At 42.8% G+C, this 64,339-nt stretch overlaps 1 protein-coding gene across 1 annotated transcript; it reads right to left on the reverse strand.

Moving 5' to 3' along the window:
• Positions 1–3,948: 3,948 nt before the first annotated feature.
• arih2 (ariadne homolog 2 (Drosophila)) lies at positions 3,949–54,578 on the reverse strand. Its single transcript, XM_078414223.1, has 15 exons — positions 54,424–54,578; positions 47,114–47,452; positions 33,968–34,035; positions 30,042–30,105; positions 29,775–29,922; positions 25,985–26,106; positions 22,971–23,080; positions 17,401–17,518; positions 14,656–14,706; positions 14,537–14,558; positions 12,655–12,806; positions 11,379–11,522; positions 9,730–9,798; positions 7,900–7,983; positions 3,949–6,775 (listed from the first exon to the last, which is right to left on the reverse strand). The coding sequence occupies exons 2-15, from the start codon at positions 47,342–47,344 to the stop codon at positions 6,698–6,700; spliced, it is 1,461 nt and encodes a 486-aa protein (XP_078270349.1). The 5' UTR covers positions 47,345–47,452; positions 54,424–54,578; the 3' UTR covers positions 3,949–6,697.
• Positions 54,579–64,339: the final 9,761 nt, after the last annotated feature.

The raw sequence follows: 64,339 nt of genomic DNA on the forward strand, positions 1-64,339 counted from the left end.
CTCATCTGTCCATTTCCCTCCACAGATGCCGCCTGGCCTGCTGAGTTCTTCTCATAGTTGTTTTGTTTTTGCTCATGATTCCTGAGCCTGATAATATTGAAACATCATTGTGCTCTTCTAATTCAGGCTTGCTACGTATCCCAAAGTTTTTCATCACGTATCTTCAGGCTTGAGCCCCAGAGTCCACTGTGCAAGCATTTTAGCCCTCTCTTCAAAAGATTGATTACAGCATGGAAACATTCGGAGATGAATCAGCAAACCCTCCATCACCCGTTCACACTAGCTCCATATTATCCAACTTTCTCATCCACTCCCTGCGGCAATTTAGAGACCAATTAATTCTACAAACCCACGTCTTTGGGATGTGGAAAGAAAACCGGAGGAGCCCCACACGGTCACTCCACAAACTCCACATCGACAGCACCTGAGATCAGGATTAAACCCGGGTCCCTGGTGCTGTGAGGCAATTGCTCTACCAGCAGCGCCAATGAGCTCTTCCTTTAAGATACTTGCTAAAATTACTTCTTGACCTACTGCCCTAATGTTCCAAGTTTTTATATATAATGGTTCTGTGATGCAAATGAGAATAGTTTACAATGTTATATAAATGCAAGTGTTGAAACTCCGATCTGGAGTGGTTAGTGTTTAGTACATCGGAACTTTGAAAGGAAAATGGGCAAATCAAACTGCTTCAAATCTTTTCGGTAATAAATAGGAACTGCAGATGCCGTTTTATACCAAAGATATGCACAAAGTGCTGGAGTAACTCAACGGGTCAGATAGGTGACGTTGGGTAACTAAACAAACAGCCAACATCATTACAGGATGACAGAGGACACAGCTGCTACCTCCCAGAGACCTGGGTTCAATCCCCACCTCAAGTGCTGACTGCGTAGTCTGCATGTTCTCCTTGCAATGCTCTGGTTTATTCCCACACTCCGTAGATGGACTGGTTGACAGGCCACCATAAATTTACTTCTAGCGTGTAACTGATTGGGAGGGGGGGAGGGGGGGTAGTTGTTGATAAAAATGCAGGGAAAATGGGGCCACTGTTGTCAACATCCTGCATTTCACAAAGCACAAAACACAATTTACTGCCTTGGATAAGTGCCTGACAGAAACTTCAACACCAATCCACAGTACATCCCTTCTAGAAACTAATCTTCATTTTAGCTGATACCTCACCGAAGGACATATGAGCCTACACAAAGTATTGGTAAAACCCAATGGTACGGACATTGAATTTTAGGTAACCAACCCACCTCCTTTCTTCCCTGTGCCCCATCTTGGATTGCATCCTTTTCTTCCCCCCCATCCACCTACATCCTTCCCTCTGGCTTCATATTTCACCCTTCTCATCTCCAAATCAGTCGAGATGTCTTCCATCTATATTAGATAACATACAGTGCCCTCCATGTTTTGGACAAACGCCCTTTATTTAATTATTTACCTTTGTGCTCCACAATTTGAGATTTGTAATAGAAAAAAAATCACATGTGGTTAAAATGCACATTGGCAGATTTTAATAAAGGCCATTTTATACATTCTGGTTTCACCATGTAGAAATTACAGCAGTGTTCATACATAGTCCCCCATTTCAGGGCACCATAATTTTTGGGACACAGCAACGTCATGTAAATGAAAGTAGTCATGTTTAGTATTTTATTGCATATCCTTTGCATGCAATGACTTCTTGAAGTCTGAGATTCATGGACATCACCAGTTGCTGGGTGTCTTCTCTGGTGATGCTCTGCCAAGCATGCATTGCAGCCATCTTTAGCTTATGCTTATTTTGGGTGCTAGGCCCCTTCAGTTTTCTCTTCAGCATATATAAGGCATGCTCAATTAGGTTCAGATCATGTGATTGACTTGGCCACTCAAGAATTGACCATTTTTTAGCTTTGAAAAACTCCTTTGTTGCTTTAGCAATATGTTTGGGATCATTGTCTTTCTGTAAAATGAACCGCCAGGCCAATGAGTTTTGAGGCATTTGTTTGAACTTGAGCAGATAGGATGTGTCTCTACACTTCAGAATTCATTGTACTACTACCATCAGCAGTTGTATCATCAGTGAAGATAAGTGAGCCAGTACCTTCAGCAGCCATACATGCCCAGGCCATAACACCCCCACCACCGTGTTTCACAGATGAGGTGGTATGTTTTGGATCTTGGGCAGTTCCTTCTCTCCTCCATACTTTGTCTTGCTATCATTCTGATAAAAGTTAATCTTCGTCTCATCTGTCCACAAGACCTTTTTCCAGAACTGTGGTTGCTTCTTGGCAAACTGTAACCTGGCCATCCTATTTTTGCGGCTAACCAGTGGTTTGCATCTTGCAGTGTAGCCTCTGTATTTTTATTCATGAAGTCTTCTACGGACAGTGGTCATTGACAAATCCACACCTGACTCCTGAATAGTGTTTCTGATCCGTCGGACAGGTGTTTGGGGATTTTTCTTTATTATAGAGAGAAGTCTTGTCATTAGCCGTGGAGGTCTTCCTTGGCCTGCCAGTCCCTTTGCAATTAATAAGCTCACCAGTGCTCTTTCATCTTAATGATGTTCCAAACAGTTGATTTTGGTAAGCCTAAGGTTTGGCTGATGTCTCTTAACAGTTTTATTCTTGTTTCTCATTCACATAATGGCTTCTTTGTCTTTCATTGGCACAAATTTGGTCCTCATGTTGATAAACAGCAATAAAGGTTTCCAAAGGTGATGGTGATGAAAGACTGGGTGCTGAGAGTTCTCTTATACCTGCATTAAGGAGGCAATTATTACGCACCTGAGCAATTACAGACACCTGTGAAGCCATGTGTCCCAAACATTATGGTGCCCTGAAACGGGGGGACTATGTATGAAGACTTGTAATTTCTACATGGTGAAACCAAAATGTATAAAAATGGCCTTTATTAAAATCTGACAATATGCATTTTAACTACATGTGATTATTTTCTATTACAAATCTCAAATTGTGGAGTAGAGGCAAATAAATAAATGATGGGTCTTTGTCCCAAACATTATGGAGGGCCGTGTATCTGCGCAGTGGCACAGTTGGTAGAGCTGCTGCATCACACCACCGGGGTCCTGGGTTCGATCACGAGTCGTGCCTGTGGAGTTTGCACAATCTCTCTGTGACGGTGTGTGTTTCCTCCGGGTGCTCTGGTTTCCTCCCTCACCCCAAGGTATGCGGGTTTGTTGGTCAATTAGTTACTGTAAATTGCCTCTAGTGTGTAGGAGTGATAGTGTGTACGGGTGATCACTGGTCAGCGTGTACTCTGTGGGCCGAAGGGTCTGTTTCCAAGCTGTATCTCTAAACAAAAAAACAGTGTATTCAGAAGTGCATACATCTTCTGTTGAAATAGTATCTCTCAATTTCCCTGAAGTATCAGCATACTAGAGTATTAGAGATAAGGCACAGTAACAGGCCCTTTAGTTCACGATTCCACGCAGACCATCGATCACCCCTTCATATTAATTCTATCTTATCCCACTCGGCCCACAGGGTCCGCATCGTTCACGCGAGTTCTGTGTTATACCTCTTTCTCATCTCACCTGACATACCAGGAGCAATTTACAGAGGCTAATTAACCTAAACCCCCAAAAGATGTGGGAGGAAACTGGAGAACCAAAAGGAAGCAAATATGGCAAATATGATCCATAGGGAGAATGTGCAAGCTCCACATAGACACCACCAAAGATAATAGAGCAGAGTAAGATAGACCACTCGCCCCTAAAAACCGTAGTATGTCATGACGCCATTTTAGTAGGCAGAAACATTTTAAAAGAAAAATAACAAAAATCTGTGAATTGATAGATGAGATATATTCTGCATTTTAATGGTATCATCACACATACTGTTCCCCCAAAACACTGATTACACTGCGAGAGGCATAACGAACGGCGGGTTTTGTTTACTAAAATGGTGGACATTACGCTCCTTTGCGTACTACACTTAATTATAGGCGATTTCGACGGAGTGGTTCATCTTGCTCCTCTAGTATCTTTGGACACCACCCAAAGTCAAGGTGGAACCCAGGACTTTGGTGCTGTGAGGCAGCAACTCTAGCAGCTACACCACTGAGCTGCCTTAACCTTTCACCTTCAATACACTGCTGTAATTCTAAGAGAAAAGTGGTGGAGAAAATAAAGTTGGAAGAGGTACAGGTGATAAGTGTTTTGAACATTCCACGTTGGATTTACAGGATTTGGACAGCTGAAGACAACAGACTGTGACCTTCGGGAATACACATAATTTTCCGCGCTGTATATATATGATATGATAAGGTTGGACAAACCTGGATTGTTTTTTCTGAACGTTGAGGCGAGACCTGATAAATGTATATAAAATGATGCGAGGCATGGATTGGGAGACAGTCAGAACTACTTTCCCCAAGGATGAAAAATCAAAAACTACAGGCCATTGCTTAAAGGTGAGAGGGGCAAACTTTAAAGGTAGTGTGTAGGGCAAGGTTTGTTTTTACACAGAGGGTAGTGAATGCCTGGAATGTGCTGCCAGGAGTGGTGGTGGAGGCAGATACAGTAGAGGTTTTCAGATAGATATATCAATGTGCAGGGAATGGAAAGATACGGATCTTGTGCAGGCAGAGATTAGTTTCACTTGGCATCATGTTCAGCATGGACATTGTGGGCTGAAGGGCCTGTTCCTGTGTTTTAAATGGCAACCTCCAGTCCCTCGTGCAAAACAGGTCTATTGAAACATTTCCCCCCACTCCAGAGAACATCCCAAAATCAACATGGAAACAGGAAGCAAAAGGGTTATGGTTTAATCTACATAGCTATGAGATTTATTCAATGTAATCCATGTGATTCAGATCACATTTCAGATAAGAGGGCAGCAGCTACAAGGTAATAATTCAAGTGGATTCAGTAACACTGCAAACCTTGAGCATGCATCGTAACAAGCTCAAAATTTAATTACTTGTTGAAATCTTCCAACTAGTTATGCTGCAGAATAGAAAAACAAACATTTTTTATTGCTTGCAAAGAGATCCTTGGCATCAAGGGGGGGGGGGGGGGGCGGGAATAAACAAATTGGTTCTCAAGGAGATGAATTTCCAAACTCTTGGCTTCAAAGGAAGAAAAATAAAATCAGATGGAATGGTGAATATTTTTGCCAGGCTCTGCATCAGTTTAGCTGCAGTCACGGTGATCGATGTCAGTGAAGCAGGTTGTTTGGATTTTCACCGGTAGCAGATGCCATTTAACTTCACAGAGCTTCATCACAGGTCGGCAGGAGGGGGAAGGGGCAATATGGAAACAAGTGGCATGAAAAATTCACCCAGAGCATAGCCTAGACGCCTGGCACGGCGTCATACTCTGCAAGGTGCCACTCCAGCGGAGAGAAGTTGGCAAGGTTTCACACAATGGTAAGCCAGTGGAATTAAATAGTTTTTATACCAGTAATGAATATACAGTGGTTCTATTGCTGCACAAAGCACAATTAGTTGAAAACATTACAGCAGTTACACAACCTCTCAGCTGCAACGTCAGGGAGGGCGTGGAGAAAAAGATTCACGTCATAAATAGCTCCTACTCACCAACCCCAAGCAAAAAAACAAAACAAAATATGAATTTTTCACTCTTCTTACTATTGTGGATCAGAATGCTGAGCGCACTCGAGGTAGTGTGACAAATATGAAATGTATAAAAACATACTTATTATATATCCTGGCAACCCACATACACAACCAGGACCCCAATTTACCAATCGTAAGTACATCACTAAACCGTTACACAAAGTGGGTCTGGGAAAAAAGCTCAAAACACTTTTCTTTTTATTTTTAAAAAAAGGTATAAACTACTTTAAAAATTGTTGATGCTGATCAGATAAGGTTGTAACAAATTGCTGTGCATGGTAGGGTACGGAGGAAGTGGCAACGAGACAGGTATTTTATGAAGCTCATGAACATTCATGAACTTCACTGCCTGTTTAAGTCATCAGCTGATCTGCTCATAGTAACAGCATACCCATTGTCACTCCCTTTCCACCTGGGTGGGGGGGAGAGATAGGGGCAGATATTTTGTGTGCTCTGCAGAAGGTATTAGGAAGTTCACCACACGTCACTAAGATTGTTCACCTCCTCCATCCACGTAAATTAATATTGACGTCACACCACCCCCTCCCCCTCAAATCAAACCTCAATTAAATTGTTCCCAGCCAAAGCAGGCAACTAACGATAAAGCAAGATACCAGGAAACCAAATAATTCCCAAACAACTCTAAGCAGTTTCCAATTCCCAGCTGTTGCTAATGCAGCATGCCGTGGTGCCAGTGTGCACAATATAATTAGTTTGTGCCATAAACCTCCCAAATATTCTTGTTCTGGTGCAAACCTACATTAAAAGTCTGCGGGACATTGAGGCTTCGGCAATCCTTCCCATCTCTGTGAATGTGTTTGTAAAAGGCAAGACTTCTTAAAAGGTTCAACAATTTCCTTTTTCAATGTTAACACATTCTCCCTTAAAAAAAAAAAGAAACACATCTTTTTTTTCCACTAAAAAAGTCTAACACTATCATAGCTCATGAATGGAACGATCCATGAGTGTTGCTGACTACTCCAACAAACATAAGAAAAACCAAAAGATGACAGATGATAAAAGAAACAAGGAACCAAAGCCAATATTTCTTCATCTTTCCCAGCCAAGGCCTTATTCAATGTGACACCATGTCCACAGTACTCCTTTAGTCTGATGTGTCATGAAAATCTTTAAGCAGTGTCCTACGTCTCTGCTCTGCTATGTGCATTTGATTCTCTAGATCCTGAAATGCAAATGAAAGAAAGGTTAATATATGCTCCAACTCCTCCAGTAAATAAATAACATCAGAATAAAGTTTACACTAAATTTCTTTTACTGGAAGGATGTTGCTAAGACTTGAAGACCTGAGCTATGATGAGACAAGATGACATCCAAGCGAAGCGACTCTCTGCATGCTGGTCCCAGAAGTGGATCTGCAATTACACATTGTAATTGCTCCATCCTTTTAAACCTCTACTGCAACAGCAGCTTTACTGGACTTTACCTTGCACTAAACATTATTCCTTTAGTCTGTATCTGTACACTGTGGGTGGCAGGATTGTAAACATGTGTAGTCTTCCCGCTGATTGATTAGCACACAACAAAAGCTTTTCACTGTACCTTGGTACGCGTGAGAATAAACTATAACTTAACTAAACTAAACTATAAGGAGATGTTGGGCATGCGAGGGCTTTATTCCTTGGAGAGCAGGAGGCTGAGGAGTGATCTTACAAAGGCATATAAAATCATCAGGGGGTGAATAGGGTGAATGCACAGTCTTTTATCCCAGGGAAGCGGAATCTAGAACCAGAGGCCATATGTTTAGGGTGAGAAGGGAAAGATTTAATAGAAACCTGAGAGGCAACTTTTTCCACACAGAGGGTGGTGGGTTTATGAAATGAGCTGCCAGAGGAGGGAGTTGAGGCAGGTGCTATAACAATAATGAAAAAAAAGACACTTGGACAAGTACATGGATAGGAAATGTTTAGAGCGAAATGAGCCAAAAGTAGGCAGGTGGAACAAATGCAGATGGGGTATCTGGCAAAGAATGGGCAAGTTGGACCAAATTCTTGCATTTCTGTGCGTTCCTTTTCTCCAGAGATGTTGTCAGACCTGCTAAGTTGCTCCAGTATTTTGTGTCGATCTTCGGTATAAACCAGTATCGGCAGTTCTTTCCCACACAAAACCTGTTGATTTGGGATTATAAGACTGTTCCTTCCTCCGTGACAAAAACAACCCTTCCCATTGCCACTGGTTCTCCACCACTTCCACAGCATTTTGGGATGTGTAAGACCCCATAGCCTTGCCAGTGACATTTGGGAATGCAGTGGCCATTATTAGCTGCACTACGATCAATCCACTACTTACCCCTCGGTCATAACTGTCTGCTCGCTCCACCTTCCACGACAAATTCTCAATCTCCGCTTCCAGCTGCGCTTGCTGGTACTCAAACTGGAAAGATAAGTTTATCATGTCAGTAAAAATTGTGCAGCTAGTGTTATTCTGACCTGCGTAGAATCACTAATTTACTACATAGGTTACCTGGGCCTTAAAAGCAAGTCATGTTTAGTCTCAAAGTCCTGTCTAATGCTCCATTATCATTAGGTTTAAGGTGACGTGGGAAATATTTAATAGGAACCCGAGTGGTAACATTTTCAGAGAGTGGTGGGTATATGGACCGAGCTGCCAGAAGAGGTAGTTGAGGCAGGCAGTCTCTTGCCCAGTGTAGTGGAATCGAGAACCTGAGAACATAGATTTAAGGTGAAAACAGACCTTTTAGCCCAACTTATCCACACTGACCAACCGTGAACCATCTACACTAGTCCCCACTTTAATAAGATTAATAGATTTTTTAGGAACCTGAGGGATAACCTTTTTTTTACACAAAGGCTGGTGGGTGTATGAAACGAACTGCCGGAGGAGGTAGTTGAGGCTGGTGCAATCGCAAAGTTTAAGAGACATTTAAATAGGTACATGAATAGGGCAGGTTTAGAGGGCCATATGCAAACAGACAGCTGGGATTAGTGCAGATGGGACATGTTGGTTGGTGTGGGCAAGTTAGGCCGAAGGCCTGTTTCCACGCTGTATGACTGTGACCGAATCAGCATGTTGTACCTGTAGACTCCAGGGGCAATAGGGGAGAGGGAAAGTGGGGGGGAAATAAAACCTTACATCTGCCTCAGCATCTTTTGCCAGTGACTTTGGATTCCTAGCTTCTCGACTTCGGCACACCCACCAAAAGGAATATTTCATATGTTCATAAATCATTGGAGTTGGCCATTCAGCCCATCGTGTCTATCATTCCATCTCAACCCTATTCTCCTGCCTTCTCCCCATATCCCTTGACACCCTTACCAATCAAGCATCTGTCAATCTCTGCCTTAAAAACACCCAATGACGTGGCTTCCACAGCCACCTGTGCAGGCTATTTCTCTTTCTAGTATGCATAAACCTTCCCCCTTGAAAACCTTGATTTTGTCACTTCTTGATCTTTCCTATTCCAAGAAGAACAAACTGAACTTTTCCCATCTCTCTCATCAGCCGAGTCCCTCATTCTTAGCCAAGTAAACCTTTTCTGTATCTTTATTAATGCCTTTTAAACCTTGAGATACCCATAAGTCCTCTCCATTAACACCAAGGTCACTGAGGATTAAGTGAGGAATAGTGCAAGAAAGTCTGCTGACTGCAAGACACGAATGACAGGCACTGGGGCCTACAAGAGAGGAGGGAAAAATCAAGAGCAAGTATTTCAATCTTCTGTATCTTACCTACTGGTCAATGTAAAGGTTTTTTAATGTTGCAACAACAAAGATGGAATCTGCATGCATTAGAATAATCCCTCACTTCATAAAGAATATACCAGGAATCACATCAAAAACTGAAACAACTTGTATTCCCCATTAAATTACTACATTCCATTTTGGCAGTTGGATAGAAAATTGCACCTATCATAATGTAGATAGATACGAACCTTTGTTTTGGAGTAACTTAACAGGTCAGGCATTATCTCTGGTGAAAAGGAATAGGTGATGTTTAGGGTCTGAAGAAGGGTCTCGACCCAAAACGTCACCTATTCCTTTTGTCCAGAGATGTTGCCTGACCTGCTGAGTTACTCCAGCATTTGTGTCTATCTTCAGTGTAAACCAGCATCTGCAGTTCCTTTGTACCCATTATAATGTATCTGAGCACAGTTCTTACCAGTTTCTTCCTGGGCCCAGACTCCATATAGTAGGCATATGGGTACGTATACTGCAAGGTGTACCGACACTTTAGAAAGAAAGACAAAATGATGATTAGAAGCTTTTTGCCATTATGCCAAAAACAAGTCATTGAGCTAGAACCTCCAATAATGGTACAGCTGCTGCCTCACAGCGCCACAGTCCCCGGTTAAATCTGACCTCGGGTGCTGTCAGTGTGGAGTTTGCATAATCTCTCTGTTACCGTCTGGGCTTCCTCCAGGTACTCTGGTTTCCTCCCACATCCCTAAAAAAGTGCGGGTTTATAGGTTAATTAGCCTCGGTAAAATTGCTCCTAATGTGCAGGGCGTGGATAAGTAGAAAGTGGGATAACAGAACTAGTGTGAACGAGTGGGCAGTGTACTTTCCCATCAGTCTGGCCAGTGTACTTTCCTGTCATTTAACTCAATTAATTCAATCTGGATTACAAAAGGTAACATCTGTAATGTTAACAACCAATTTGCTGCTTCCAATTTCAATTCATTAATATCCCTATCATCTGATGGGGAAAGAAAACCCCTCCTCACCACTCCAGTATACAATCTGGTCAGCAAGTACTATCGCAACATTTAAGAAACATTAGACAGGTACATGGATAGGATATGTTTAGAGGGATAAGGGCCAAACACAGGCAGGTGGGACTAGTGTAAATGGGTCAGTGGGCAAGATGGGGCAAAAGGCCTGTTTCCATGCTGTGTGACTCTAACGTGGGAGGCTCTTAACTGACCACAGAGTGGCATCAAACTGCTCTCATCATGTATATGAAAAAAGACAACCCCCAAGCAAATTCTAATTTGTTAGTGAGGAAAATTTGGTGTGCCCATGTCATCTTAAGACATGCCAAAATTGGTCATCCTACAGTCTTATCAAGAAATAATCGAACAAGTTAAAACTCTTGCAAAGTGCTTGTCCATCGCAGGCCAACAGGCTCAGTGGTAGCACACGTGTGTGAATGCAGTCAGGAGGAAGCAGCCCAGGGAAGTAACACTAACTGGAGACCACGTGAAGCCTGACTGTAATAGGTGAAGTATGGGAGAGCCAACCTCCCACTGGAAATCACCTCATCATGAATCCGTATTTCTCCATACTAACCAGCACTCAGAAGAGGCATTAAGGGGTAGTGGGACCACAGATCACTCCGCATGGGAAGAGTCAATGTTGATTACAGTGATTTGGCAACACTGTGATATCACCCATACTCAGTCATTGGCACTCCACTTATCACTTGATAACCACAGTAACCAGACCATCTACTAAATGTATTGCAGCAATTAGATAAGGTTTACTTGACAGCACCTCGGGTTTCAAAGGACAAGGACAGCAGAACAGTCATACCACATAGCCCTCCAGATTGAAAATAAGACACCTTTCATTCACTGATGCAGAGTCAAAGCCTGGAACTCACTAACAGCATCATGTGAATACGTTCATCAGAGATAGCTGAAGATTACCAGCACGTTCCCACACATAATTAAGCATGGGCAACAAATGCTGCTTCACCAGTAATGCCCAACATCCTATGAATAAAAAAGGCATCCGGTATTTTTATGTGCTTTATACCCATAATTAGCCATGTGCTCAATTCTGCCAGTGCTTGGACAAGCAGCCTACCTTGGCAAGCAACTTGGCAGCATTCTGTAAATATTGCCAATCAATCCACGTTCCCAAATTATTCATAACTCGCTCCTGAATTTTTTCTTGAATCCGCTGGTATGTCTGTGCTTCCAGCTGCAGGCTTTTGTTGTGGTTTTCCCACTGCAGAAATAAGAAAAAGCCATTTAACAAGGACTTTGAGTAAAACTAAGGGCGACATAGTGACACAGCGGCAGAGTTGTTGCCTCACAGCGCTGGAGGCCCAGATTCTATCCTAACTATGGGTGCCGTTTCTCCAAGTATTCTGGCTTCCTTCCACATTCCAAAGACGTGCAGGGTTGTAGGTTAATTTGCTTCTGTAAGTTGCCCCTAGTGTGTAGGATGTGAAACTGGTTCTTAACATAGAACTCGCGTATGGGTGATTGTTGGGTCACCGTGGATTCAAAGGGCCTGTTTCCACATTATATCTCTAAAACTAAACCAAACTAAACCTGGTGCAGGATGTATTTTGGGGCAGGTCAGGCAGCGTCTGTGGTAACAAACTTAAACCCTTTCCTTCACCATCCAAAATCCCATTTGATAGGTCAGTGCTTTTTGGAGAGAATTCCACTGCAATAGTCAAGACGATGATAGAATGTCCTTAATTATCAAAGATAGACACAAATGCTGGAGTAATTCAAGGGGTCAGGCAGCATCTCTCTGGAGAAAATGGATGAGTGACGTTTCGGGTCGGGACCCTTCTTCAGACATTCACGACCCGAAACTTCACCCATCCTTTTTCTCCAGAGATGCTGCCTGACCTGCTGAGTTACTCCAGCACTCAGCACTTTGTGTCTATCTTTGGTTTAAACCAGCATCTGCAGTTCCTTGCTTCTATCCTTAATTACCAGATTGCAAGAATTTTTACCCAGAAGGAATTTAGAGCACAAAAATATTCCACATTAACTGCAGGTTTGGGATTCAAAGCCATGCCTATTAAAATCAGAATTTCAATGCCTTCCAATATCAAAGAATGAGAATGTGCCTGATGGTTAAAGGTTTCCAGGCAAAATACACTACACTAATTAGAAAAACAATATGTTGAATCACTGCACCCAGGGGCTCATCCAGCAACAGTAGAATTGTCCCTAAAGAACAGAACTAGTACAAGGGTGATCACTGGTCGGCATGGACTCGGGGCGAAGGGCCTCGAGTTTCCTCACTGTATCTCTAAACTAATCTAAACGTTCAGCAGCCTTGGAAAGTTGGTGGAAGGAATAGGCAATTTCTGACATCCATTCAACACAGCTCTTACCCTTTCAAAATAGAACAAGTATTTCTTCAAGGCTTCCCTGGCCTGTGCCTGCTGACTCTGGTTCACAATGTCAGGATTCTCTTTGTACCGACTGCATTCATAATACTCGCTGCCATGGGTCTTCCAGTCTCCCAGGCACATCCAACAGAAATCTAAAACATAAAACACAGTGGTGATGCTCGAGAGAGGAAAAAGCAGCAGGATTCAGAGGGAAAAACTAGGGAATGAGACTGGTAGGATTTTTCTTGTCGAGATTTCATGATGCTATGATATAAAAAGCCAGGCCTTGTCAAATTACAATAGTACGTTACCACAGTGTTGCTGGTCAGCGTGGACTCGGTGGGCCTAAGGGCCTGTTTCTGTGTTGTCTCTCTAAATTGAACCTTTCTCCTCTCACCTTAAATCTTACTAGTGCATGGAACAGGTCTCTTGAGCTGCACGGCCTTTTCCTGCCTCCATTTCTTATGTACCATTGGTGGCAACAGGATGTCTTACAACACACAACAAATTGGCGGATTTCATGAACAGTTTACTTTAAGGGGAGAATTAAGCAAGCAAGCCTTGGATATTTATGTAAAGCATAACCCCCATCATTTGAAGAGTGTAACCAGGTCTCAACTTCCAGACGACAGAAATCAAGATACATGAGCTGTACATTAAATGTTACATAAGCAATCAATACATTCATTTGAAATGTTTATATCTGTTTTGGATGCAAATTATGTATGTATGCTTTAGAATTTCTTACATGGCAAGTTCTGCAATGCAAGCATGTGGATGGTTAATAATAACAGCTTTCCATCCATGCCATCATTGACACTTTTGTTTGAGACCTTTCAAATACTATGGTTCCAAAGTAAAACTTCCCAAATTACGCATCTTTCAAACCATGTCCAGAAGTTATGGAATGGAAGAATACTAAAATACAAAATTAAGGGAAGCAATTGGTGCAATCCTGAGTAGTCTGAACCGAGTTCAAACATTCTCCTCGTGGGTTTTTTCCGGGATCCCCAGTTTTCTCCCACATTCCAAAGACGTACACATTTGTAGGTTAAATAGCTTGGTATAATTGTAAATTGTCCCTAATGTGTAGGATAGTACACCAGTGTACCGGGGTGATCGCAGGTCAGCGCGAACTCAGTGGGCCAAATGGTCTGAAGGGCCCGTTTCCATGCTGTATCTCTAAACTAAAGGAACTTGGATTGCATCAACAATAAATACAATAAAATATTATACAGCACCAATACGATTTAGTACTTGGTCAGGTGCAAAGAAGTCAAGTTATTGCACTAACATGAAGATGTCAGGACATTAGCTCATAACACGTGACAGATAGGGAATATAAACTTTTTAATTGGAATTTGAAAGCTTGCTTTAGTTTCATAGTTGTCATTCCCAATGAATGGTCATAAAATACCAACAGGTTTACCTATTGCCTTCAGGGAAGGAATCTGATCATCTGACTGACTGACATGGAAATCTAAACTCAAAACCATCAAGATGGTTGTCTCAGCTTAAAGGCCATTAAGGGTTTCCAAAGAGAATCAGTTGTGGCAGTTGCACGCACATTCCTGAATGAGTAAATAATGAACAAATACTCGACACAATGCCAAAATATGTCATTCTTCAAATGTAACCACAAGCTATTTTTCATCAACCAAATTAAGGATTTATTCCAAAATCAGTATCTCTAATACTTTGCTGAAGTATTGGTCCACAGAATTCACAATTTGGAAGTCACAAATACAGATATCTCATGGTTCTGTTTCTCTGAGGTACACAGTAATTGTATTCACAGGACCCATGCTTCTTATCCTTGCAAAATTTCCCATATATATACAAAACATACAATTTTATATTATTTGCCCTTATTGTGACTCACCGTGCTTGCATTTTGAACATTGCTGAAACAAAAAGAAAGAGATGAAAAGTAATAAAACAGAACATTTAGCGCATTGGAATACACATAAAGCAGACTGAAATGATGCACCGTTCTCTTACCATATGATTGCATCCTCCATTTTTCTCAATGCAAATATTGCACTTAGGACACTGTAAAAAGTTAAAACAAAAGCATTAAGAACCATGTCTGAAAAAATAGATCAATGTACTAAACAACTTTACCAAAGCAGGATTCAGTTTAGTTTATTATTATTGTCCCGAGATACAGTGAAAATCTTTTGTCTGAGTGCTATCCATTCAAAGACTGTACCTGAATACAATCAAGCCATCCACAGCGCACAGATAAAGGATACAGCATTTAGTGCAAAATACAACACTGAGGTCTGATAAAGTCTGATTAAAGACAGTTGAAAGGTCTCCAATGACATAGGTGGGAAGTCAGGACCGTCCACCATCTGACGTGAGAACCATTCAGTTGCCACATAACAGCTGGGAAGCAATGCAAAATTGGAATACTTAATAGATCATTATTCCATCTTTTAATAATGATGCTTGAAACCTGACTTCAGAATGCCAATATTACAGAAGGGGTTACATATCTCAACAATATGACTGATCTAATTAACAAGGGGTATTATACAATAAAACTAATAATTCAGCTCACTCAGGATTTTGGATTTTCGGGACTACTGGATGTTATTTCTGTTAATATCCCAAGTTTTTTAAAAAGAGGTTACACAATACTCCACTATACACAATACTATACACAATCCACAATACTGTTGTGGCGGTGCCTAGTGGTGAGCCACGCATGGTGCGAACCCTCGGCTCGGGGTGGGGGGGGGGGGGGTCACGTACCTTGGAATGGGGAGGAGTGGCAGATGGTGGTGGAGTTCCAGGAGTTGAACTGGTTGGGGGTTTGGGGAGGTGTACGGTGCTTGAGTAATAAAGAAAGCTTTGCTTGACACGTGTCCCGCTTCATTGGCTTTGATTGACACTCATGTCTCACTTCACTGTAATATTTTTTCCAGTAAACCCAATAAGTTTCAGGGAAGCTTGGAAATCATGGCCAGTGAATATTTCAGGGAAATGCGGGAGACATCATCTGGGACTCCGGTTTCTAATTATTGGACATAAATTAAAAACAGCTATTTCAGCTTACTTCAGCTTACTGGTTATAAGAAATATTTGGTTTTAAAAAGTACCTTTTTCTAGAGTTCCAAAGCATTTCAGAGGCAATGAACCATTTCTGAATTAAAGTCACTGCAAAGACAGCAGCCTATTGAGACTCCTGTGGCTGTTCCCCTCTTAAAACAAGTGTGCAATCTTGGTTACTGTTGGAGGCAAGGCCTCTCAGCAGAAAATGCCAGCAACACCAGATGGATGGCATCCCTAATGGCTGTTGTAGAGTAAGGTATGTCACAGCCAGAAGGGGCCGAAAGGAACATCCCATCCTAAAACGTCACCCATCCTTTTTCCTCCAGAGGTGCTGCCTGATCCGCAGAGTTACTCCAGCACTATGTCCCTCAAAGGTATATCAAAGGTTAGGCGAGCAAATGTGATAGCACTCTTTAGTTAGCAGTACAGATAGGTATTTCTGTGCCCACAAGCGAGACTTCTGGATGGTATGTTGCCTGCTTAACACGAGGCTCAGAGCAGGTACAGGACATTCTGAAAGAAGAGGGTGAGCAGCCAGAGATTATGGCCCATATTAGTACCAATGGCACAGGCAGGAAGAGATGACGTCTTGCTTGTTTAGAGAGTTAAGTGAGTTAGGTAGGAAGTTAAAGAACAGGACCTCTTGTGTTGTAGTCTCAGATTTACTCTCTGCACCATGAATCTAGCAAAAAAAAACGGAAAATAGTATAGTTGAATGTGTGGCTTAGGAGTTGGTGCAGGGAGGGCAGGTTTCAGATACATGGATCATTGGGCTCTCTTCCAGAGCAAGTGGGAACTGCACAAGGAAGAGAGTTGCACCTAAATTGGAGGGGCAGCAATATCCTCAGGAGTAGAAAGAAGGAACTGCAGTTACTGGTTTACCAAGGAAAGACACGAAGTGCTGGAGTAACTCAGCGGGTCACGCAGCATCTCTGGAGAATGTGACGAGCCCCGAGCCCCGAACCAAAATTCGAGCCCCGAACCAAAATTTAATCTATCCATGTTCTCCAGGGATGTTGCCTGATCCGATGAGTTACTCCCGCATTACTCCTGTTACTCCTGTGTCTACCTTCACAGGGAGCTTTGCTAACATTATTTGGGTGTGTTTAAATATGGGGCGGTAGGTCAGCAAGTGGAGGGATTGAGAAAGCAGGGGCGAAGGCAATTGTATGAAAGGACAAACATGGTGGGAGTGATGGGCTCAAATGCAAGGTGTAACACGGGTCAGGCAGATGATCGTAGAGCCTGGATTAATACATGGAACTACAAAGCAGTAGTTACCGATTAGGGAAAATTCTATTGGATTCATGAGATACGATTCCATGCACAAAGACACGTTGACTATCCAGAATGCAGGTAGATCCCATCTCTCAGAAACCCTTCCAGTAACTTTCTCATCAGTGAAGCTTGGTTCACCAGCCTGTTGCTCTCTGTGTCCTTGCAGCCATTCTTGATTAAGTCACAACATTAGCCACCCTCCAGTGTTCCAGTACCTCATCAGTACTTAACAATGATACAAATATCTCTGCCAAGAGCCCAGTTATATAGGTGCTGCTCAAGCCACAGATCCTCCAGCAGTTTCTTTTTTGGTTAAGGGAACAGCTTTGCCAGCTGCACCCAAAATTCAGTGAATAAAAACATTAGACCATTACATAGTCACTCTGCACAGAGTTGCTATCTCCTTACATCTTTAGTATGCGCACTGATGTAATTTGCAGTTTCTGAATCATCAGCACATTTGGTGAGCCACTTTTTAATCGTGGTACAGTCAGTGGGAGCATGGTACATCTGGCGACACTTGAAGCTGCATGAAAACAAAATCTGGTTAGAACTCAAATAATGTCGCCGCTTCTAGATTTAATCAGGCAACAACATATTAAAGTGAAGCATTTCTAATATATCCTTGAAAGAACCATAGGACAGTACAACACAAGACAGGCCTTTCGGCCCACAATGTCAATGTTGAACATGATGCCAAGACCAATCCTCATCTGCCTGAACATAATCCATACCCCTCCATATCCATATGCCTCTTAAAAGTCTCTGAAATGCCAATATCGTATCTGCCTCCACCACCACTCCCAGCAGGGCATTCCAGGCACTCCCCACCCATTGTATAAAAAAAATTGCCTCGCACATCTCCTTTAAACTTAGTCTCTCTCACCTTAAATCTATACCCTCTACCAATTAATTTTTCCATTCTGCGAAAAAAGGTTCTGACTGTCTACCCTATCTGTGTCACCCAATTTTACATACTTCTATTGGTCTCCCCGCAACCTCCAGCATTCTAGGGGAAGCAATCCAAGTCTGTCCAATCTCTCCCTGTAGCTGATACCCTGACCATCATTCAAGTAAACCACTTCTGCACACTTTCTAAAGCCTCCAAATTTTTCCTGTAATGGTGCGACCAGAACTGCAAGCAATACTCCAAGTGCCGCCTAACCAAAGTCCTTTACAGCTGCATCATGACTTCCTCTTATATTCAATGTCCCGACTTATGAAAGCAAGCGTACCATTTGCTCTCTTTCCCACTCTATCTACTTACGTTGCCACTTGCACAGCGTTATGGACTTGGATCCCACAATCCCTCTGTACATCAATGCTGATATGGTCATGTCATTAATTGTACATTTTCCCCTTGCATTTGATTCCCAAAGTACACCTCACGCTTGGATTAAACTCCATCTGCCATTTCATAACATAACATAACATAACAACACTTTATTGTCACTCGGCACAACACCGAGCGAAATTTCAGCAGTCACACAAAACACAGCAAAAAAGAAAAGAACACAGGACACCCGACCCCAACACAAACATCCATCACAGTGACTCCAAACACCCCCTCACTGTGATGGAGGCAACAAAACTTCCCCTCTCCTCCCCCCGCACCCACGGACAGGCAGCTCGACCCCTACCGAGGCAAACGACACGCACAGCCCCCGCAAGGGGATGGAAGGCCCCCCGGCCGAGCCGCCCCGGGCACCGAAACGTCCCACAGCCACACCGGGCGATGTTAAGTCCAGCGGCCAAGCCGCACCGGGCACTGAAACGTCCCGCGGCCGAGCCGCACCGGGCACTGAAACGTCCCGCGGCCGCACCGGGCACAGAAACGTCCCGCGGCCAAGCCGCACCGGGCACTGAAACGTCCCGCGGCCACACCGGGCACTGAAACGTCCCGCGGCCACACCGGGCGATGTTAAGTCCAGCGGCCAAGCCGCACCGGGCACTGAAACGTCCCGCGGCCAAACCGGGCGATGTTAAGTCCAGTGGCCAAGCCGCACCGGGCACTGAAACGTCCCGCGGCCGAGCCGCACCGGGCACTGAAACGTCCCGCGGCCACACCGGGCGATGTTAAATCCAGCGGCCAAGCCGCACCGGGCACTGAAACGTCCCGCGGCCGAGCCGCACCGGGCACTGAACGTCCCGCATCCGAGCCGCACCGGGCACTGAAACGTCCCGCGGCCGAGCCGCGCCGGCGATGTTAAGGCCCACAGCCGAGCCGCGCCGGCGATGTTAAGGCCCGCAGCCGAGCCGCGCCGGGCGATGTTAAGGCCCGCAGCCGAGCCGCGCCCCGGGGAAGAGACCCAACAAAAGAAAGGTTTCCCCCCACCCCACATACACAGCCAAAAACAGAAACAAAAACCATCCCAACACCGACACAAACAAAAAAAAGAAAAAAGAAGAAAAAAAAAACAACAGACTGCCAGAGAGCCGCAGCCGTTAGGCGCAGCCAACAACTCACATTTCTGCAGCTGATCTATATCCTACTGTATAGTTTGGCAGCCTTCCTCACAGTCTGCCAGCAATCTTGGTGTCATCTCCAAACTTACTAGAGAACCTGTCTTTGTGTCCAACTCATTTATATATATTACAAACAGCAGAGATCCCAGCACAGAAGCCTGTGGAACTCCACTGGTCACAGATCTCCAGCCTGAATATCGTCCTTCCACCACAATCCCATCTTCTAACCATAAGCCACTTCTGAATCCACACAACTAAGTCACTGTTAACCACGTGCATCTTAATTGTCCGGATCAGCCTACCATGGGGGAATTTTATCAAATGCTTTCGTAAATTCCATGTAGACACCATTCACTGCCCTACCTCATCAATCACCTTTGTCACCACCTCAAAAAACTCGATCAAGTTAGTAAGACATGACCTGCCGTCTGCAAAGTGACGCTGACTGTCCCTAATTAACCCATTCTTCCAAATGGGAGTAAATCCTGTCCTGAAGATTCGTCTCCAATAGCTTCCCTACCGTTGATGCAAGGCTCACAGGCTTATAATTCCCTGGATTCTGCCTACTTCCCTTCTTAAATAAAGGAACAACATTAGCTATTCTCCAGCCCTCAGAACCCCGTTTGTGGCTTGAACAAAAGACAAAGATCTTTGTTGAGGCTCCTGCAAACTCCTCTCTTGCCTCTCTCAATAACCTGGGAAAGATCCCATGAGGTCCTGGGAGTTTATCGACCTTAATGCTCTTCCAGGGCCCAAAACACCACCTGCTTCTCAAATTGCCCATGCATATTAACATATTTTTTTTCAAAGAATCCATTTCACATCCTACTTAAGTCCAAAAAGCCAAACTGAATAGAGATGGAGTGAGTTACTATGGAGGTGATATTCTACAGATGCAACATTACAAAGCTAAACAATGATTCCACTTGCGTACCCTAATGATTCAGATGAAAATTAAAGAGCACAATGCACTATTCAAACGGCAGAGATCAGTGGTGCCATCTGTACAATTTCCTTTTTGGTTAATTCGTAACACTGATATACGTCATGTTTTTCTTATTCTTGTACGTGAGAAATTGCGCTGTCCAATATAGCTGCCAAGTACACCCACGGTAACTATATTTAAAAACCAAATTAATGTACATAGAGATTGGATAGATATGATGCAATGTGATAAACCAGTGTCAAAGCAAATACTTTATACAGAATGCAGGACAATACAGCACAGGAACAGGCTCCGTGGCCCACAATGTCTGTGCTGAACACGATGCTAAACCACACCAATCCCTTCTGCCTGAATGATTCATTCTCTTCCGTTCCCTGCATATTTACGTACCTATCCAACAGCCTCTTTAACCACTGTATCTGCTTCCACCACAACCCCTGGCAACGCATTCCAAGCACCTAACACTCTCTGGGTAAAAGAACTTGCCAACTACATCCCCTTTAAACTACCTCTCTCACAATAAAGTCATGTCCTTTAATATTTGAAATTTCCACCTTGGGAAAAATATTATCTGAAAAATATAACCTATCTATGCCTCTTATAATTTAATAAATGTCTATCAGGTCTCCCCTTAGCCTCTCGCACTCCAGAGAAAAGAATATAAATGTGTCCACCCTACTTATATAGCTAATCCAAGCAACATCCTGGTAAACCTCTTCTGCACCCTCTCCAAAGCCTCCACACCCCTCCTATAATGGAATATAACCAGAACTTCATACAATAAGCGGCCTAACCAAGATTCTACAGAGCTGCAGCATAAGTTCCTGACTCTTATACTCAATGCCCCAATCGATAAAGGCATATAATTTGCCTTCTTTGCCACTAACTACTCCTGTTGCTGCTGTCCAAGACTTATGGACTTGGACCCCAAGAATTCTCTGAACATCAATGCTGTTGAGGGTAATACCATAAATTGTATTCATTCCCCCTACATTTCACCTTCCAACATGCAATACCTCACACATTCCAGGTTTAAACTCCATATGCCATTTCTCCACCCACATCTGTACCTAATTTATATCTTGTTGTATCTCCAATAGCTATCTTCACAGTCTGTAATTTCGCCAATTTTTGTACCGTCTACAAACTTACTAACCAATCTGTCTACATTTTCGTCTTTTATATATATTCCAAATCATAGAGGTCCCAACAGATTACTATTAGTCACAGACCTCCGACCAGAATAACACCATGTCATCATTACTCCGGGTTTTATATGGATAAGCCAGTTCTAAAATCCAAACTAGCAAGTTCTTTTTCAGTTTTGAGTTTTAGAATGCAGCATGGAAACCGGCCCTTCAGCCCCCAAGTCCACACTGACTGTCGATCGTCCGTTCACACTAGTTCTATGTCACCCCACTCTATACACTGGGGTAGAGACAAATTAAACTATAAACCCAAACGTCTTTGGGATGTGGGAGGAAACCGGAGCACCCGGAGGAATCCATGGGGTTAGAGGGGTGCCTGGAGAACTTCATAGTACTCCTCAAATGTGTTGAGGCCTTGTGGAAGTCTCAAAAGCCGTTGGAGGTGTACATTAAAAACAAGCTGCCAGTTGGTATCTGTTGTTTAACATATTCATTTTCCCTACCGTTGAACCTCCATGAGGTTTCAGAAGATGATAGCTAGTATTGACCATTTAAAATACTCACTGTTATTTCCATTATACCTCCAATACAAGACTTGCCATTAACACATTTGTTGACACTACCTTTGAACTCCACTGCGTGCAAAGTTCAGAGGACGCCAGCTGGTATCAATCGTCAATATATTCATTGTCCTCTCCTTGACACATCAGCACTCAGAAGCCACCAGCTGGTATCTGCTATTATTCCTTATTTGTGTACCCTGTTAAGCCAAGACCCAAACTGTCGCGATCCAGTGTCAAATTACTAACATATTAAGTATGCTTACCTTTGTACCTTGTTGCATTCCGAACAGACAAGTCTCGACTTTTGTACAATGTAAAAGTAAAGCATAATTCCTGTAATTAACATATCAATCTACCTCACATCTGTATTTTCCTCAGTTGTTATCTTTTTTGGTGTATAAATGTCCTGCTGTACCGACTTAACTTTGGAGGAAAAAAAACTGCAGATGCTGGTTTAAATCGAAGGCAGACACAAAATGCTGGAGTAACTCAGCGGGTCAGGCAGCATCGCGGGAGAGAAGGAATGGGTGACGTTTCGGGTCGAGACCCTTCTTCAGACTCAGTCTCAAGAAGGGTCTCGATCCGAAACATCACCCATTCCTTCTCACCCGTGATGCTGCCTGACCCGTTGAGTTACTCCAGCATTTTGTGTCTACCTTAGACTTAACTTTGGAATTGTGATCACAGCCTTTGACTGAGACACTTCTCTCCTTGTGCAAGTAAAACTCACTGCTGATGGTTAATCTTAATAATTCCTTGAGTCTTATTAAAGGGTTGACTTTGTCATCCTTCAAGAGCCAACTAAGCCATGAAGCAAGCAGCTGACAGGGTTAAATTTCTACACAAGTCACTTACCAGAAGACTTCATTACAGCGGCTGCACTGCACTCGCCGAGCCTTCGGTTCCTGTACCTGGATCACCATTGGACAGTCAGCACCGGGACAAAGCTGCAGTTGGTAGTGGCTCTATTTGAAGTGCAAACAAAACAAGAATTAGTTGAGAAAAAGCAGCAGACCCTTTCAGATTCCACAATAATAGCCTCCTTTTATTAAAGGAAAAGGGCCCAAGATTCTTAGACTATAACTCTTACATATCCAATAGTGTATCCAGACAAAGGATAGGCACAGGTTACATATTTTTGTCAAACTTGATCCAAAACAATCAGATCAGATAATACATAAATAGAATCAAGCCAAACTCAAGGCAATAAATAGAGCAAAGGGGAAGATGCAGACTGGAGAATATAGTTCTCATCATTATAGTGCATCAGTTCCATTGACAAAATCCAATGTTCTCAAAGGGATAGAGTTGAATCAGACAATATCCTAGCTTAAGGAAGGACCGTTCAGAAGCCTGATAACAGGGGGTAAGAAGCTGTCCATGATTCTGGTGGTGCATGCTTTCAAGCTTCTGCTCATGGGAGCAAGGAGAAGGAGTAATGACCCGAGTAGGACAAGTCTTTAATTATAGGTAGACTCAAAATGCTGGAGTAACTCAGCGGATTAGGCAGCATCTCAGGAGGGAATGGGCGAGACCCTTCTTCAGACTGAAACGTCATCCATTCCTTCTCTCCCGAGATGCTGCCTGACCCGCTGAGTTACTCCAGCATTTTGTGTCTACCTTCGATTTTAACCAGCATCTGCAGATTTTTCCCTAAATCTTTAATTATGTTGGCTGTAAAAGGTACCATGGCACTACTTCAAGGATGACCAGAAAATTATTCAGTTAACCAACTTCATTGAATCAGATCATCTGACCATTTCGCTTACCAATTTCTGTTGTTATAATGCCAAGGAATCTGCTTCATGCAAAGATAGAGCCTTGATTTCACACTTTACCCAACAGACAGCTGGAACTATTAACCTTCTGGGAGGTCATTGCGTCTTGGCCGATGCTCTAAAAAGCCTAAACTGCATACAGTATTCCAAGCAAGGCCCCATCAATACTCTGTGTAGCTGCACCAAAACCACCTATGTTTAAGGTCTAATCCATTTGCAATGAAGGCCAAAATATCACTTGCTTCTTTAACTGCTTGATAGACATATTAGTTGGGTTTTTAATTGCGATTCATGCACTGGAACATTTTTTATTCACTTGCATCCTCTCTGCCATTTAGATAATAATCTGCCTTTTTATTCATCTTACTGAAGTGCATACCCACCCAACACCACCTCCCCCCCCCCCCCCACATTAAATTCCACTTGTCAGTCATTTGCTCAGTCACTCAATCCATCCATAACCGTTGGAAAAATCAATGTATCCTTATCACAACATGCCCTTCCACCTATTTTTATACCATTGGCAAATATGGAAATCTTTAACATACTGTTCCTTCCTCAGAGTTATTAATGCAAACGGCAAACAACTGCAGCTCAACAACTGATCCCTGTGATACACTATTAGCAATCTTCAAATCTAAAATGGGCGCATTCATTCCCACTGTTTTCTACAAGGCAGCCATTTTTCAGTGCAAGGAATTCTCAGCCCCATAGCTTCAAGGAAACAGTAAGGAATCACTCTTCAAACTGCAACCTTGCGCAACAGCACACCGTCCTCCAGCTTGAACATTAATCACTTTACTTTTCAATTACCACAATAACTCCAGTATTGAAAGCTGTAGGATAGATCTACAACAAATAATTCTAATTAAAATGCAAAAATAACTAAAATCTGTACCCATCTACAGTTTTTTAAAGTGCTTCTATTTCTGATTTGCATGTATCAGTTAATTTGCAAGTTCAGTATTACTTTCAACTTGGGTGTCACAGCAGTATCCAGTGCTGAATTAAGCAACTTTCACCCATTCACATGGAGGGAATTGAGTACAGAAAATTTCAATGGAGGAAGCAATGTTTTCTTTACCCAATGCAGCTTATAATGTTTCCAACAATTTTTTCAATGGTTCAATGGTACTTCATTGTCAGATGTACCTAGGTACAGTGAAATTCCTTTTTTGCATACAGTTCAGAAAAAGCTTACTATCCATAGGCATAATCAGAGTGTAGAAACAAAGATCTGCAGATGTTGGTTTGGGCACAATCATGCTCAAGTACACGAGTGCAGGAATAGTACATTAAACTGCGGCAATACACAAGTCGCCATGTTTCAGGTACCATTGTGTGTGATTCAAGTGATTCTTCTCAATGTTGGGATACCTTAAATTATTTGAATTACCAAATAAAATTTAGGTTATGTTTAAGTACTTCTTGGATTTGGACAACAAAAATGGAAATTTGTTTTCTTGAAAAAGGAAAGACATGAGCAATAATCTTAAGTGTTCTGGAACTGCTGTCGGTGCAACTGTCCTCTCTTTCGTCCAAGTCTGAAGAAGGGTCCCAATCCAAAATGTGGTTTATCCATTCCCCCCACAAGTGCCGCCTGACCCCGCTGAGTTACTCCAGCACTTTGTGCTTTGCTCAAGGTTCCAGCTTCTGCAGTTCCTTGTCTCTCCAGAGATCAGTTCTTGTCACTTTATCTCCCAGCTTGCAATTGTGACAATGGACGTCTGCAGTCTATTTGTGGTGGACAGCACCTCTCCAGGCTTAGTTTACTCCTTTCCCAATATCTACACTCGCTTTCCAAGTTGGTCAATGGCCAACAATTGGAGGTCCACATTAATCTTATCCCATACTATGCTCAAAAAACAGGAGCTTTAATATACATTAAATATACCTTTGCATGAATACAAACTCAACAAAATATACCAATTTTAGTTTATCTTTGCCTTGGATTTTATGTTTCATCGTTAACTTCAATCAGAAAGTTACCTCTTCCTGTTGAATGCTGGCAGAGGTCTAACAAGTTCTTTACTTGTTCAGTTTTTAACAACTCAACCACCCCACTCCACATAAAGATGAATCACCACCTACCTCCACATAATCTCTGAAAAGGTAGCGCCTGTATTTTTCTTTCAGTTCTTCATTCAAGATCAAAGTAAAAGCAAAGTCTTCAGGCGTTCGGAGCAAGCAGTCTTGCGCCATACAGGAAATGCCTAATGAGACAAAAGGGCTAGTTTCTAGTAAGTCAACACTTAAAGAAACCTGTTAACAGTTTAACGGAGGATCAATTTTTCCAGTAAAAGGGTCTTCATTTTTGTAAATTCCATTTTTGTAATCTTGCTGATCCCAGTCAGCTGCATGGCTCTCCGTACGTAGAACATTTTTTGCAAATAGACCACATTGGAACTGGGTATCAAGTTAAGTTTAGAGATATAGTAGGCTCTGTAAGGCAGTAACTCTACCGCTGTGCCACTATGCCACCCATTGGCAAATAGACTGCAGTACATTCTGCAGATGGCACTCAACAAGCAAAGATCTCATCCTGTGTTGTGATAAATTTAGGAACCACAGATTTTGTATCACTGGTACTCCCTGATTGAAAAACTGGAAACTCAAGACCCATTTACAAACACAGAAATGCACAGGAACAGAACCTTCGGCCCACAATGTCTGTGCCAAACATAAGGCCAAAACCAACTCTTTATCTGCCTGCCCATAAGCCATATCCCTCCATATCCATGTGCCGACCCAAAAGTCTCTTAAATGCCACTATTGTATCTGCCTCTACCACCACCCCCGGCAGCGCATTCTAGGCACTGAATGTTATAAAAAAAAAACTTTCCCCACACATTGCCGTTAAACTTTGCCCATCTCACCTTAAAGCTATGTCCTCCAATATTTGATATTTCCGGTTCTGTCTATAGACCCTATCTATGCCTCCAATAACTTTATATACTTCTATCAGGTTTCCTGTTAACCTCAGGCGTGCCAGAAAAAAAAATCTGTCTATCAAACCTTTCCCTGTAGCTAATACCTGCTAATCCAGGCAACATTATGCTAAATCCTTCTGTACCCTTTCCAAAGCCTCCACATCCTGCCTGAAATGGGGAGAGCCGAACTGCAAGCAATACTCCAAATGATGCCTAGCCAAAGTGTTATCAAGTGGAATCATGATTTCCCAACTCTCATACTCATCTTCATAACCACAAATGAAGTAGCTAATCTTTCAGAATGCTGTGAATAAGATTTGGTCTTAATGCATTTTAAAGGTGCTCATTAGCTGTGCCGTTTCAAAGTAAATTTTAGTTTGGAGACTCTAAAACTTTTCCTTTATGCTTGGATGTTTTATTGTCAAAGATTCAAATCAATCATATAATATACCAGACTGACGTGGACCCGTTGGGTCCAAATATCTCCTGTGGGCCTCTCCTGGGGCAACCCACCCCAAACTGACGATCCTGCGGGCCCGGCAAGCCTCCTCCAACTGACGATCCGTGAACCTGTTGCCGGGCAGGGAGTGTCCCCTGGGCGGGTGAGGAGGGACAGGGAAAGAGAGAGGGAGCCACTCACCCTGGCCCCATTCCGCCAGAGCGAGCCGTGGACCCGAAACCTCAGCTCGTTCCTGCAGCTCGGCAGCGAACAACGGCGGCCATCTTGTTGGACCGCCGTCGCCTCTGCTGCCACGCTGCACCACGGGAGGAAGGTCAGGCACGCGGCACACCGGTCCTCCCGGGGGGGGGGAGGGGGGAGCGTGTTTATTAAAGTATATTGAGTAAATTGTTTTTAAAAGATAACAAAAGTTGATTTATTGAGACCGTGGGGGAAGGGTGAGTAGGGTGGGCCTAAAATTGTTGCGCTATCGTGTACCGTGTTCGCTCTATTTGCGGATGAAAAAGGCACAAACAAACATATATATAACAAACAGAAAGAAAACCAAATTAAATCAAAGAAACAGTGCAATTTACATTTACCCCACCATCATTTTCAAACTGTTGGGAATAAACTGAATTACAATTTTACAATAGGCAATAGACATTCAATGTGATCATGGCAATCGGTACCCCGTTCCTGCCTTCTCCCCATACCCCCTGACTCTGCTATCTTTAAGAGCTCTATCTAGCTCTCTCTTGAAAGCGTCCAGAGAATTGGCCTCCACTGCCTTCTGAGGCAGAGAATTCCACAGATTTACAACTCTGACTGAAAAAGTTTTTCCTCATCTCCATTCTAAATGGCTTACCCCTTATTCTTAAACTGTGACCCCTGGTTCTGGACTCCCCCAACATTGGGAACATGTTTCCTGCCTCTAATGGGTCCAATCCCTTAATAATCTTATGTTTCAATAAGATTTTGGGCAAGGAACTGTTGTGGGGGGGGGGGGGGGGGGGGGGGAAGAGAGAGAGATTGAGAGAGATTTGCATCTCCATTTAGATATACATTTAAATATATATACCCAGATCTCTGGCACTGTGAGGCAGCAACTCTACCGCTATGCCCCCTGTAGATGTATTGATTTAAAACATTACATGGTCGCAATTAAGGATTGATTTGTACCCATTATTAGTGAAATCATATGCACTAAAATTTATGGACCTAGTAGACTTTAATACTCTACAAATAATGTTCAGAGCAAAAGAAAGAACACTTCCTGACTGTATCCAAGGTTTGTTTTCAGTGAGAAGCAGGTATCCACACGGGAAACTATATGTTTGAAAAAAAGAGGGTAAGGACAAATGTGAAAAATAGATGTGTGACTGTTAAAGGGGTCAATTTATAGAATAGTTGCAACAATGAATTAATAGAGTGTAGTAATGTGTAAATTCAAGAAAATGTTCAAAAACATTATATTTGAAAGATACAAAATATGTGATCAGCACTGAGAAATGACTGACATGATAGAAATGATGTTTCTTGATTATATTTGTGTTTCTATGTTTTATCTGCTTCTGACTCATGAGGTTGTGTTTTTTAATTATATTTTGTTTTATTGTTTTGTTTCACTGATATTTGGGTTATTTGGGGAATGCTTTGTTAAGTATTAAGGATAGGCACAATAAGCTTTGGCTTCTACCTACACCTTTTTTTTCAGTTCGAGAATATCATGTGTGATTATATTGTTTTATTTTTGATATTATGATTTCGTACTATTTAACTTTCACAATTGTATGGTCAATCTGTTGTATTGTATTGACCGGGGGGAAATAAATAAATAAATAAAAACTGAATAATTGAGTTTGTGAATTTAAAGAAAACGCTTTAACCTCAAACTAAGTTAAAGGCCAAAATGAGCAGCAGGAACTGCAAATACTGACAGGAACCAGAAGTAACTGATGAACAAAGCGCAGAAACATAGAAAATATGTACAGGAGGCCATTTGGCCCTTTGAGCCAGCACCACCATTCATTGTGATCATGGCTGATCATCTACAATCAGTAACTTATGCCTGCCTTCTCCCCATATCCTTTGATTCCACTAGCCCTTAGAGCTCTATCTAACTCTCTTTTAAATTCATCCAGTGAATTGGCCTTCACTGCCTTCCGTGGCAGAGAATTCTACAAATTCGCAACTCTCTGGGTGAATTTAAAAGGAAGTAATTGTTTCCATTTAAAATCTCATGCCTGCAAGTAAATTCAGAAACTTGGAGAATCTCAGTTATAAACCAAAACAAATGCCTTAACTAGCTGGCTGTGTAGAAGTGGTTGGATGAAGTTTCCAAAGGCACATGGTCCTGCTAAATTTGAAAAGGCATTCTGCACAGCAACCCATTTGAGCTACAGATAGAACTCTTGCAGCATCTGAAATTTGCTGGCCAGCTTCAGGAAGAATCACTGCCAAGCCTCTCTCTCTCTCTCTCTCTAGGCAAACAGATCAAGTCTTAACTCACCTACTCCAATGCCATCTTTCACCAGCACAGTACTGTGCTGTTCCCAGCAACTGCGGCAGAATGTATGATGGCAGGGTAAGGACATTAAGTTCTCCTTCCGGACATTCTGCAGGCACACGCCGCAAGGATGAGAAGAATGAATAAACGTCTGAAACAAATCAAACACACAAACTGAGTTGGGCTCAGACCTTTACCATGATTGCTCATAACAATTCAAAGCAATGCAAAGATATCAAAACAATTCAAAGCTAGGCTACATGCACTTACATTTTTTATTGTTTTTGGCTGGACCCTGGCTTCCACGAGAAGCTGAGTTGGGTTAGATTTATGCCTGAAAGAACAAAAGAATGAGAATGAAACTCAAATGACACCTCAGCCTATCTTACATCTGCTTTTTAAATTCTTTAAAGGAAAGTTGGAATCTGAAGTTAAAGTAAAGAGTGGTGATATATTGGAGAACTGGAGGATATACATAAGAGAAAGGATTACATTTATCGCATGACATGAAGTGGGGTGGAAGGAAGCCTGCATAGGAAAAACATGTGCAGATCACCCGAGAGGCTGATAATTCTACTATAACACGTTTCCAAAACATAAATTGAATATAATGCAAGTGATGCATTAAGGAGCACCATTTGTATAATACTGTGCCAAAATGTTTATTTTATTTATTTATTTTTTAAAAATTTTTTATTAAAAGCATATGTACAAATCGAAATTTAAAAAAAAACACATTTGTTACAAAGTTCTTACATAGCTTCAATTTTTAAATTTTTGAAGAGAGAAAGTAAAAATAAAAATATAAAACTATAAACTTGGGAAGAGAGAGTAAGAGGGTTAAAAAAAAAAAAAAGGATCTAACAATAAAAATTAACGGGAGTAGATCCGGGAGACAAAAACCACAGCTGTACATCCAACCCCCAACTCAAGTTTCAACTTTTTATTTATTTTTATTTTTTTTTTTTAAATTTTAGTCCTGTGGCAAACCCATTTACTTTTCTAAAAATTCAATAAATGGAGACCATATTTTTAAAAATAACTCAGGTTTGTCGATTAAGGCAAACCTTATTTTTTCCAAATGCAGGGTCTCTGTCATTTCCATAGTCCACATTTTAATTGTGGGGGTTATTGGTTTTTTCCAAAATTTTAGTATTAGTTTTTTCGCAGTTATTAGACTGTAATCAAGAAAATGTACCTGACTTACTGTAAAATTTGTAGTATGTTCTGATAATCCTAATATAATTAATTTTGGGTCCATATCTAATTTTTTATTAATAACTTTAGAAACTATTTTAAAAATCTCCAACCAGAAGTTTTGCATTTTTATACAAGTTACGAAAATATGAGTTAAATTAGCTTCTTGAAATTGACATTTATCACACATAGGAGAGATACTAGGAAAAATCCTATTTAATTTCGTCTTCGAATAATGTAATCTATGTATTATTTTAAATTGTATTAAGGAATGTCTAGTATTCAATGAACATTGATGTATATGTTGTAAACTTTCATCCCATATATCTTGCATTATAAATTGATTCAATTCGTCCTCCCATGCTCGTCTATAAGATTCTGATGACGGAATGTCAATGTCAAGGAGAATATTGTAAATAAAAGATATTAATTTATTTGAGTTATGTCGATTCAGGCATACATCAAGTGTTTCTGGACCTCTAAACTTATATTCTTGCATGTGTGATTTTACATAATCTCTAAGTTGTAAATATCTAAAATAATTATTAACATGTAATCCGTACTTCTGCTGTAACTCCTGAAACGAAAGAAAAGTTCCCTTATGATAAAGATCTCCCACCCTTTTGATTCCATAACTTTTCCATTGAGCAAAGCCTCTATCTAAGACAGACGGTTTAAAAGAAGGATTATTCGCAATAGGAAGGAAAACAGATAATTTACTCAATTTTAACGTAAGCTTTAATTGTTTCCAGGTACGGATAACACTATGTATAATGGGATTACCTCCATATGTTTTTTTATTTAAATTTATTGGAGCTAAGAGGATCGCACCAATATCGAATGGTAAACAATCCTCTTTCTCCATCTTTAACCAATCCGGTTGTTGATCAGAATCATCCAACCAGCAGGTTATATTTTTAATATTAACCGCCCAATAATAAAATAAAAAGTTAGGTAAAGCAATTCCTCCATTAATTTTAGACTTACATAAGTGTCTTTTATTTATTCTATGAGTCTTGTAGTCCCAAATAAAATTAGTAACAATTGAATCAATTTTAAAAAAAAACTTTTTTGGAAGGTAGATCGGAATTGCTTGAAATAAGTATAGTAGCTGTGGAAGAAAGATCATCTTTATAGCATTACTACGACCAACTAATGATATAGGAAGTGTTTTCCAAAATTGGATATTTCTGTGTAATTTAGCAAGTAAAGGAGGAAAATTTGATTTAAATAAAGAAGTATATTTCCTAGTCACGTAAATTCCAAGATATTTAAACTTTTCATAGGCAATTTTAAAAGGAAATTGTTGAAGTATGGCCGGATTATGCTCCATTATTGGCATAATTTCACTTTTATACCAGTTAATTCTATAACCTGAAAATGAACCAAATTGAGTTATGAGATTTAATAAATTCGGAATGCTAATTTCTGGCTTTGTAATATATATTAATACATCATCCGCATATAAAGAAATTTTATTGGTTGTATGTTTAGTGTTGTAGCCATAAATATCTGAATTTGATCTAATACTCTCAGCAAGTGGTTCTATAATAAGGGCAAATAAAAGTGGTGATAGTGGACATCCTTGTCTACAACCCCTAGCTAAATGAAATTTAGATGACAGCATTTGATTAGTTAATATTCTAGCTGTTGGGGATGTATATAAAAGTTTCACCCATGCACAAAAATTTTCACCTAGTTGAAATGTTTCCATCACTGAGAAAAGATAGGGCCATTCTACTTGATCAAATGCTTTTTCAGCATCTAGCGAGATGATTGCTAAATCTTCATTTAATAGTCTATTTGAATAAATTATATTAAACAAGCGTCTCAAGTTGAAAAATGAATATCGTTTGGCTATAAAGCCTGATTGATCGGGGTGTATCAATTTGTCTATAACTAGACTTAATCTCTGAGCTAAGATTTTCGCTAATATTTTCTGATCAGTATTTAAAAGAGCTATCGCCCTATACGAACCAGGGTCTTCAGAATCCTTATCTTTTTTAGGAATGAGGATTATTGTTGATTCAGTCAGAGTTTGTGGCAATCTCTGTTGTTTAAAGGCGTGACTATATACAGTTTGCAAACGTGGAGAGATCAAACCACTGAATTTTTTATAAAATTCATTATTTAAGCCATCAGGGCCAGGAGTCTTCCCATTTTTCATGGATTTAATAGTCCCTTCAACGTCTTTCATAGTTATTTCTGCGGCCAAAATGTTTATTACATGATTTTGATCTACAATGATATACAAGCACAACACAAAGTGTTGGACGAACTCAGCGGGTCAGGGTGCAGCTGTGGAGTGAATGGTCAGGTAAGGCCATAAGACATAGGAGCAGAATTAGGCCATTCAGCCCTTCAAGTCTGCTCCGCCATTCAATCATGGTTGATCTATTTTTCCTTCTCAACCCTATTCCCCTGCCTTTTCACCGTAACCTTACTAATCAAGAACCTGTCAATCTCTGTTTTAAAACACCCAATGGCCTTCACAGCCATCCGTGGCAATGTATTCCACAGATTCACCATCCACTGGCTAAATAAATTCCCCCACAAACGTAATAACGTACCTCTCCATTAATATTCAATTCCCCCAATTAGGTTTTACCCTCCGTTATTGTACCTTCATCCTTCCCACTGCGTTTTCCCAACTTACAAATAAACTCTTGTATGGTTGGAGATATTCTTTCTGGAGTAACAAGAAACAGCATGCACCAAAATAGTCGCTAAAAGAGAGGGGTTTCGTCATTTACTACAAAGTCACCTATAAGGCAAATTTAACACTGTCGAACATAATCATCACGAGGTATTTCTTAATATTAACTCGCATTAGGAGTTCTTTCTTAGATGAGAATGTGAACAGATTGTGAACAAGTCAGAGTAGTCAACATTAAATATTTTCAGCAAACAAAATTAAATAAAAAGCGAAAGAAGATCAGGTTATCATTGAAACATACCTCACTCTCAGTAAAAAGTATTAGAGAAACGGTCTTTCTTACCTTTCTGAAATATCAGAGGACTTCCAATGGAAGTTAACTAAAATAAGCTTGGCTACAGATGGTTGTACCTAAAAATAAACAGAAGTGAACAACTAAATAACTGAGTAAATGTAAATAGGCTAGTTGGTGATTAACTGAAAACATATCAAGTCTAACAATACAATAAGTTTCAAAGCAAACCTCCAGATTTTTCATGATTATAATAGGAAACAAGGTGAAAGGACCAACTTGCCACCGTATTTGAACATTCTTCATTAAATACTATTGAGTGATTGCGCGGCAGGTGAGGTCATGGCCCCTGACCCGTACTGTTGCCACGCAACGCCTACTGGAGGGCACGCCGAGCACCGCAGTTCAATGTTGCGGCTGCACTTTGCTGCAGCTCGGCTTCACCCGGCTTCTCCCATCAGCACGTCTCCGGTTCCCTCCCGGCGCTCCGAGCGTCCCGACACCTCTCCCCATGCCTGCGCTCCTCGAGGCACGGCGCCCCTGCTCCACGCCTCGCTTCTTGCGGTTCTTCGGCCCCTCGCCACTCGTGCCGGCCCTCCAGCCCTTCTCCTCTCTCGCCCTCTCCGTCAGCAGGGGTCCGTTTTCCACTTGGCCGGCACAACACCTCGAGGCTGGGACCGCCGGGCAGAGCCGTGGCCTGGTCCTCCGCCTATTGCCTTGGCTCCCAGCGCCCGGCCCAGCTCTCGCTGCTGCTCAGCCTCCGATCGGCCTCTCCCCTGCTCCTTCCTCTTCTTCGGGCTCGATACTCTGCTACTCGTCTTGGCAGCCCTTATCCCAGCTCCTCTTCCTTCGCCGGATCCTCCAGCTTCTCTCTAGTTTTTTACAGCACAAAAATTGGTCTTTTGGCGGCTTTTTAAAGGTAAGAATGTACCTGCTGCATGTATTGGTAGTGTATGCCGTAAGCTGTCATGCCCTCCAGATGGCTTGAGCGACTCCATGCCTCATGCACGTTGACCTCACGACCTTACGCGCAATCACCAAATACCCCCATAATACTAACAAAGTTAGCATAATCCCAATTGCAAGAAAACATTTGTGTTTATTTTGTTCCTTTCCAGTTCTTTGCAGAGCAAGGGAAATAGCGAAGTACATTTTAGTCATAGAGCATGGAAACAAACCCTGTGGCCCAACTTGTCAATGCTTAGCAGGTTTTATTTACTTGCATTTGGCCCACATCCCTCTTTCCTATCCAAAATGTTTGAATCACAATCATTGTTGTAATGTAGTAAAGGCTGCTAACAAATTTCTCACATATAGTAAAGCAACAGTAGTCAGATAATCTGATTTTAGGATAGTGGAATGTCTTCCTAAATCAAACTACGCAGTTAACTCTTTTTTTTTTAGTTTAGAGATACAGCGTGGAAACAGGTCCTTCAACCCATTGAGTCCGTGCCAACCAACGATCACCCCTACACTATTGATGTTATTCCAGTTTCGCATCCAAAACACTGTAGGCTAATTGGCTTCTGTAAATTATCCTCAAACTCGCAAATCTTTAGAATGTGAAATAAAACTAGAGTACCCGGAGGAATCCCATGCAGTCACATGGAGAACGTGCACACTCCACGCAGACAGCACTGGTAGCAACAACTGCTGCTCCACTGTGTCGCTCTTTTGAAGATTTCCAAGCGTATACCAATTTATGGATTGGTTTTAATAGATGCTGAAAGGATCTGAATGCCAATTAATAATTGTCTCTACAGAATCCAAGTCCAAACATAATTATTCAGGCTGGTGCAAAGAAAAGGTCATACAAATGGTTTTAAATTTACTGGATGAGCTACATTCTCAGCAGCAGATTGCCAGCTCATTTATTAAAAATAATTTGACATTCAAATGCCACGATAACCCACAAGAGGAGTGTGTAACATCATGAGGGGAAAAGACAGGGTGGATGCACAGTTGTTTTACTCAAAGTAGGGGAATCAAGAACCAGAGGACATTGGTTCAAATGAGAGGGGAAAGATTTAACAGGAACCTGAGGGGCAACTATTTCACTCGGAGGGTGGAGGGTATATGGAACAAGCTGTCTGGGGAAATAGTTGGGGCATGTACAATGTCATTTAAAAGACAATTGGATCTGAATGCCAATTCATAATTGTCTCTACAAAATCCAAGTCCAAACAGAATTATTCAGGCTGGTGCAAAGAAAAAGTCATTCAATTTTTTTTAATTTACTGGATGGGCTCCATGCTTAGCAGTACAGGGATAAGAAAGGTTTAGAGGGATATGGGCAAGATGCAGGCAAATGGGACTTGTGTAAATACAACCTCTGTGTCGGCATGGACAAGTTGTGTGTCGGGCTCGTTTCTGCGCTGTGTGATTCAGAGTATTTGCCTTTCAGTAAAGTGGTTAGATTTGGAAATAATGCAAGGACAGGCTCCCCAAAGTATTGATCAGCAATCTGTAGCACGATTGAAGCTGGTACTATGTTTGCAAAATAGCAGCATATTTTATTCTTTAAGACAACGTCGGGAGTAAAACATGAATGTGAATAAACATAATTTGTAGTGGAATTATGAAGAAAAGACACAAAAGTGCTTGGAAAAGGGAAACCAAGCCCGAAGGTACCTTACCAAGCGGCCGCTAAACTTAAAAGAGAGAAATGAAGAATGTGCAGAAACTCATTTTGTTCAAGGGCCATGCACTATACAATAGATGCAACTTGCAGAAAAGTCAAGTCTCAACTTTATCAGTAAACACAAACAAAAGCTGCACGAGGTTCAGTTTTTTATGTAGTTAAAAAGAATTAGTGCAGTTTTCGACAATATAGAATATGAGTTTGCAGCTGCAATCTAAAACCTGCTTCAAACTAATCTACTGGTTTAATTTATCTTCTATGGAGTAAAAGATAGGACTATTGCAAAATTAATGAAAATAGAAACCAATCACTTCTGCTTGCAAAGTAAATCCCATCTGAAATTTCAGTGCTGTTTCAGACCATTCAAGAGGCAATGGATACGATCTTTGACTATCAAATTCCGAAAGTGTACCTGAAAATCACATGGGGACAAAGAGGCAGTACCTAACTGTGTCATTCACGTAAAACCAGAACAATTATTATGCCCCCCAAAAAACAACATGTGAAACAATCTCCCAAAGTAGGTGAAAGATCTGCAGTCCGGTCACATCCAACAATTTTCCTCGATTTATTATTATTAGAATTACATTTTTTTTCTGTAATGCCACCTCATAGCTCTGAGGGCAGCCAGTTTGAGTAATTAATCTATTTTTGCAACAATGAACAGCAAGCAGGAGAGATGCAAATGCTGGACGACCTCACAGTCTGAAGAAGGGTCACCTATCCACGTTCTCCAGGAAACATCACCTATCCAAGTTCTCCAGGGATGCTGCCTGACCCACTAAGTTACTCTGTCCCTTCATCAACATTCAAATTTAACTGGTTATCACTCCACTGATGCTGCCCGACTGTGCGTCCAGCAATTTCACATTTATTTCAGATTTGTTTCTGCATATTTGTCTTGTTCAGTTGTCTATTTTGGACCTATCATCATTTGATTTTACAAATTCAGAATTTTGATGTTCAAAATTCAGAATTTTACATCAAAATTCATAATGCAACTTTTCAGCAAAAAAAAGTATGCACGCCAAATGCGCGTCCACGGTGCGCTACATTCATGTGTGAAAAACGACTATTATTTCCAACAGTCTGTTATTCTTGGACTACATGTACAATGTCAGGCCTATCATGAGTATATTTTGCTATTTATAGAAAGGTTATTGAACAGAAATACCTTTTACAACACAAAGAAAAAATTGTTTTGTTTGTTTTTTTCTATTTTGCTTTTTCCTTACACAAAATGTATGATTAAGTTATGAACAAAGCGTTTCATTTCAAACTGCACATACCTAACTTCATTGAAGACATACTTGCTCCAGTGGTCTTCAACAGCACATCACAACAGTCCATGTCCCCACCACCCTCCCCCCCACTCTACCCCCACTCCCGACACCCCCCACTTTCCCCCCGACTCCCGCCCTCCCCCCACTCCTGCTTACCCCTCTACTCCCCTCCCCCCTTTCCCCCTCACTCCCACCCTCCACTCCCCTTCCCCCCTCCCACCCCTCCCTCCCTTCCTTCCTCCACCCATCCGACCCCCACTCCCCCCCTCCCCTGCACCCCATCCCTTCTCAACATCAACGGGCCTCGCGCTATGCAGCGAGGCAAGTCGGGGCCAGCGGCGAGGTGAGACCGGGCCAACAGCGAAGCGAGGCCAGCAGCAAGGCGAGTCGAGGCCAGCGGCAAGGTGAGGCGAGCCCAGCGGCGAGTCGGGGCCAGCGGCGAGGCGAGGCGGGCCCAGCGGCGAGGCGAGGCATGTGTTTTGCGGAAAAATGTGAGGTGAAATCGGAATGGCGGAAATGAAATAAGAAAGCGGAAACTTTCCGCCAAATTTGAAAGGGTTGGGAGGTCTGCTATTTTTTTTAAGATAACATGAGAGCAAGAAAACACAAATGAAGGAGCGCAGAAAGAAGAATTTATAAAGCACTACTCACATCAAACCATTTTATTCCTTTCACACCTTTGTAGTGTTTACAATACTGAAGCCAACAATTCAAGCTCATAAGCGAGAACAGTATCTACACTTCACAGAAAGTTCTGTCACCTTTCTTCACCAAACAGTATCAACATTTCCTTCTAATCCTTTCACCTTCCAATGTTAATCCAGATTTCCAAATGCATTTATGCCATTCATCTTAACTCCCTATGCTGTCAATCCAACTGCACTCAGTGTTATACATAGTTAGGTCTCACAGGAAACAATAAAATCTCTTTACACTTGCGATGTAGGCTATGGATTTAAATGTTAGCTGATTCAAGCAATATTATGGGACCATTTATGTTCATTTAACTTAGTAGCAAGCTGGCTTTACATCCAAGTAGTTTTTGGATACGCGGATTTGCAGGGAATGGAGAGATATGCATCATGCACAAGTAGAGATTAGTTTATTTTGGTATCAAGTTCGGCATGAACATTATAAGCTGAAGGGTCTATTCCTGTGCTGTACATTTCTATATTCAAAGCTTACTTCTGTGCCTCGCTCCTGCTCTCAATTCAACATACAACACGATTTCACTAAATAGCAACTGACAGCTTTGCCTGCCAAACACAGTGAATAATAGTTGCTCCTTCTGCAGAGCTGAGCTAATTCAGTAAATGGCGACACACGAATTTCCGCACTCTATGCCCCAGTGTCACTTCACATAACACATTTATCAAACGGGGCAGTGGCTTAGGGAGCCACCTCTGCCCTCAGATGTGTGTGAGTTTTCTTGATAATAAAACACTTGCATGATAAATGTTAATACAAAAACAAGTGCTAAACAAGAATTCATCAGTTTTGCTCCCTTAAACATTTTAAATTCTCCACTTACTTTTGCTCCAATGCAGAAGTGTGTTCACCAGTAATCTTACCTCAACTCCTCTTTAATTCAATGATATGCTTCCCTTCAATAATACGTGAGCACTATTCAGTAATACACAAGTGAATGGTAGGGCTCTGGGGAGTGTTAGAGCGGAGTGATCTAGGAATGCAGGTACATAATTAGGATGGTCATAAAGGCTTTTGGCACATTGGCCTTCATCAGTCAGAGTATTGGGTATAGAAGTTGGGAGGTCATGTTGCAGTTAAACAAGTCGCTGGTGAGGCCGCATTTAGAATATTGTGTTCAGTTCTGGGCACAATGTTGTAGGAAAGATGTTGTCAAGCTGGAAAGGGTACAGAGAAGATTTACAAGGATGTTGCCAAGACTCAAGGGCATGAGCTATAGGGAGAGGTTGAGTCGGCTGGGACTCTATTCCTTGCAGTGCAGGAGGATGAGGGGTGATCTTATCAAGGTGCATAAAATCATGTGAGGAATAAATTAGGTAGATGCACAGAGTCTCTTGCCCAGAGTAGACAAATTGAGGATGTGTTGGATGGTGTGGGCAAGTTGGGCCAAAGGGCCTGTTTCCACACTGCCTGACTCTATGGGTCTATAACTCCAATATGGAATGTGACAGCGAACTGGCTTTCACACCAACAATTGCTTTCAAAATGTTACATTCTGGTATTAAAGAATCAAAATCTTCCTCAATTGAATATTTCCAAGACCCAAGCATTATTTTTGGTCCATGCATAAACGTTGCTCATCAACCATCAAATCTACCTAATCTCTGTCCCGAGTTCAAAGTTAAACAAGAAAGTTTGCAATCTTGGTGCTATATTTGATCATGAGCTATTGTCATACCTACTTCCAGCTCGATAATGGTACTCGATTTCAGTGCGGAAACAGGCCCTTTGGCCCAACTTGCGCATGCCCGGCGGCCAACATGTCTCAACTACACTAGTCCCACCTGCCTGCTTTTGATCCATATCCGTCCAAACCTGTCCTATCCATGTACCTATCCAAATGTTTCTTAAATGTTGGGATAGTCCCAGCCTCAATTACCTCCTCTGGCAGCTTGTTCCTTATTCCCACCACCCTTTGTGCATCCTTCCACAATTGTCAGTGGACTATCACCAAAGAAAGAAATACACAGCACAGAAATAGGCCCTTTGGTTCATTACAATATTCCAGATGACGAATTGTATTTCCTTGCTTTTGAATTTCACTGCACTATACATAAAGTTACATAACTAAAAAATCCAACCACTTGAATATTGTGTGAACTCTCTCTTCCCATTATTTTCAAAGTCATACAATTCTCTCTATTGCCTCTATTCTTTCCACAAAAATGCACTAACACACACTTCCCACTGTTACATTTCTTCACATGCACCCACTTCTCCCGCCTATCTCCTTCCACCTTTGTTCCTTGCTCTGGCTTCACAAATCGCACCACTTCTATCCTTATCTCACACGTTTTGTCTTTTCATCTCTGGCCTTAGTCCAACAATTTGCCTATCAACCCCACCTATCTACCTCCCCCCCACCTGAATCCCACTAATCACTTGTGCAAGGAAGAACGGCAGATACTAGTTTAAACCGAAGACTGACACAAAAAGCTGGAGTAACTTGACTCTGGTCCGAAGAAGGGTCTCGACCGGAAACATCACCTATTCCTTTTCTCCAGAGATGCTGCCTGACCCGTTGAGTTACTCCAGCACTTTGTGTCTTTCAAAATATATTGTACCAGTCTCTTTACTTTCCCTTAATGTGTATTTCTGTTCTCCCCACATTGACAGTGTTTCCAAGTTTTGTTATTACAGTCATAGTCATAGAGTGATACAGTGTGGAAACAGGTCCTTCGGCCCAACTCGCCCACACCGGTGGCCAACAATTTCCCAGTTACACTATTCCCACTTGCCTGCGGGAGCTTGGTCTATATCCCTCCCAACCTGTCTAACTGTTACTTAAACAATGGGATAGTCCCAGCCTCAACTATCTCCTCAGGCAGCTTGTTCCATGCACCCATCACCCTTTGTGTGAAAAAGTCACCCCTCGGATTCCTATTAAATCTTTTCCCCTTCACCTTGAACCTCTGTCCTCTGGTCCTCAATTCCCCTACTCTGGGCAAAAGACTATGTACATCTACCCGATCTAATCCTCTCATGATTTTGTATACCTTTATAAGATCTCCCCTCATCCTCCTGCGCTCCATGGAATAGAGACCCAGTCTACTCAACCTCTCCTGATAGCTCACACCCTCTCGTCCTGGCAACATCCTCGTAAATCTTTTCTGAGCCCTTTCAAGCTTGACAATATCTTTCCTATAACATGGTGCCCAGAGCTGAACACAATATTCTAAATGCGGTCTCATCAACGTCTTATACAATTGCAACATGACCTCCCAACTTCTATACTCATTACTCTGACTGATGAAAGGCAAATTGTCAAAGGCTTTCTGACCACCTTATCTCCCTGCAACTCGACCTTCAAGGAACCATGCACCTGTACTCCTAGATCCCTCTGCTCTACAATATAACCAGAGGCCTACCATTTACTGTGTAGGTCCTGCCCTTGTTGGACGTCCCAAAATGCAACACCTCACACTTTTCTGTATTAAATTCCATCAACCATTCCTCTGCCCACCTGGCCAATCGAACCAGATCCTGCTGCAATATTTCACAACAATCTTCACTATCTGCAAAACCACTAACTTTTGTATCATCGGCAAACTTGCTAATCTTGCCCTTTATGCTCTCATCCACATCATTGATGAGGATGACAAGCGGTAACGAGCCCAGCACCAAACCATGAGGTACTCCAGTCCGAGAAGCAACCTTCCCCAATCACTCTTTGCTTCCTTCCATGGAGCCAATTTGCTATCCATTCAGCTATCTCTCTTTGGATCCCATACGATCTAACCTTCCAAAGCAGCCTACCATGCGGAACCTTGTTGAACGCCTTACTGAAGTCCATGTACACAACATCTACAGCTCTGCCCTCATCAATCTTTTTGGTCACGTCTTCGAAAAAATCAATCAGATTTGTGAGACACGACCTCCCACGTATAAAACCATGCTGACTATCCCTAATCAGCCCTTGCCCATCCAAATGCCAATATAACCTGTCCCTCACCAACTACAGATGTTAAGCTCACCGGCCTATAGTCCCCAGCATTTTCCCTGCAACCCTTCTTGAAAAGAGGCACAGTATTTGCCACCCTCCAGTCTTCCGACACCTCTCCTGTATTTAAGGCCGATTCGTAAATTTCAACCAGGGCTCCCGCAATTTCCACTCTAGTTTCCCGCAATGTCCTCGGATACAAATTACAAAATTCACCAGCACTTACATTTTGAAAAAGGGACTGACAAATGTTCAGTCTGAGTTTTGCCATGATCACTTCATAATATCCATGATCAGAACAGTTCAATTGCAGAAGCAAATTACAACACGACTTGACATAGTAACAAAAACTAAAGTTGTTAGGAGATACAAGGAACTGCAGATGCTGGCTTACAAAAAAAGACAAAGTGCTGAAGTAAATAAATGGATCAGGCAGCATCGCTGGAGAGCATGGATAGGGCACCAGACTATACAAGTGGAAAGCTGGACCAAAAATCACGATGGACAACTGGCAGGAATAGCCAGTCCTCAAACAGGCTCAACCTCGTTGGCAAATTATCCAAACTCCAGAAGCCTGTGATATGCCGAGACAACACAACAGCTCCACAAGCTCAAGCTGAGCCTCACTGCAACAGTAGAGACCGCTGCAGACAGATGGGTGGGAAATGGGAAGGCAAATACATGATCCAGCCTACTTGTCACTGCAAACCCACCAACATGGTTAATTCTGAACTCAGTTAAGGCTTTGACTGATGTGGCCAGCATAATATGCACCACAGATGCCAGACTCCAACAAACTAAACATACTTCCAACGTCATTAATCAGAAAATCCTGTCATTACGGCAGCAGATAGAGTATTGGGTATCCTGTGGTAAGTGACTCGTCGCCTGACCCATGAAAGCTATTAAAAGGCACAAGAGTGTGATTAAATATTCTTCAATCTCTAGCAAGTTTAACAATCCTCACTTAGCTGAAACAGGCTGAAAAAAATTCTCAGTTAAAATCTACACTCCACCCTTACACTCAAGACCCAATTCTAATTTGTATTGACAATGCTTCTGCTTCTCCCTCTTGGATTTATGAAAGAAAAATAACATTTAACAAATCTGGTGGAGTTTACGTTTTCAGTTGAATACACGAGGGCATACCAGTTCATGAGGTGCATTTGGACTTGCAAAAACTCTGATAAAGTACTACCTAAAAATCTAGTTAAAGAAATATTTCAAAGCGGAATGAGGATTGGTTCACAGATGGAGCACAGTAAGGCACACGTCATTTTCCACTGTGCTGGGCTGGTGGAGCACTGGGGCCCCCATTGCTCATAATTTATAGCAAATGACTTGAATGAGACAAAGTGCACTCAATACACTTGCTGATGGTGCAAAGCTGAGTGACAGTGAGTGGAAGGTGGAGGTTTTCAATAATATAGACAGGTCACGTGAACGGGTGTAGACATTGCTGATCAGTGCAATGTAGGAAAATGTGAGTGTATCACTTTACAGAATTTAACAGAAAGGCCAAGTATTTCATAAAGAGTGACAGATTGAACAGTAGTGGTATTCAGATGGGACTGCACACCCTTGCACATGAATCACAGCAAGTTAAGGTGCCAGAACAGCAAACAATCTGGAATGCAAATGGTCAACTAGGACACTCTTTTTAGTTTTAGTTTACTTTAGAGATACAGCGTAGAAATAGGCACTTTGGCCCACCGTCCAAACCAACCATCAATCACCTGCACACTACCTTCATGTTATCCCACCTCTGCATCCTGCACACTGGGGGCAATTTACAGAGACCAATTCACCTAGAGATTTGGAATGTAGGAGAAAACCGGAGCACCCAGAGAAACCCCACAGACAAATAGCACTTGTAATCAGAATTGAACCAGGGTGTCTGGCGCTGTGAAGCAGCAGCTCTACCACTGCGCCACTGTGCCGCCCATTGCAAGAGGATTTGAGCAGAAATGTAAGAGCTTCTTACCAGGATTATGGAGGGCCTGTTTAGACCACCACCTGTTCTGTGTAATTAATATCCCTACCAAATCAATGCATATGCAATTTATTGCAAGACAAAGTACAACAAAGATTCATCGGATTGATTCAGCATGAGGGGAATTGTCCAGTGGGGAGACAATACAAATTGGGCCTACACTTTCCAGAGTATTGAAGGACGATGGATCACCTCAACAAAATTTCTTTCAGAACTTGACAGGATAGATGCTGGGATGATGTTTCCCCTTGGCTTGGGCATCCAGAATTAGGAATCAAAGCCTTAAAATAATCATCCAGGACTGACACAATATGAAATATTTTCACTCAAAGGTTAGTGAATCTTTGCAATTTCATTCACAAGACAACTGTGGAAGTTCAGGTGCTAAGTATATTTGAGACATAGATCAGTATTTTTTGGATTCAGAGGAAGGAATATGTAGGACCAGAAATGGCACTGAAGTAAAAGATCATATTGAATTGTAGAGTAGGTGAAAGGTACTGAATTGCCCCCTGCCCTGACTGATTATGTTCTCTCTTCTTATTGTCTTTTACTTGTTTGTGCCTTGAAGAATGTGCATAATTTAAGTACAATTTATGCCTTAGTGTTGTGTGCTGTTGCAAACAAGATTTTCATTGTACCTGGATCTCACCTTACTGTGCACATGACGAAAAATGCAAATTGTCTTGAAACTATCAATGAATATGATGGGAACACAATAATCTTAAGAGCTTGATAATTGGACTGAGTGCAATTTAAAGCATTTGAGTGTGAAGAAGCGTCTCGACCCGAAACGTCACCCATTCCTTCTCTCATGAGATACACCCTGACCCGCTGTGATACCTTTGATTTGTACCAGCATCTGCAGTTATTTTCCTACACAATTTAAAGCAAGGATCATGCAAATTACAGGAGGATTTGACTCGAGGTCCTCACTGATTTCCAACATAATAATGGAATACAAGACAAACAAATTAGTTCAAACATTAACAGAACAAAATAAATTATGCTGGCTAAAATAAGAATTTACACTGTTGCAAAAAAACAGAATTTGAAAATGCACTAAATCACTCAAAAAAATTTGAGATTAACTTTCATCAGTAATTTACAACTTTCCAGAATAGCTGTTAAACTTTGAAACAAAACAAATAGCAGAACCGATCAGGACTTTTTTGATTGAATTTACAGAAAATGCAGTGGAATCCGAATAGCAAAACATAGAATTAATATTTGCTGAGAGACAAAATTAAAAGAAAACGCAAAAAACAATCACCATTGTATGAAAATGAATCTTGCTTTGATCCATTCAAGCACAAAGCACCAGTCACTGGCTATTTGATCTCATCTCAAAATAATAATCATCCATCCGTCCTATAAGAAAAGTGATAGTTATCTGATTTCAATTCATACCCTCAGCTTGGGAAATGGGTGCTATTGAGTATCAATGTCAGCAGGAACGATGAAACTATTGATTGCTACAAGAAGTCAGTGGATTCATGAATGTCCTTTGGATAGGATATTCATGAGAATCCTTTGTGGAAGAAATTCTACTATCCCTATAGTGTCTGAGCTGACTGTTACTCCAAGCCTAAGAGTCCCGACCCAAAACGTCGCTCATCCTTTTTCTCTTGAGATGCTGCCTAGCCCGCAAAGATACTCCAGCATTTTGTTTCTATCTTCGGAAAAAACTGGCATCTGCAGTTCCTTTCCACACTACCAATGTGGTTGACGTTTGTCTTGTCCTGTTTAATTTTAGCTTAGTGTATTATTATGTGTACGAAGACACAAGGAAAAGCTTTGTTTTGCATATTTAGTTTATTGTAACTGGGAAGCAGTGAAGCTTGCTCTCCAGTCAAATCACACCACGAGTACAATCATACACAAGTAAAACATTGGAACAATTGTAGTGGTGAACAGATCCTCTACTGGGACTGCTCGCAAAGAGGTGGCATATTCTAGCACCATTGTGCATCCTTCAAATCTCAAGTTTCTGCAGTCTGATCTTGATCCAAGGAGATATGCATTTGTTAATTGAAGGCCCAGAGTCCTGTTGGCACTAGATTGATGATGCAAGGGTTGGCCTGACCCAGTGCGATGATGCTATCTGTTCTGTCCGTAGCCGTCCTGGTTCTCTGCAGCGTCTGCAGGCTGCGCTCGATCTGCTCACTCGCTAAGCTGCTGCAGAGCCTCCAGCGGTCGTTTCATCCCCCCCATTCCAGCACCATAGCTTGCATGTCAAATTTCACTCATTCCACGTGATGTTTTTTTTAAAGAGATAAAGCAAGAAAACAGGCCCTTTGGCTGACCTAGTCTGAGCCGACCAGCAATTACCTGTACACGAGTTCTATCCTACACACTAGGGGTAATTTCAGGGAAGCCAATTAGTCTTTGGAATGCGAGAGAAAATCGGAGCACCCAGAAATCCATGTGGTTACAGGGGGAACGTACAAACTCCGTACCGACAACACCCATAGTCAGGATTGAATCAGAGTCTCTGGCCCTAAAAGGTAGCAATTCCACCACTGGGAACCTAATTTCAACTCTGGAGAGGACTCAAACCAATTGCCTTCTCCTATCTCTTTCTCGCCCACCCTATGTCACGTACAATAGCATAACAATTCCAATGCCTTACCTTTAAAGTGTCCGCCAATAAGTCAACTTGTTGATTTAGTACATTCTCTGACTCCTTATATGAGAGACAAGTGAACTGGTATTCTTCTGGATCAAAGGCGTCTGCGCCTTGCTGTTCCACATCGTTCGCTACCCCATCGTAATAGTCACGCATATCTCCCTGGTCCTCTTCCGAGTCTTCATTATAGTCATCACTACTGTCAGAACTCTGGCTATTCATATCCACCGACATGCTCAAGAGTGTTCGAATTCGTCACAAATTTTACGATATCCAAAAGCAAAATGCTTTATTTACAAATTGTCCACGGTCTCTCCCAATCTTCATCGGTTGTTTGATTAGCTGAAAAAGAGAAACAAACTCCGAATAGTATAAACAAAAGTGAGGTGCCAATAACCAAATACTTCTTAACATCTTTCCTCCTGTTCTGTAAAAATTACTTGTACCGAGGCACAATTCAACTAGATCCATTTATACTCTACACCCACATATGATCCAAAAATTAAATGAAATTTGCGAACTCAGTTTAATATCTTCATCATTCCCAGCAAGTTATTCAGTACATCGACAGCTGGCAAAACCCCAGAAAAATATTAATTCTGCAAGAATACTCCACTCTCTCTGAAATTTGTTGAAACTTTTTTTTGGGTTTAAACCTGAAACAAGGCGGCCATTTGGAAAGCCAGTACTAGAACTGCAATACCAACATGGTGCTGCACGGCAGGAAAGACCTGCAGATGCTGGTTTAAATCGAAGGTAGACACAAAATGCTGGAGTAACCTTCATCCTGTATCTGTACACAGTGGCAGCTTGATTATAATCAAGTATAGTCTTTCCGCTGACTGGTTAACAAGCAACAAACGCTTTTCACTATACCTTGCTACACATGACAATCAACTAAACTGCTGCTTAACCCCGAGTAGTAATACTTGGAGGCACTTGAAGGGCATTGGAAGAAAATAAATTCTTTAACTCTTTAAATGAGTGGTTACCAACAAGAACTATCAGTGGAATGAGAGCTATGGCTTTTCCATAACTCAATTCTAAACCATCAAATGCAGTCCATTCGCTTTTAAGCTGGTTCAGATCTAGCAGAAATACAGACCTGAAATCAAAGCTTCGATCCCAATGATGGGAAGTTCATAAAACGAAGAATAGGCAACAAACTGTTATTCCACTGGCTCATCAGCTGTCAGCAAGATATGGTTATATATTTTGCATGGGAGAGATAAGATACACAACTATACATGTTTCCTGTTCCTCTAAATTTACAAACCCATCACGAAAATGCTAAGTGTAAGGAAGCTACCAATCTTCATGCCGTAAAGGGAAGGAAAGAGAATCCCCAAAATGAACATCTTCTCAAAGCATCTGGCGACAAAACTAAAAGAACACAAGTGTGATATTCATAGTTCCTGGACAAAGATTGCAAAATACAAAAAAAACCCGCCCTTCTATCCATCTGGTCTTTATTGATATTTATCTCCACGTCACTCCCTCTTCATTTAATCCTACTTCCAGAAACGTCTCTCTGCCCAATGTAGACCCATCTTCCCTTCAACAGCATGTCTCTTCCCTGTCATTAACAAATCGCACATCAGAGCCAATTTCTTAGTAAAGTTTTTTCTTTAGAATTGCTTATGAGATTTATTGGTAATCCCTTTGTATTTATGAACTCATTTCAGACACTCAACAAGTGGAAACATCATTAAATTAATGATTTTAGTGCGTGTACGACAGTGCATCACCCTACTTGTTCTAAAAAGCGGTTCTCCTGACTAGAAGAGGAAATGGGAAAAACACAATTATTTAACAAACTATGACCATAATGTACAAAATCATTTTCAAAACAAAATGATTTTGTAACTCAAAGGGGAGAAACCATAATGAAGGGTTATCTGAACCTGAGGCTTAATTCTATCCAAACAGATTGGAGCTAGTCTGAAAAATGGCCAGCACATATGACCAACAAGCAAGATTTCCAACAATTACAAACTATACCAGCACTGCAAAGGATAACTTGCATCGTGTAGAATTATTTAATGATTTCAATGAAATTGCTGATGTTTATTAAGAAAAAGAGGAAGAGATTCTGATATGAAAAATTAGAATTCCAGTCTGAAGGGTCTCGACCCGAAACGTCACCCATTCCTTCTCTCCAGAGATGCTGCCTGTCCTGCTGAGTTATGCAGCATTTTGTGTCTACATACAAAATAAGTCAGTAATTCCACATTTAAGTTTCTTGCATCCAGAATTCAAGTCAAAAGCTGCTGCTCAGACATTTTTTAACAAAAGTCAGAAATTGCTGCAAATATTATTTCTAATCTGGTCACCAGAAAGGCATGTTTCAATGCAACCCAGGAAGGAATGTGTACAAATTATCCTTGCATTGACCTTGGCTGGGAATCTGCCAAAGCTCCAGTGCAGACATGGGGACTGGAGATAATTAAAAAATGTGCAAACATTAAGTTGAATTGTAACAGGGTAAAAAAAAGTTGGCTGCAGATGCAGGAAAAACACCAATAATTTGGCAACACATATTTTACCTCAGCGGATCACCAACCTTCTGAGCACATAATTCAAGACGAAAGTACTGCAGTAAACTGATGAAAAACCATCAACCCAAATCTTCATGTGCAGGGAGGAACTGCAGATGCTGATTTATACCAAAGATAGACACAAAGTGCAGGAATAACTCAGCGGGTCAGGCAGCATCTCTGGAGAAAAGGAATAAGTGACATTTTTGGGTCGGAACCCTTCTTCAGACTGAAAGTGTTGGGGGGGGGGGGGGAGGAGGGGGCTGAAGGTTGGAAAAGGCCAAAACAAATCAGGGGCGGCGATTGATGACCAAGCAATGGTGGACCCATTGTTGGCTGGGGGAGAGGCGATAACAAAGGGATACAGGGACGCGAACAGTGAAACTGGTGGGATGACTAAGGTGGGTATGGGGTTGGGGGTGGGAGAGGGATAGCATTAGAGAAATTAGAGAAATCATTGCTCATACTGCTGGGTTGAAAGTTTCCCAAATGAAATATGACCTGCTGTTCCTCCAATTTGTGTGTGACCTCACTCTGACAGTGGAGGCGGCCCAGGTCAGATGGGTCAGTATGGAAATGGGAAGAGGAATTGAAATGTTTGGCGACTGGGAGATTGCGTAGACTAAGGCAGACTGAGCGCGTGTTCAACGAAATGATCGCCAAGACTGCGCTTGGTCTCGCCGATAAATAGGAGGCCACACCCAGAACAATGGATACAGTAGTTGAGGATGGAGGAGATGCAAGTGAGCCTCTGCCTCACCTGAAAGAAACATTTCAAATCCCCCTTCAAGTTGTGCCCAGAGATATTGACGGTAGGTGATGACTGGTCTGATCTATTATTTGTCATGGGATTAATCATCTGAAGGTGTCAGAAACATGGCTTAGAGGAGTCGGGTCATGTACTGGGATCATATCATATCATATATATACAGCCGGAAACAGGCCTTTTCGGCCCACCAAGTCCGTGCCGCCCAGCGATCCCCGTACATTAACACTATCCTACACCCACTAGGGACAATTTTTACATTTACCCAGCCAATTAACCTACATACCAAGCAGAAACTGGAATTACGGCAGTCGCCACAGAGAACAGTGTAGTCACAAAAAGCGGGAGTAACTCAGCGGGTGAGAAAAGGAATAGGTGACCTTTCGGCTCGTGACCTTTCTTCAGACTGAAGAGTCTTTCTCAGCGAGTCTTTCTCAGTGCTGCTCTATGTGGTGCAGCTGTGGGCTCTGCATCTCCCAAGCCGCTTCACAGTTTACCTCAACATTACTTTTCCGTGAACGCAATCTCTGGAGAAAAGAGGGAAAAATGTATCTAACATGGTCCCCATTGCAAATGCTTCCAGTGTGTGCAGCTGAATCAAATTTTGCATAAACCCTGGACACCCACACACACAACGCGTTGAGGATCTACAAAGGATAGCTCTTATCATTTTATCACGGAAGTTTCATTTCAGCACAACTAAGCCACATAACAAAGCTTTAGGTTTATTATTGTCAGGCATACTGAGGTACAGTGAAAAACTTTAAGTGCAGTCCAATCAAATCAGATAATGCATCCATGAATACAATTAAGCCAAACTCAAGTACAAAAGGTAGAACAAAAGGAAAGATATAGAGTACAGAGGGCAGCATTGGTGAGATCACACTTGGAGTATTGTGTACAGTTCTGGTCATCCTGCTATAGGAAGGATGTGATTAAGCTGAAAAGGCTGAAGAAAAGATTAATCAGGATGTTACGAGGACGAGCGATGTGGAGAGGCCGAGACATTTTCCCCATGGAGCGTAGGAGGCCGAGGGTAACGTAGAGGAATGCAAAGTCACAAGAGGGAGAGATGAGTGGTCACGGCCATTTTCCCCAGGGTGAAGACATTTTACATTTTCAGCACAAAAGTATAATCCTTACGAACCCAATCAAAATTGAATCATGGTAAATAGTCATTCTAAAACTAGGATTGAAAATCTATTACCAAAGCAAAATACCCAAGAAAATGTTATACATCATTGCAGCACTTCATAAAGAAGCCCAAAACATTACTGGATCAGTTGATTTTTTTAAAACGGATATTAGCTTGAGGTTTTGCTGCATTCTCCCAAGAAGAGGAGTGAGAAGCAATGTTTGCAGTACTTCATCAAACCTTAAAACATCAAACTATTCGGCGCAATGTAGAAGGCCACGGACAGAAAATAAGTCTTAGAATAAAGCACTTTTGCTCTTACCCTACACAGAATGTGCTGAGTTAGAATAATTAATGATGTTGGGTCTTGCCACAGTAAATCCTTCTAGACTGTATTAATGCTGTTAATATTGTTTTGCTTGCTGCAGTTACAATGCTTAAGGCATCAGAAATACTAACGAGTATGTTGGATCTTTGGATAATAGCAATAATTTATTTCATCACAGGCCTTAATGGTCACACTACAACATTGGGTTTTATGGTTGGTATTTTTAAACCTAGCTTTGGTTCGCATTGGTACTACATTGTAATGCCTAGAATATTGTTTGCATTTCTGGTCACCATGCTAGAGAAAGGATGTGATTAAGCTGAGGAGTGTGCAGAAAAGATTCACCAAGATGTTGCGAAGACTGGAGGACTTGAGTTTTCAGGAGCAATAGGATAGGCCAAGATTGTTTTCCTTTCGTACTATTCCATATCTACTGCTAGCAAGCATTACTATTAATTGGACCCATTTTCCAGCACCCTTTGGTCCAAAGCCTTTCTGGATTATCCGTTTTGCCTCAGTCATGGCCTTGGGAGGCCAAGATACTGGCCTGCAAAATAGGCCATGGGAACGGAGTTCCAGAGCCCTGGCCGCAGAGGGCAAATTTTATGTTGCAGGGTAAGATCATCTTTCAATTTTTTCTAATATTCAATGACAGAGCCAACTCATTCAACCTTCCCTCGCCTGGCAATCCGAATATACCCAGGGTCCCCAATGTAATAATCTTTCCTGATATAGAGGAAATATGACTGATCACAGCACCCTAACTGCCACACAGTTGAAGCAAGACTTCCTTTACTTTCGCACTTCAACCTCATGAAATAAAGGCCAGCATTCCAAAGACTTCCCAGCTACCTGCTGCACTTGCTTACTAGCTTGCTGTACAAGGAACCCAACACCCCCAAAAATCCTTTTATGCTATAGCTATCTGCTATTTTCTTTCATTGAAATAATACTATTCTTTTGTTCTACCTTTCAAAATGTTCTTCACATTTTCCCTCGTTTGGCTATTCGTCAATCTTTTGCCCACTCACATCACTGCAAACCTAAACTCTTAGTATCTTCTTCACAACTTGCATACCCGGTTTTTCTTTGTTCTAATTAAGATATGAAAATAGTTCACTCTTCTCTGGTTAACAATGGACCCCGATATTGTTATTTTCACTAACGTTGGGACTATTTGCTACATTGATTAGAGCAACTATTAACAATGCTGATACCCCAATTTATTCAAGTTCTCTAGCAGCATAAAGAAGGCTTGCTACCCAGAACATCATCTATTCATGTTCTCCAGAGATACTGCCTGACCCGCTAAGTTACTCCAGCACTGCCTTTTTTATTCAAGTTATCCCTGGGTTTTTTAAAGCTGCCAGTATCTATCCCTCCCAGTGATCATTAATGTTGTAGTTGATATATGTTTTAGTTGCTTAGGGAGAGGAGAGATGTTGCCAACATTTCTTACTCTGGTTAATCTTCATCACTAGTATTTAGGCCAGCAGTATCACAGCTGATAGAGCGGATGTCTCACAACTCCAGAGACTCGGGTTCGATCCTGACCTCAGGTCTGGTCAGTGTGAAGTTTGCATGTTCTCCCTGTAACTGCGTGGGTTTCCTTCAGGTGCTCCAGTTTCCTCCCACATCCAAACGACATGTGGGGTTGTAGGTTAATTGGTCCCTGTAAATTGCCCCTAATGTGCCCCAGAGATGCATGTGAAAATGGAATAACATGGAGCTAGTGAATGGTCGGCATGGATTCAGTGGGCCAAAGGGCGTGTTTCCATGCTGTATCTTTCAATCAATCAATGTTTCTGGTGCCTATTACTCTAATCAATACCTGATACATTATTGTTCTGCTGATTAGCTGAACTATGCAGAAATCTGGTCCAACACAAGTTAGTAATTCTGCTCATAATAGAATATAGATATCGATAGAAATTTAGTCAATTCAAGTTAGTAATATAAATTTGGTCAATTCAGGTTATTAATGGGTCTGGTAAGAAAAAATAGATATCAATAAAAATGTGGTTAAGATAAATTAGTAATGTTGTTGGTCATAGAAAATATACACCAACCTGGTTAATCCTGGAAACATTAACTAGTTTAGATTGGGTTAAATGGTCAAGTTTCTGGTGCCCTGTTTGATCCGGGGGGGGGGGGGGGGGGCGGGGGGGGGGGGGGGGGGGGGCGGGGGGGGGGGGGGGCGGGGGGGGGGGGGGGGGCGGGGGGGCGGGGGCGGGGGGGGGGGGGCGGGGGGGCGGGGGCGGGGGGGGGCGGGGGGGGGCGGGGGGGGGCGGGGGCGGGGGCGGGCGGGGGCGGGGGGGCGGGCGGGGGGGGGGGGGGGGGGGTTAAACTCACTGCCTTTTGGCCTGCCTGCCTGCCTTGCTTTGGTGTGGCCCTGCTGGTTAGTGATGGTGGCGCTGGCCTGGTTGCTGGTAACCAGCCCTCCCCCCCCTCTCCTTCTTTACTGACTCCACTCCGGGCCTCCTCCTCCTCCTCCCTCCAGCCCAGGGTGTGTGGTCCGCAGAGAGGAGCCTCGGGGGCTGCACTTACCGGGCTGCGGCCTGGGCCTGCGGGCTGGGACGGGTCCGGGGACGGAGCTCCAACTCCACTCGTGCGCCCGCCCTGGAAACGCAGCGCGAGCGCGACTCGCCAGCTCCCCCTCCCCCACTCGCTCACCTCCCCGTCACTTCCGGGGACCGCCGGTCGGAAGTGACACGCGCGCATGGACGGTCCATCCGTCACTGCAGGTCCATGCATGCAGCCCAGTATCACTGTATGCCCATTGGTGCAGCCTGGTCTCACTGCACATCCATGCATGCAGCACAAATTCACTGCAAGTCAAGTTTATTTGTCACATACACATACACGATGTGCAGTGAAATAAAAGTGGCAATGCCTGCGGATTGTGCAAAAAAAAAGTTACAATTACAGCATATAAATTAAAATTAATACAGAAAAGAAAATTTAGTTTATAATAGTTAGAAAATGGAGTTATAATAGTTAACAGTCCTGATGGCCTGTGGGAAGAAACTCCGTCTCATCCTCTCTGTGTTCACAGCGTGACAGCGGAGGCGTTTGCCTGACCGTAGCAGCTGGAACAGTCCGTTGCTGGGGTGGTAGGGGTCCCTCATAATCTTGCTTGCTCTTGATTTGCACCTCCTGATGTATAGGTCCTGCAGGAGGGCGACTGGAGTTCCCATGGTGCGTTCTGCCGAACGCACTACTCTCTGCAGCCCAGTATCACTGTCCATTAGTGCAGCCTGGTCTCACTGCACGTCCATGCATGCAGGACAAATTCATTGCAGGTCAGTGCACGCAGCACAAATCACTGCAGGTCAATGCATGCAGCACAAATTCACTGCAGGTCTATGCATGCAGCCTGGTCTCACTGCACGTCCATGCATGCAGCATATACTGGTCTCCCCTCGGCCTCTAACACTCCAGAGAAAACAATCCAAGTTTGACCAACCTTGTAGCTAATACCCTCTAATCAAGGCAGCTTTCTGATAAACCTATAAGAAAATAACTGCAGATGCTGGTACAAATCGATTTATTCACAAAATGCTGGAGTAACTCAGCAGGTCGGGCAGCATCTCGGGAGAGAAGGAATGGGTGACGTTTCGGGTCGAGACCCTTCTTCAGACTGATGTCAGGGGGGCGGGACAAAGGCCCGATAAACCTCTGATAAACCTCTTCTGATAAACCTCTTCTACACCCTCTGCACATCCTATAATGCGGCAACCAGAACTGCACATAATATCACACCCGACTAGGTCAGGTCAGAATAATGCACCCAGTCCAAAATCAGTAAAGCAATGCATGCAACTTCTTGCCAGTGATGCATGGGTATCAGTTGTAACGATTTGTGCATCCCAGCTTCCCTTCCCTTTCTCTCTAAGGCAGGACAGGGTACCAGCACTCCCTCTACATCCAAGACCTCTACAAAGTGCTTCCAGATCATGGAGTCAGGCCCTTCAGACAACTTTCCCAATCTGACCAACATGCCTCCATCTACACTACCACCTCCTTGCATTTGGCCCATATCCCTCTAAATCAATCCATGTACCTGTCCAAATGTTTTTTAAATGTTGTGATATTACTGTCTCAACTACCTCCTCTGGCAGCTCGTTCCTTATACCTAATGCCTTGTGTAAAAAGTTGGCCCTCAGGTTTCGATTAAATCTTTCCCCCCTCATCTTAAACCTATATTCTCTGGTTCTTGATTCCCCAACTCTGGAGAAAAGATGATACATTTTCCCTATCCCTATCATGATCTTATACACCTCCCAAAGTGCTGCAGTAACTTAGCGGGTCAAGCAGCATTGCTGGAGAACATGGATAGTTGACATTTTGGGTCGGGACCCTTCGTCAGACTAATTAATTGTGTGACCCCAAAGACAACCCCTGAGTGAAGTCTGAAGAAGGCTCCCAACCCAAAATGTCACCTATTCTTTTTCTCTAAAGAATGAGCAACTGCCTGACCCACTGAGTTACTCCAGCAGTTTGAGTTATTTCGGTATAAACCCGTATCTGCAATTCCTTCCTACACCACCAGTGAAAGATTTCTTTGCTTCAGCTGGGGCTCAACGTTGGCCCGGGCTAGTTGAGTCCACTGTCCCTGCCTGACGGGCTGATTGCTCGGACTAACCAAAGGTCACTGTAATTCTGTAATTCACTGCCCCAGATTGACTCTGATGGAATGCTGCTTGATTGCGTGTGTCACTGAGCTGCGGTTCAACAGGCACGTAGCTAAGATGTACTGAAATGACTCTGGCACCGGAGTCGTTGTTGGGAAACACAGCTGTCGGAAGATGGTATCCCGACAACATACCCAGCTGTGCCTGTTTAAAGTGACTTCAGTTTAGTTTAGATACAAAGTGTTGTACTAACTCAGCTGGTCAGGCAGCCTCTCTGGTGAACATGGATAGGTGCCAGGGCCTATAGGTGTCCGCCACTGCTGTTGAATCCCTCCATCCTCCTCTCCGGTTCCAGGTCTTCAGGGGCTGGGCTCAGCAGCTTCCCCCCAGGGTGGGTTCCCGGTTCCGTGGTGGGCGAGCCAGGCCTGTTGCTTGGATATGGGCACGGCTCACTGGGAGAACTTCTCGCCGAGTCAAAGGAGGCCATCGGAAAGTACGAACGAGGCAAGCTCTTGGCAAGTGGATCCTGGCAACTTGGCAGGTGAGACTTGGTATCAAAGATCAAGCAGTGATTTGTTTACCCTGCATATTGAAGCAATCACAAAGGAAGCTCATCAATGACCTTCTCTTTCAGAAGTCTGAGGAGATTTGGTCTGTCACAGAATAGTCCATCTAATTTCCACAAACGTACGGTGGAGACAATACTGACAATAATGTCAGCCTCTATCCTGACATGGTGGAGGCCTCAGGGCTCAATGCTGAGCTCAGCAGCTTCAGATAATCAGCCCTTCCATTTTGTTTCAAGGAATTGGCCAACTCTGATAGGACATGAGAGTTATCTCCCTCCGCTAGACACTGAGAATTTCCAGCGCAGGGCAAGTTTTTATTTCGGATTATCACTATCTGCAACGATTTATGTCTCGTCCCAGCAACATTTTTCTTCCATCTTGTTTTTGTTTCCAATAAAAACCTGCTAATCCATCTCACTGACAAAATTAATGATAGCAGAGGAGCAGATTTTCTGGATGCCCCATTACCAGCAGGATGTGGAGGCTTTGGAGAGTGTGCAGAGGAGGATTACCGGAATGTTGCCTGGATTAGGGCGTATTAGGTACAGGGAGAGGTTGGATAGACTTGGATTATTTTATCTGTAACACTAGAGGTTGCGGGGATATACACCTGAGAGATGTATATAAAATTATGAGAGGCATTAATAAGGTAGAAAGCAAGCGGTTGCACGGAGACCTGACGGAAGTATATAATATCCACAATCAGTACCACGTTCCTGCCCTCTCCCCATACCCCCTGACTCCGCTATCATTGAGCTCTATCTAACTCTCTCTTGAAAGCATCCAGAGAATTGGCCTCCACTGCCTTCTGAGGCAGAGAATTCCACAGATTTACAACTCTCTGAGTGAAAAAGTTTTTCCTCATCTCCATTCTAAATGGTCGACCCCTTATTCTTAAACAGTGGCCCCTGGTTCTGGACTCCCCCAACATTGGGAACATGTTTCCTGCATTGTAGGCCAAAGGGCCTGTTCTTCTACTGTAATGGTCTACATTCTAAGTTCCTTGAAGTGTCTGCATCAGGTAATCCGGGTATCAGAAAACGATAGGAGGATAGTGGTCACAAATGGCCACAAGACCAGGGGTTTGGTGCAGGGTATGAACTTCAAACACTTTCCTTCTCAATTGCCCAAAGGCCGTGCGGGCAGATTGAAGATGGTAGCGTTTTGGCACTGATGCCTGCGTTTGCCGGGAGGTGGTTCTGAAACATGGGAACGGATCCGTATTCTCCAGCATCTTTAGTTTAGTTTATTGTCACGTGAACCGAGGTACAGTGAAAATCATTTGTTGCATGCTAACCAGTCAGCAGAAAGACTATACTTGATAACAATTGATCTATCCACAGTGTGCAGATACATCATAAAGGGAATAATGTGAATAACATTTTGTGCAAGAAAATGTCCAGTAAAGTCTAATCAAAGATAGTCCGAGGGTCTCCAATGTAGCTAGTAGCTTAGGACTGCTCTCTAGTTGTTGGTAGGATGGTTCAGTTGCCTGATAACAGCTGGGAAGAAACTCTCCTTGAATCCGGAGGTGTGTGTTTTCACACTTCAATACCTCTTGTCCGATGGGAAAGAGGTGAAGAGGGGATGGCCAGGATGTGACTCGTCTGGTGGCCTCAACTTATGCTGGTGGCCTCGCCAAGGCAGCGTGAGGTGTAAATGGGGTCCACAATTCTCTGCACTTTCTTGCGGTCTTGGGTGGAGCAGTTCCCAAACCATGCTGTGATGCATCTTTATTAAATACTTTTTACTGATTCTTTGGCGTAAATCTTCATCGCCAAGGGCAGTGGGCAGATTGGTGGAGGACAATGGTCTTGTGGGTGTTTTTTTTCCTTAACAAGAAGCATTTATGACATATTCACAGTTTACAAAGTAATGCATTAATTAAAACTGTGATTCATGCAGTTTGCAAACATCGACTGTCAGGTGACAACATTGTCCGCCATATCCACGATGCACTCGAGCCCCCGCGGTATCCAGTGTTCACAGAAGGCCCCCAAAGTCCCCCCTGAAGAGGGTGTGCTCCCTCTCCAGAGACACTCAGGCATGGACGTAGGCCCGGAAGAGGAGCAGGCAGTCGACTCAGGCAGAATCCACGACTGCCCGCTGCCTTGACCTGTGAATAGCCATCTTGCCCAGACTCAGGAGCCAACCAAGGTTTAGACAGTTACATGGACAGGAAAGGTCTCGAGGGATATGGGCCAAATGCGGGCAAATGGGAATAGGTTAGATGGGACCTTTTGGTCGGCATGGACAAGTTAGGCCTCATTCCGTGCCATATGACTCTAAATGCAAGGTGGTACACTTTGCCATGACTGATGATGGTCGGAGAAAGAATTGGAAGGTCTGCAGAAACAGACAGACAGAGTTGCCTCTATGTACAAAGTCACTGAGGGAGGATGGAGAAGGGAGCTGACATTTTATTGAATCGTTTTAACTCGTGAAATTCAATTACATTTGTAAAGCTGTGAATACTTTACGGCCAAAAGCCAGCTCCAATTCCATCGACAAGTTTGCACACGACACTACTGTGATGGGCTGAATCATGAACAATGATGAGGCGGAGAACAGGAAAGAGGTAGAGAACTTCGTGACATGGTGTCATGACAACAAGCTCCCCCTCAATATCAGCAATAGAAGGAGCTAGTTTTTGATATCGGGAAGCGTTGTGGAGTACATGCCCCAGTCAGCATCAATGGTGCGGAAATGGAAATGGGTTAGAACCGAGTTCCTCAGTGTTAATATTACCAATGATCTGTCATAGATTAACCATACTGATGCGATAGCCAAGAAGGTTCACTAACACCTTTACTTCCTGAGGAGACTGAAGAAATTCAGCTTGTCTCTAATGACTCAAACTTCTACAGATGCACCATGTATGTTGTCGTGTTGCATCACAGCTTGGTTTGGAACAGCTCTGCCCAAACACGCAAGAAATTACAGAATGTTGTAGATGTAGCCCAGTCCATCACACAGACCAGACTCCCCACCATCAACACTTCAAGCTGCCTTGGAAGAGCAGCCAAAATAATCAAAGACATGTCCCACCTCCGGTCATTCCTTCTTGAAAGCGCGCACCACCAGACTTGGGAACAGCTTTTTCTCCTCTGTCTGTGCTGTTTGTATGTTCGCCCTGTGATTGTGTGGGTTTTCTCTGAGTGCTCTGGTTTCCTCCCACACTCCAAAGATGTATAGGTTTTGTAGGTTAATTGACTTTGGTAAATTTGTAAGATTATCCCTAGTATGTTGGATAGTGCTTGTGCATGGGGTGCACGCTGGTCGGCACGGATTCAGTGGGCCAAAGGGCCTGTTGCTACGCTGTATCTCTAAAGTCTAAAGTCAAACTGATGCGCTACAATGCTGAGAACTATATCCTGCTCTCTGCATCTTCCCATTTGCTCTATCTACTGTACTCAAATATGAATTGATTGTATTTATGTACGGCATATCACCTTTGTTTGGATAGCATGCAAAACATAGCATGAATACCTTGGTACACATGACAATAATAAACCTAAACATTAATTTTCAACTGGGCAGAAGGAAGAGGCTATGCTGAAACAAGAACAGCTTGGGAGACGGGCGTCAGTGCTCAGATGGGGAGGGACAATGGGCGAAAGGCTGCAAAGTGGTGCAAGGGGGAATGATACACCGATGAGCCAAAACATTATGACCACTGACAGGTGAAGTGAATAACATTGGTTATCTTGTTACAATGGCACCTGTCAAGGGGTGGGATATATTAGGCAGCAAGTGAACAGTCAGTTCTTGAAGTTGATGTGTTGGATGCAGAAGAAATGGGCAGGAGTAAAGACCTGAGCGACTTTGACAAGGGCCAAATTGTTATGGCCAGACGACTGGGTCAGAGCATGTCTGAAATTGCAAGGCTTGTGGGGTGCTCCCGGTCAGCAGTGGTGAGTACCTACCGACAGTGGTCCGAGGAGGGACAAACCACAAACTGGCGACGGGGTGTTGGGCGCCCAAGGCTCATCGATGTGCGAGGGCAACAAAGGTTATCCCATCTGGTCCGAACCGACTGTGGGAAGACGACAAGCCGGTTGAGGGTGTGTGATGCTCTGGGCAATGTTCTGTTGGGAAACCCTGGGTCCGGCCATTCATGTGGACATCAATTTGACACTTGTCACCTACCTAAACATCGTTGCAGACCAGGTACATCCCTTCATGGCAATGGTATTCCCTGATGGCAGTGGCCTCTTTCAGCAAGATAATGCGCCCTGCCACACTGCACGGGAATGATTTGAGGAACATGATGAAGTGTTCATGGTGTTGCCCTGATCTCAATCTGATTGAGCATCTGTAGGATGTGCTGGATCGACAAGTCCGATCCACGGCGGCTCCACCTCGCAATTTACAGGACTTGAAGGATCTGCTGTTAATGTTTTGGTGCCAGATACCACAGGACACCTTCAGGGGTCTTGTAGAGTCCATGCCTCGGCGGGGTGACACTGTTTTGGTAGCACACGGAGGACCAACAGCATATTAGGCATGTGGTCATAATGTTTTGGCTGATCGGTGTATTTTATTCATTTGTTTTAACTAATGAAATTCAATTAAATTTGTGAAGCTGGGACTTTAAATTCATCAAACATTAATAAACTCTTCTATAAGATTGTGGCACATGTGACTTGAGAAACACCATTAGACATATCAAAAGGATGGCACAGTGGTGCAGCTGGTAGAGTTGCTGCCTCACAGCGCCAGAGACCCGCGTTTGATCCTGACCTGGAGCGCTGTCTGTGTGGAGTTTGCTTGTTCTCTCTATGACTTTGTGGGTCTCCTCTGGGTGCTCCAGTTTCCTCCATCATCCCAAAGATGTAATTGGCCTCTGCAAATTACCCTGAGTGTATAGGGAGTGGATGCAAAAGTGCGATAACATAGAACTAGTGTGAATGGGTGATTGATAGTTGGCATTGACTCAGTGGGCTAAAGGGCCTAGTTTCCATGTTGTATCTTTCAATCAATCATAATTTCTAATGCCTATTACTCTAATCAATACCTGAAATATTATTGTTCTGCTTCTTAGCAGACATGGTATATAAATTTATTTATACATAAATGGATGTGACAGCGAGATAACATAGAACTGCTGGGAAGGGGTGATGGACACAGTGGACCAAAGGGCCTGTTTCCATGCTGTACCTTTGAATCAATCATAATTTCTAATGCCTATTACTCTAATCAATACATGATACATTATTGTTTTGCTTATTAGCAGAACTATATAAACTTGGTTAGCAATAGTGGATGTGAAAGTGGGATAACAGAACTAGTGTGAACGGATGATTGATGGTCGGCATGGACATAGTAGGCCGAAGGGCCTGTTTCCGTGCTGTATCTGTAAAACCAAACTAAAACAGAGGCGCAGGAGACTGCAGATGCTGGAATATTGAGCTGGGCCGAAGGACCTGTCTCCATGCTGTTTAGTTTTATGACTCTAATCATCTATCGGTCAGCTTCTCTGGCAATGCAGCATATGTATCACACTGTGCTGCCACCCAAGGTCAGGGTAAAGAAGGCATGTGCAAGGAAGCTCAATTTTAAAAAAAACAAGCCCATGACAAATTAGCTGTCTTCATAGTCAGGGATGGTTGTTTGGCGAAACTTCTTGCAGCAATTATTTGAATAAGCAAGATGGTTCAGCTGCCTCGTCTAAAAATAAAATGACTGAGGAAGGCATTCAACGCAGCTGAGGTTTTAGCTTCTCAGAAGCTCGCCGCTCGATAGGTCAGTGTAGCACTGAGGAATTTGGATTGTCACACTCGGGAAACCATGGACACAGGTTTAAGATAATTTAGTGTAAGTTCCCGGGCAGGAGCTGAGGAGAATCACTGTCTGGAACAAATCGATGAAAAGTGGAATGCACAGCTGAGAGGACACAGATTGAGCAGCGGGTTTTATAAGGATGCTGGAAACATATAAGGAGAGAAGCATCACCAACTAGAGAGCCGTCCTGACCTACTATCTTTCTCATTGGAGACCCGCGGACTATCTCCAATTGGACTTTACTTTGTACAAAACATCATTCCCCTAATACTGTATCTGTACACTGTGGATGATTGCAGTTGATTGTAATCATGTATAGTCTTTCCGCTTACTGGATAGCATGCAACAAAAAAGCTTTTCACTGTACCTCAGTACACGTGACAATAAATTAAGCTAAACATTGGGCCGTAAGGCAATGACTGGGACTCATGGGAGAGTTTGTTCACAGGGATAACACAAAGTCATGATCGGTTGAATGGCCGCTGTGATTCTATCAATTTCATTGCTTTTATCGAATTTTGTGATCAGTTTGCTCACATATTAACCTCATGCTGTGAGAAACATCTATTTCTCACTAAGGTCAACAGCGACAGCAACACTCCCCAATCTAAACGGCCAGAGACAACTTCACCTGTGGAAGGGTCTGCCTGTCAATGATAGGCCTCGTCAGCCACAGCAGGAAAACAACCACAGATAAAATAATCCCCTCTCCAAGTAGGACAACGTCAACGCCGCACCATCATTTCTCACGGTTAGACAGATGCCAACCACAAATCAAGATAAAAGTTCGTCCAGTTGAGTGAAGAGTTACCAGCTCACACCCCAACACTTCCAAGATGTCAGGGGCAGCACAGTGGCACAGTTGCTACCTCACAGCACCAGGGACCCAAGTTCGATCCTGTCCTCTGTGTGGAGTTTGCACGTTCTCCCTGTGACTGCCTAGGTTTTCTTCAGGTGCTGCAGTTTCCTCCCACATCCCAAACGCGTGCTGGTTTGTAGGTTAATAGGCGTGCAAAAAGAAATAAATTGTCCCCGGTGTGTAGGATAGAATTAGTGTACGGGTGATCGCTGGTCGTCGCAGGCTCGGTGGGCCGAAGGGCCTGTTTCCACGCTGTAACTCTAAATTAAATTTATGCTGCCACTGTATTATGGCAGGAAATTGGAGACAGGCCACAGAAAGTGTTTTTGTAAGTACTCCCAGCTCGGGTGACCTCCTTGCCTTCTCCCTCATTTCACCCGATTAATACATCACTTTATGTAGGGTCCTGATGAGCATCTGAAATATTGTGCACAGGTCTGGTATCCCTACCCAAGGCAGGATAGGATTGTGTTGGAGGGAGTTGAAGGGTGGCACAGTGGCGCAGCGGTAGAGCTGCTGCCTTATAGCGCCAGAGACTCTGCTGTCTGTACGGAGTTTGTACGTTCTCCCTGTGACTGCATGGGTTTCCTCTCACACTCCAAAGACGTACAGGCTTG

This window comes from Rhinoraja longicauda, chromosome 17, assembly GCF_053455715.1.
Source record: "Rhinoraja longicauda isolate Sanriku21f chromosome 17, sRhiLon1.1, whole genome shotgun sequence".
Taxonomy (NCBI): Eukaryota; Metazoa; Chordata; class Chondrichthyes; order Rajiformes; family Arhynchobatidae; genus Rhinoraja; species Rhinoraja longicauda.

Bases quoted from the DNA above. Each gene is read 5' to 3' on its own strand.
- arih2 (XM_078414223.1), bottom strand. From the start codon at position 47,344: ATGTCGGTGGATATGAATAGCCAGAGTTCTGACAGTAGTGATGACTAT. The intron at 34,036-47,113 runs GTAAGGCATTGG...GTTTATTTTTAG, and splicing joins TATTGGCGGACACTTTAAAG to GTACAACCATCTGTAGCCAA. The intron at 29,923-30,041 runs GTAAGTGCATGT...GATTTGTTTCAG, and splicing joins AGCCAAAAACAATAAAAAAT to ACGTTTATTCATTCTTCTCA.